This window comes from Fulmarus glacialis, unplaced genomic scaffold (genome assembly GCF_000690835.1).
Source record: "Fulmarus glacialis isolate BGI_N327 unplaced genomic scaffold, ASM69083v1 scaffold17811, whole genome shotgun sequence".
Lineage (NCBI taxonomy): Eukaryota > Metazoa > Chordata > Aves > Procellariiformes > Procellariidae > Fulmarus > Fulmarus glacialis.
In genome coordinates this window covers 1-71,139 of record NW_009193605.1, presented here as the reverse complement: position 1 = coordinate 71,139, position 71,139 = coordinate 1, and the positions used below count along the sequence as shown (strand labels likewise).

At 49.0% G+C, this 71,139-nt stretch overlaps 1 protein-coding gene across 1 annotated transcript; it reads left to right on the top strand.

Annotated features, from left to right (window-relative positions):
• Positions 1-27,910: 27,910 nt before the first annotated feature.
• IGDCC3 (immunoglobulin superfamily, DCC subclass, member 3) lies at positions 27,911-71,134 on the top strand (the record flags this gene model as incomplete). The annotated part of the gene is made up of 11 exons (XM_009587513.1): positions 27,911-28,055; positions 30,804-30,934; positions 36,433-36,570; positions 43,599-43,757; positions 51,631-51,796; positions 62,746-62,993; positions 63,373-63,537; positions 68,564-68,752; positions 69,022-69,126; positions 70,241-70,379; positions 70,870-71,134. Coding segments are annotated over 11 exons (1,850 nt in total), but the record flags the coding sequence as incomplete, so codon positions are not given.
• Positions 71,135-71,139: the final 5 nt, after the last annotated feature.

The window sequence follows — 71,139 nt, the reverse complement described above, 5'->3', positions numbered from 1 at the left end:
ACAGCCCACAGTAAAATGTTGGTAATGGTGCAAGGTGACATTTTTTTCCTGTGATGATTATTCTTGGAAAGCATCCCTAATCAGGTCAGCACCAAGGTGTGGGCTGAAGTCCCTTTAAAGCCAGGCTGAGCCTGTTACTTGGCTGTTCTTAGGTGGGATGTTTCCCAAATTGGGACCAGGTCAGCCAGTGCCAACTGTGTTAAATCACTCTCGTGAGCTAACTCCTAATTGCTGGAGGCACCATTGTATTAGCGAGCCAGGAACGTGGACCTCTGGTGCTGCTCTGCTGATGGTTGGTAAAGTAAAATGGAGTCTGATTTTGAACAAAACACAGTAAAACAACAGTGAAATGAAAGCAGCTGTGGTTCTGCCTGCTAGTGAAGTTTGGTGGTGCCTAGCTTGGTGCCAGATTAGGAGGGCATCCTCCCTTTCTCCCTCTGCTCTGTATTCGTTTCCTAAGGAAATAGCACCTTGTAGCTCCTTTATCTTGGGAAATGCTCCAGAGCTTGGTGGTAACAGCTTTGTGCCCTGTGCTCCTGGAGATCTGCAAAACTGTTGGGCTTCCTGGAGGAAAATTGCTGATGATGCTGGGGCTTGTAGTCCTGCCCCAAATTCTTCCCTAAAATGCCCCGTTCCCTCAGAGAACAGGTACCTCTAGGGCTGGAAACTCATTGAGAAGATGTGACTGCAGAGAGAGTGGCATCTGCATGGGTCCCTGGGACCATGGTGTGCCAGGGTCCCCCTCCCTGGCACTGCTCCCCCATGTTTGCAGAGGATCTCCATAGCATGAAGACTTCGTTAACATGTTCTGTTACTGAAAAAAATGAAACCAGCAGCTCTTTTCTCTGCTATCCTTCCTGGGCTCCAGTCCAACCTCCTTGGAGGAACGTGCACAGCTTGGCTTTCCAGAGGGCTGTAGCACCCATCTCCTTGGGGTCTCCAGGAGCATTAGCTTTTCTAGGACCTGGGCCACGAAGTCAGCGCTTGGTGGCATTACTCTCAGCTGCAAGTTGTGTAAGTGCTTTACTGCTCCACTGGATTGAGGACTCTTTGCACAACACTTTTGAAAGCTGCCTCCATCCTTGGCGCGTTAGTAGCATCTGTTGACCTTTTTTGAGCAGCAGGGATGAGATAATGGTGTCTCGCTTTATTAGCTCTTTTAAAAATTATTCTGACAAAACTAATGGTTTGCTCTCTCCCTGCATTGTGCTGATTAGCCTTTTACATAGCACTGCGCCCTTCCCTTAATTTAAAAGTAGCTTCTAAGTCCATTGCAGTGCAGATCGCATCTTAGGAATAAATACTTCTTCTTTCCTGAGCAAATACAGGAAGAGTCAGCAAATATGAAGCATCCCTTTTTCCTATTGTCACAAAACTGTGGCGTTCCCCGAGATTGATTTGCGCTTGCTCAAGGGTGTGCTTTAACAGGAGCACATTTGGGATATAAAGTGGGAAAGGTTCTCAACAGCTTTTAATTGGAGTTGTTGCTTTTGATGGGGCTGCACTAATTTCCAGTGGCTTAAAGCTGGCGGGGAGGGGGGAAGGCCGGTGAAATCCCGGCTCCATCCACGGGCCGTGGCAGGTTTGCTGTTGCCTCAAAGGGACGTGGTGTGACACTGCTGCACTTTGGGAAAAACAAGAATTAAATCCAAATGACACCGATCTATGCACCAGGGCTGTTTGTATGAACTGGAATTTGTGTCTGTCACTGCCAAAAAAGAAAACTGGGCCGTAATGAGAGTTTGTAAGGGGAAACCAAGCTATTCCCCCCAGAGCCGCTTCCCTAAGCCATGCCTGGTTGCCAGTGGCTTCCTGTCTGTTGTTAGTTTTTCTTTTCGAACGCAGTTTAGTTTCTGCAGGCCAGTGGCTTTTAATGATTTCCTTTGAGTCCATGCATCCTCTGGAGCAGCCCTCTTCTCCCTTGACATTTGATGTGGGAATGTGTACATCAGTATTGTTACTTAAACAATACCCTTCAGGCACCAATGCTGGGCCCTCAGATAAATCACAGATTAAAATGAAGCAGAATTGCGTGATAAAAAGTCTACAGTGTTCTGGCATGCAGGGAACAAACTGCACAGAGTCCAGGTAATGGGAAATTGTGTGTGTTATCTGAAGACCCATGTAATTAATGAACAAGAAACCTGTTTACTCTGAAAATAAATGGCAGAGTTACTATAATGCCTTTCTGCTTTGAATGCTCAATGAGTATCTCTGGAGGAATAAAAGCCCTAGCAGCTCAAAGTCACATCTCAACCAGAAAGGCAGTTTGGAGACAGCGCTGAGAATCAGAGCTGGTTTGCTTTTATGAAGAATATGAAACCAGCCTTCCTTCTAATAAACACCTCATTTATTTTCTCTTGGCTCCTAAGCGATCTAGTTTGCAGATCATGATGCGGACAGAACAATTAGCGGATTCGATTCAGTGCACATGCCATTGCCGAGCAGGAAACAAGCACGCCGGGCATGAATAGCATCAATCTTATTTTCAGGCATGTGCAAGTATCTGGCACTTCAGAGAGATTTGCAAACAGGCTGTACTTCTGTTTTTCCCCTTGGTTTCCATCCTGATCATGCTGCTGCTGTATTCATATGTATTATACCGAGCTCCCTGCTTCCCCGTTACAGCTGCTGCAGTGCTGATGGCTCTGTAGGCTTTTACCATGCTCGGTATTTCATCCCAGCTATTTTCCACACGTGGAAAAACGCTCCCGTGCAGGAGTCAGCGTTGCAGCAGGCGCTGGGAAGGGGAGAGCTGTCCCTTTAACCGTGCAGAGCATAGGGCTGTTTTTAGTTAGAGCTCTTTTAGCAAGTTGTCTCAGCACATCAGGGCCCCGCTTTCATCATGCCTGGCTTTTTTTTTTTTCTCTCTTTGAGTCCTAGAAGTCAGAGGCCACAGGGAGGGTGACAGAAAGCAGTGACCTCTGCATAAGCGGGGGGACCAGATGGCCACTCCTCTTCCTCTGAGCCTTTCTCCCCTGGCCCCAGGGCACATATCTGTGACCTTCGCTTTAACTGAATGCCCAGACTGTGTGACTAGGGCTTTGACATGCTCTTTAATAGGCATACATTATCCCTCCATTGCTAAAAGCCCAGAAAACTGGGTTCATTTAGATGGAATTCAAGTAAAACTGTTTGGATTGGTCTTGCTATCCCCTAGTTGGCTCCTGCTAAATTGTTGATCTTAGTGCTAAGGAAGGGAAATGCACTCACGGACGGGTTGGGAAGCATTTTATTTTCAAAGCTTTGCAAAACCCAGTGTTTTCCGACAGACAAGGTGTGCACTCACGGTGTGAGCCCGCTTAGGTGCCCACCCACGTCACGAGCGATGCTCTAGTACTCGAACCGCGTTGAGCCCTTGCCCTGGACGGGGCTTAGTTCTGCTCTAAGGTCTGTCTCTCCCAGTCAAAGAAAACTTCTGATGTTAAATAGCAGCAGAACTTGGGCTTGTAGCCTCTCGCGGAGTTTGTAGGCACAAGGGGGAGATGTAATCACTAATATTTCAATAATTCTCAGTTCCAGCCACAGGATTTGGTCTGATTTCCAAGTGTGAGCCAAGCTAGAGCACTGCAATGTGGTAGCACCCCATGATACCGAGCACAGGATCGGTGAGAATGGGCAAAAACACCCCTGAGGAGGAGGGCTAGCACTAGACCAACTGAAAATGGAGAAAATGGAGAAAATGCTTTATTCTCTGTGAATTAGAAGTCATTGCGTTTTTCTCCAGTACCCCAGTAACTGAGAAGTTCATCTGATATTTCTGTCTGGTCCCATAGCTGTTATTAGAGGAGGCCAGGCTCTCGTTAAAGCAATTTGTGTAATCGTAGCTGTGCTCTTCAGGAATGTCCTCAGGAGAGACTGGAAATACGCTCTTTTCCAGCAGAATGGAAATGCAGAGGTGCGTTTTTCTGCTAATGACCGGCAAACATCTTTGCCGATCAGACGCGGATGGCCTCCAACCTCTGCCAGGCAAGCGGATGCTGAGGGGGGGCTTTATTAATGCCTACCATTTCCGAAGGGTTAAGCACATGAAAGTTATTCAAGGAATTTCCTTTCCAGGGCAGACCTAGGGAGGTAGGTATGAGCAAAGGCCAATTCAGCCCTGCTGAAAGTGATGGATGCAATTCTCTTTGAAGTTCCTGGGAGTTGCTCTTCCTTGCTGCATGGCTGAATTGAATCCAGAGATCTTCAACTGTGAATCCGTAGCCACAAAACATGGTTTTGTGACATCTGCCGTGGTTCACCAGCTACTGAAGGTGGGAAGGGGAGAGCAAAAAAACTGCCAGGAATGCTGGTGCGGATGATACTGGAGGTTTTGACTACTTGCAGCTCGTGTTCCTGTTTTCAATTAAATTAGAAAGTATTTGTGGATGAAGTGACCCATTAGTTGGGTAATAACACTACCTTATCACGCCTGCTTATCAGTATTAGTTATGCACTATAAAACCCATACCAAAGCCCTTGGGGGAATCAATTAAATTGAAGTGGGCAGCTTTGTGTATGCATGCGATGGAGCTGTCGTGAGATGTGTGGCACGTTTGTACACCAAACTGTTGCAGGTTTCGGGCAGACGGTATTTCTGAGCTTGTACACTAGCCCTGCCTGTAAGCTGTCAGCATCACACATCTTTGTTGCCTCTGCCAATTCCTCACTGAACAGAAGAAACAGGCCATAAATTTGCTGATTATGTGCATTTAGGCAGACTAGCTCCCTTAATGGCCTTTACGATGGTTGCAGCCGCCAGTGATGGAGTTTTGCATCCCCAGTTTCTAATAGCAGACGGTTGCTTGTTCATGCCGTACATCCCATTAAATAAATCTGAGCCAATGGTAACTGATTGCTGATATTAAACCGCAGAGGGAGAGATTAAAAATATTTTCCCTGTCTGCTTGGAAAGCTTGGGAGGGCTTTGTTCAAGTTTTGTGGTTTTTTTTTAAAGAGGAGGTAGGAAACACTTTAAGAAATAGTCTTGTCTGTTTTTGCCAATGTTTGAGCCTAGAAGCAGGTAAGGGAAACCTGATTTAATGACATATCAAATAGAGAGCTAGCTCTCATCCGATATACCTCTTTGAAACACTGCCAAGGAGCGATCAGTGCCCTGTCTGCTTGCATCAATAATTAGACTTTATAAAGTATTTAGGCTCTGGTGGCACAGGGAGCTGTAGTGGCCAATCGCCTGGAAAAGGGCTTGATTTCCAGGTAAAAACTCCCAATGCAGTGATTGAATCTGCTACCATTTCAGCTGGCAAAAAGGAGCCAGAGAAAAGCAGCCTTCCCCCGAGTCTTTCGGGGCTGCAGTGCAAGGAAAAACGTGGTGGTGGTTTGCAACGTCCATTAGAGCTGTCGCCCCTGGGGCTGCAAAATGGCCGGTTTCCTCTCGGCCAGGCGGCGAGGAGCGATCAGAGGGGAGAGCCGAAGCGCGGGGCGATGCGGGGTTCTTTTTTTTCCCTCGCCGCGGCCCCTTTGCCCCCCCACCAGCCCCCCCACCAAAGGCAGCGCTGCCGTAGCTGGCTGGGGCTCAGCTCCGAGCATCCTCTCTCTGCTTTGAACCTGAGGAGCCGTCACACCTTAAGGTCAGGCGAGGGGCCCCCTGTTAGCGGGCAGAGGGAGGTGGAGGGAGCAGGATGTCATTTTGTCATTAGCCGGGCTTCAAAGGCAGGCAGTGATCGGGGAGGGGGGAGAGGAGCTGCGGGGTCACGGGGGGCTGCGAGCCCCTTGCCCAGCCTCCCTGCGGGCCGGCTCACCTGGTGCACAGCTGCTCCGGGAGGAAGGAGCCCAGGGAAAGCAGCGGGACGGAGGAGGCAGCGTGGGGAAAGCCACATCGCCGATGCCTTTCACCCTGCAGCCTGCCAAATTCGGTGTGCAGGTTGTGTGCCGGGGGGGCACGATCTTTAGCACTGCCGAGATGATGGTGTGAAGCGCTGCCTGTGAGTTAGGGCAGCTGTTAAAAGTGTAGTCCTCTTGGAGCAGTGCTGCCTAAAATGATATAACGGGGTCCTGCACGTCTCTTGGAGACTCTGGAGCATGATTTTGGCTTGCTGGGGGTGTTCATGTTGGAGGCTGGTTACAAGGCTCAGTGCCCTTGTGTTCATACGTCCTGCTCTGGATAGCCTTAAGCTTTCCAGAATCAGATCCAACCCCAAAAAATCAGTAGAGTGGGTTAAAAATGACAAGATTGCCAAAAGAGGAGAAAAATCCCCCTCATTTTGGGGATCTGTGACTTTGCACTCTGGGCCTTGAGGATGCTTTGGGGTCTCCCATTGAGGCTTTTCTCTGTAGCCGCTGGGGTCGAGTTTGTTTATCCCAATCTAAACTGAGATCCTCCTGCAGATCCCTGCAAGCGGGGTCGGGGGGGAATGCCAGCCGCTGCGAGGCTGGAGATCAAAGCACATGTGTTGGCAATACTGGGAGGCTTCTGGGATCAAATGCTCTTTGACCTGCCCCTATGAAAGCCGAGGGCCCTGAGGAATGGTGCACATCGGGTGGGGATGGAGGAGCTGGGCGATGAGATGAGAGGCAGCAGCTCCGGGAGCAGCCGGGCAGCGCATGGCGCAGTGTTCGGTGTAACCCAGCCAAAGCCAGCAGAAACATGGCACAGCTCTGCTTCACAAGCTCCTTCCATCTTGCAGCCCGATCAGGCTTATGTGCTGGTAATTAGGATGTTTGCTGTCACTTCTATGGGCACGACAATGCATATTCATCAAATATGTAAATTAACACATTAAGCTATTTGCATAAATCTTCTGGATCCGTGAGGATGACGGAGATGAATTGCTGCAAGAGCAGCTCTGTAAATGGTTCCCTGATACGCAAGTTGCACTAGTGGGTGCTCCAGTGATGCAGAGCAGGAACTCGTTCAGGTTAATTAGTGCAAGAAGTCTAGGCGTCATTACCTCTGGAGCAGGATTACAGCTGCGTTTGCACAGGCAGCTCTCAGGTGGCCTTTCTTCCTGGGGGAAGATGGGTTGGAGGGGTGGGCAGGCAGGTGAAGTTATCCATCGAAAAAGCAAAGCTGCCCGTGTGCTAAATGTGCCGGAGGTCTCCGGTGAACAGTAATGCACAAAAGTTTGCTCGGGCTTCCTCTGAGCTTCCCAACAAGCCCCCAGCACAGCCACAGCCTCCAACACATCTGGTACTACCAAAAGGAAAATACATAAGACCTGTAACCCTTGCCTGCAGTAGCTTAACAATACCTCTGAGTATTGCTTCAAATACATATAATAAGTCTGAACTAATAAAGTAACGAGTTTATGAGCTTTTTAAAGATTTTACTAGATAAATGGAAGGCCTAATAACATGATTCGATTTCTTAATATAAACAACGTATTTGCTGGGGCCTCTTAAAATATTCCTAACTTTAACTGCAGAAAATGCAGCGTATGATTTATATTTCTGGCTGCTGGAAGCTCTGGCTTTCATTATCTGTATGCGCCGCAAATCCAATTATGTAATATCATTGAGATAAGGCATGTAATGTTTCACGTCTAATTGTCCTAACATGCAAATTTTTTCCAAAGTGGGCGTACGTTAGGATGAAAGGAAGGCAGGGGCTGTGTTTCATGGGTGTATGTTATGGGGGTGAAATCAGGCACTCTGCAGGCATTTGGATGTGTCGACCTGTTTCTGGCTGGGTGTATTGTGGTGCAAGGTCTCTGAGAAGCTCTCCAGGAGTCACAAGGTGATGTTTGCTAAGCAGGATGCTGGTTTTTGGGTGAATAAAGTGCCAGTTAAATGCAACTGAACAGCAGCCTTTGCCTGGATGGGGAAACCTGTGTATGACTGCAGAATATTTCACTGATCCAAGCATTGTGACTCATTTTTTTCCCTAGGAGGCCCCTGCCATGGGGCTTGATAACCCCTGTGCTTTGGTGTGAATGGGCCTACAGCCCATGGGTCTACAGCTTGGGTCTACAGCCTCCGTCCCCTCCCCAGCAAACGGCTGTGAAACCAGTGTGTGTGCTGAATGTACCCCCGACAGACAGACTGTGCCAGTCCACCTGTTGATTCACTGTATTGGATCCAAATTTCACACTCATTTTCTAGGTGATTTTCATCCATAGGTAGGAAAGAGACCACAGACCTAAGGAAGTTCTTGGTACATCTTGTTAAACAGAAGCTTACGTGCTTTGCCCCTTCTTTCTGGCCTTAGGTATTATCATCGCTGTCTCTGAACATCTTTGGACACGTATGCTCATCCAAGACTGTGTAGACTTACCTTTTGAGCTGGCTGTGTCCTTGTCCCTTCCCGTGATGGGGTCCCATCTGGCCTGCACACCAAGGTTTCACAGCCAGGGCAGGCAAGAAGGCAGGCTGGAAGACACTCAAATCTCCCCTGTTGCATCTTCAGAATACAACCAAGAAGCACGTCCTGACATGGGAAGAGGACCTTGTAAATGGATGTCACCTGGGACACCCCAGTCTTCATCCTTGGCACCAGCAGAGATGCTCACATTAACACTTGCCCACATTAAGTGGAAGGGCTGGTAGCAGCGTGCTGTAAATCGGGAGTCTTCATGCAGTCTGATCTTTGGCTTGTGCTCGAGGGGTGCTTGGTTTCTCTGGAAGGTAGTGGAGAGGGGATGCATTTGGTGGCTTTTGATGGCCTTGCTTGTTGACCATAGCACAAGGGCACATGGAGATGTGTCAAAAACCTAGCTTTTTTTGTAAGATTTCTATTGCCCATGGTGGAGCTGGCTGGGAGAATTTAAAACAATCAATTTAAGCAAAATGTTGGGGGTTTTTTGGCCTGATCTACTTGCATGCATGAACTTGTCCTACATGTTGGATGGGAAATGCAGGCAGATCTTGCTTCCTCCCCAAGCAGCTTCTCAGCCCTTGCTTTTCCTTCTGGCCACGCACACTGTCCCTGCCGGGTTTCGGTGCTACTGTGGCGTTCGTGACACCATCCAGCCGGTGGTTCTGGTCCCGGTATTTGGCTCTTTTGAGGAAGTTTCCCACTAGCTAGCTTACAGCTACTGGGCATTGTGCTCTGGACGTGAATAGGTCCCATTCAACCTTGTTTTATTCATCATCAGCAAAGCATGAAATTACAGTGGAAATGCTAATAGATTTCCTAACAACTTAGTACCTACTTGGGTGAAACAGTTATTTGTTGACTAATTAGTAAGTTAATTGTTTTATACTTTATTGAGGTCAGGTCGCTATTTTCATGTAGAGGGAGGTGGTGTGTGCTCTTCTAAACGAGACTCTGCTTTAATGAGCGGTTATTATAATTGGTTGGGCTAAGGGATTATAGGGAAAGGTTAATGTTACCTCCAAAAGGAGTTTTTCCCCAGCTGTTTCCCGTGTGCCAAGCCAGGATCTGAGCAAACTTGTGGTCCAGGCAAGTGCAAAATGCATGGGTGTCACACGCATACCCTGCAAATGGCTTGGACCTTCTGGCAGGCGAGGTGCGCCCACTTGGACCTGTAATCAGGTATTTGGTTTTGGAGCTCTTATCAATATTCAGGCACATGTGGAAAGCTCTAGCCTGACGCAGCGCTGGGTGAAATGCCTGTTAGGGGACTTTGTGTTGACCTCTGCAAACCGTTCAGAAGTGGGGAGGAAAGGGCTGATGTTGCTCAGAGCCATACCTGGAGCTTGCTGCGGAGCATGGGGCTGCCAAGAAATGGTGAGGACCTTTGGAAACCTGACCATCTTCCATGGTGTGGACACCTTCCCCATGCTTTGTTTTCCTGCCCTCTCTCCGGTGTGGAGCCGGGGGGATGAGCTGTCCCTAGGAGCTGGGACGAATCCTGCTGGGGTGCTCAGCTTTCTCTGCGACCATTAATGGGGCAGGCTTCTCAGCTCCCAGGGCTGCTTACAAGCTTCGGGCACACTAATTGAAACCATTCCTGACATAAAAAAAGCATTTTGCAGAAAGAAAGGAAAGACCTCTCCTTCCTGGAGTTTATGATTGAATGTATGAGTAACCTGGCCTTGGGTTTCTGGGGCATGAAGTCTTTTCCCTGGCTTGATTTATGTGATTTTTCAAAAAAACAAAAAGTTTCCTGCCCTCCTTCTCCTCCTCAGTAGCTTTCCTCCCCCTTTCTTCCCCCTCCTGACCCTGTGCTTGTGGCCAGGAGAGGTTTCCTGGATTTAGAAACAGTCTTAAAAGAGATCCATGTGTGCATGGAGGCAGTAGCGGACCGTTGGGGAAGGCTCCTCCAGGGTGATTAAGCCATATTGCTTTGGATATTTTTTTCCTCTTCCATGTTCTTCCTCTCCATCCTCCTAATTAGGGCTTCCCGGTAATTATAGGCTTTGACCAACCCTGTCCTTTCTCAGTGCAGCCCCAGAGCTGTGACGTGAGTCAGTGGCTTTGTGCCTCTTCTTGCTCGCCCTGCTGGGGTTGTCTCCCACATGGGGAGGGATCGTTTATAAAGTATTATTCTGTCTTAGGCAGCATTGCAGGGAAAACCAAGAAAGATTATTGATTGCAGACAGCCCGTTTTGTGCTGATTCTTCTTCCTTCCAGCTGGAAATATAGTGTGGAAATTACTGATACCTATTGGGTTTATTTGTTGCACTGATGACCGTATGCTTTTTGGAAAACCTGCTGTCATCTTCTGCCTCCAGGTATCTATAAGCCTGCTCTGTAGTCTCAACAGTTTTGCCCATACACCTATACCAGTTTGGCAATCCTGGAAATGCAGAATTATGGGTCAAAAGAGCACTGTTCCTGCTGTCACGCAGTCTGTCCGGTAACCAGAGCAGTTTGTCCTGGCAGCAGCACCAGCGTGGCAGTGCAGCTGCAGGCTGCGCCGAGACCTGCGGTCGTACAGAAGGGTATGCAGGTAGACCTGTCCATCCCTTCGCCAAATTTGTCTGGTTTTCAACTCTTCCCCTAATGTAGAATCAAACTGGAAATGGCAGGATGGCTGCCAGGAAATACAAGCTGGTACCAGACCATTGCAAAAAAAAAAATCAAACAAAATAGGACTCAAACCAGCCAACAAACCCCATCTTAGTTGCCTGTATTTTTTTAGTTGCCTTTATTTTTTTTTCCTGGAGTAGCCAGATAGCTTTCAAATCTTGGGAGTGGGACTTCTGCTTTCCTGTGTGCAATAAAGCCTTCTGCATGCATTGACTGGCAAGAACAATCCCTGGGCAGCCGGTGAAGGGGAGTATTTTTGCAGCCTGCATCCAAGTGTGACTCCGACGTTTCATGCCGCCACCTGAGCTACGACGGGCTGTGAATACAGATCGCACCGCTCCTTTCCCTGCTTATCCCAGGCTTCTCGTTGGGAAAAGGGCCGTTGCTCAGGGGCTCAGGGAAGTGGGTTATAAAAGTTCTATTAGTGAAGCAGAAAGATGTTTCCAGCCTTACTGTTCCTTGGGAAATAAGAGAAGAAAAGACAGATGATGTTTTGCCTCTTTATTAGATTGGGAAATCATCTATAAAGCAGAAGTGTATTGGAAACTGAGCCCTCGTGTCTCTCATTAATGCCAAGTCAGCAGCATCCAGCCAGTTGGATGGAGGGTTTGTACGATGGGGGGCTTCGAAGGGGCCCTGTTATAGTGGGACAGGCTCTGGAGAGCTCTGAAGAAGCCAGATGTGAGGTGGGAAGACCAGAGCTAGCAGCCCGGGCAGTCCTGCACTCAGCCCCTTGCAGTTACTTGCAGCAATGCAGCCAAGTGCTGATATTCAACTGTGGCAATCTACAGGCTGGAAAAACTCAGCCTTAGGGGAAACTACCTGCCTGGTGGGTGGATGAGAGCTTGTGTGTGCTCAGGGGTTGTTGGTAAGACACTGAGGGATAGCAGTGAACCATAAAACGTCCTTAAAAGTAGCAAGTCCAAATAAAGCTGTGCAGCTTAAAATGTTTTATCATGTCGTACGCCAGGGCTATTAGTCCCCTTCTGTGCTTCCGTCAGGCAGCGTGGCAACCAGCAGTGAAGTTTTATCAGATATTAAAACCTGCTTTTGAAATCTCTCCTGAAGCAGAATGCTAAATCAACCTCTTCATGGTGTTGGTTTTTTTTTTCTTCTTGTGCTGTTTCCTGCCTGGCAGCTTTACCTTTACTTCCATTTCTCTCTCTCATTTTCCATCAGTTCTATCTGTAACCATTTTGTGTTTTATTGAGCATGAATGAATGGTGATGCCTTTTAGATGAGTGATATTTTCATCTGAAGATGCTTGTTTAATATAAGCCTCTGCTCAGCTGTTATCCCAATGGTGTTTTGTGTTTACCAACAGATTATTTCAACTAGCTTGAATTTGGAGGCAAATTAATTGCATCGAGAGGTTTTCTCCCATTCTCCCACCCCATTCTACTTCTTTTCTGGTGGGACATTACAGACCTGGAATGCGATTCGGAGGCGGCATGAGCTGTGTAAGAGCTACAGCATTGCTCCTGGGGCTGAGTGTAACCTACGCTTACCATATGTTACCACCCTCCCCTTTAGGTAAAATGGGAGTGTTTCTGCTTCCCTGCAAATGATAGCAGCTCCGCAGAGCAGAGACCGTAGTCACTCAAGCTGCTGCTGTGTGGGTCTCTGTGCATTTGCGAATAAAATTTTCCATCTATGGGAATAGGTTATGAATCCAAAGTCATTAGAAAGGGTCTGGGTTTACCCTTGGTGCTGTAAGCAGGAGCTCAGTGTCGGCGACAGTGATGGATCCCCAAATACCTGCTTGTTGCAAGGCATTGCTGCGACCCCGAGAGGTTCCCTGGGCTGTGCAACAGCAATTATACCTGGGGATGCTGAAATGTGCCTCAGTTGCTAAAGATTTGTTTTTTGTTTGGCCCGAGGTTTGTCGCAGCAACTCCCTGGAGGTCTCTGCTGGTTGAGTTCACCCTGGGGAGGTATACGGCTATTTTTTGGCACTGGCGATAAACAGGCTGCTGCTTACAGCTGTGGCAAAGGCATGCAAAAAACCAGCGAGGGCATCGTTTGCCTCTGTCATGCTGGGGTGCAAGGCAGTGTGTGGGGGACCAGCTGTGGGCAGGCGGTGCTGCTCGGCGCGTGACACATGCCGTAGCAAAACCACAGCGGTGAGAGCCGTCTGGTGTGCTGCGCTCCTGCGATATTCCTTTGATCCTCCCAGGCTCTTCTTTGCCTGCCTCTAAATTAACCCTGCTGTCTCTGATCCCTGGCTCGGGCCACTGCAGAGCTGGATTCCCATGAGTTCTCCGAAGCAGGTGATGGAGAGGAGAAATGAAATACCTGCCTGAAGGTTGACATTTCTGTTTGTGCCCAGGTAGAGGGGGCAGATCTTTTTGCATGCCCCAGCCAGAGCTGAGTCCCTTTGGAGATCTCTGACCTGCATCTTACGCCACAGAAACAGCATTAGATACCGATCAGCATACCCAGATGTCCCCAGGGTAGCACCCCGGAAGCTTTCGGAGGCACAGGTCTCGGCACTGGCCCCAAAGCCCACAGCCGTGTTAGGAGCAGGGGAGGAGGTGGGATGGCGTGTCCCCCACGGTCTGGAGATGGGCTCTCCAATACGCATTTCCGTGCCTTGGGAGCATTGTGCATCCTAAATCCCTTGTGGCTTGTTCTCTTTTTGCTCCTCACGCAACAGCTGGCACGGGAAGGGGCTGGAGCTGGACCTCGTGTCCTCGACAAGGTGCTCAGCCAGCCCTTTGCTTCACCAGGACAGCACTGAATTTTACCTCGTGATTCAGTGCCAGGCTCTGGCACCCTTATTCTGTACTGTTGTGCTTAGAGAAATCAGATATTCATGGCAGTAAATGTTCCTTTGGGGTGATGAGTCCTCTGGGGTCCACCCCGCCAAAATTAGTGGGGTTGCTCCTGGGTAGAGGTACTGCTGTCGAACCTGGCCCCGAGTGCTCATATCAACATCTTCATCCCCTTCCCTGTGTATACCCCACGCACAGTAGTTTCCTAGCTGATCTGCTTCAATACAGCATTACAGGAACATTAGTTAATGAGGCTGGTTTTGAGAGCGACGTATTGGGCAGGCGGCGTTAATTTGGGCTGTCCCCGCTGCTGCAGTATTTGCATCTGGCCGGCGTTGTGCATCTCACTTGGTGAAAAGGGCTGCGCTTCCAGATCCCCTCGCCAACAATTAGTCTTGCAAATGAGCAAGGGCGGCTCGCGTCCGCCCTGGCCCCGCTTAATACGATGGCTGGGCTGTAACTTTGGGCTGGCGCAGGGTTCGTGGCATGCTGCAGCCAGCTCACACCGCTGTCTTTGCTGCCGTCCACCAGCCAAATTTCTCGCGAGCGGGCCATGCATCTGCATTAATTTAGATGGCTTAATGTGGGGAGCTCGTCAGCTTGATTTCCCCTGTGGCTCTGGGAGTCAGCTGGGGTGCCGGGGCCTCCCATTAGCGGTCCAGCCCGGTGCCAGATGGCGGGTGATGGCTTGTGGAGGCTCCGGAGCTGACATGCCCCATTGTGCGAGAACACAAAAGCGAGCTGGGCTGGATTTTTTTTTTTTTCCCCCCACCCCCTTCTGCTTTCATTTTCCTTCGGCGGTGTCACCCTCACAGCTAATTCCTGGAGCTCTCTTTATTTATTTATTTTGTTCCATGGTGGGGAGGGCTGTGAAGTCGCTGGTGATGTTTTCCATGCAGATGCCTCTGCCTTGTCCCATGCGAGTGTCTTATAGACTTTGCTATTTCCCATCTTTTATTCCATGCCTGAATGTGCACGTGGGGTGCGCGGTCCCATGTGTGTGCAAACCCACACGAAATCTCTTCTTGGACAATTTGGTTGCATAAACAAGTTATTAGGGTATCATAGTGGGTCTCCTGGGGAGCCATTATATGCCACAAGGTTTTGTTAAGATAGATTTAATCGCCATCCTGGATATTTCGGGTGTCCCAGCAGTTTTTCAGGTCTCTAACAGTCTGTGCTACAATTACACATTTGTTACTGAGTTTTCATCTCTTTTGTTAATACCAGAGAGATGCCTGTTTTGGGGTGCAAGTGTTTTTTCTGATGAAGATGCACATTTCAGGAGAGAGAGGACTGATTCCCCAGGCTCGGTGCAGGAGGGGCAGAACATCCCTGCGGAGGCCCCCTGATGATCAGGCTTACGGGGCTTTAGCTCTGATTTCCCCAGTGTGCTGCAAACACCGGGGCAAAACTCAAGTTCAGAGCTCCAAGTCAGTAAAAATACCCCTCTGTGACCCCACCATTCAGGCACAGCGTTTGACCTCTGCCTGCTCTCTAAAATCCACATTGCTTTTGCAATGCCGCTGTTCCTTGACATTTAGCGTCACTCCAGCCCAGGCAGGCTTGCCCACTCGTGTGTGCATCCCAAACCCTTAACAAACCTTAATTAAAATGAAATTTCACGAAGACAGGGAGCTTAGGTGGCTAAATGTTGTTAACCCTGGCATCTGGATGGGGAATGCAGAATGGGGAAGGAAGCGAATGGGGACAGCAAGTGCATGAGCGGGGATGGCGGAGTCCCAGGTGCGTGGGGCGAGATCGTCCTCTCCTGGGGGTGCACCCAGCCAGCAAAGCTGGGGAGCCTTCGCAGAAGGGATGTGGCCGCATCCCTCCTCTGCATCGTAGCTGGGCAGTTGCAGGTTTGCGTGGCTCTCCCATCACTGAGACCCTTTGAAGGCAAATATTGATATTTAAATTTGGATTGCATGGCTGCTTGAGTGTCCAGCCTTTCTTCTAGCTCTCCTTCCTTCGGCAGGAGCTGCGGGCACTGAGCCCTTCTCCAGGCTGGGCATTGGGCTCTGGGTTTCTCATCAAGGTCTCCTCTTGTCTTTTGTCCATGACACTGAATTTTGCTGCCAGAGGTTGTTTGGAAGCGCGGGTGCGGAGCGATGGAGGGTGTAGGGACTTGGTGCGTCTGCAGAGGGTTTATCTGATGGTCGCCACAAGCCCGCAGGAGAATTTGTGTCCCCTAGTCAGGGAACAACTGCTCAGGGAGTCTGGCAGCCTGCCCACCCTGACCAGCCACGTTTGTGCTTCTTCATGTGTTTGTGCATCCTGAAACTCATTTGGGTAAAATATTTGCAAATTCCACAGTAGGAAATAACACAAGCTCTTCCTATCTCTCCTCCTCCCAGCAAATCGATAGAGCCCCTCCTTGTAGCCCTGCAAGCTAATAGTTATCCCATCCGGGAGCACCCCTTGGGAATTACGCTCTTCAAAGGCTTCCCAAGCCTCACCGCCCTCGCCTCATGGTACCCAGCGCTTCTCATCGTGTCCTGTTCCCATAAACAGTACAAAAGGTCTTTGAGAAGAGAGGAGAGATACCACTTGAGGTTACCGGTGTTTGTCTAATCTATAATAAAAAAGCAAAAAAAATATTAATATCTGAAGTATATATCTGAATACCTTAGCAAAGTGTTCAAAGCTGAAATTTTGTTTTTCTTGGCTGCTCGTTTTAAAAATTCCCTGTAGAAAGGACTTGGTTGTTTCTCCTTGCCAGTAATAGATGCATATACAAAATACTGTATTTGGTTGTGACACAGTACGGAGATTGGATGATGGCAGATCCCCGATACATCGCTCTCCCGTAGGCACGGTAAGGTTATCTTTCTATCATATAGAACCCTGCTGTTGTAAACCATCTTATATGCAGAAAACACACCCAGCGAGCGCAGCCCTACATGGCGTGGCTGTACACACAATAAACCGCAGAGCCGTGTGATGGCCTCGCAGTAAATCAGTGCACCTCCTCTTTCTGTCGCTTTTCTTCCTTGACATGATGCTCTGGGATGTTTTGGTGCTGGTGGTGGTCTCACAGGCGGTGGTGTTCCCCCAGCCACCACCGCTGCTCGGCACGTGCCGGTAAGGATGCTCTAAGCCGGGAGCGGCACATCAGGGTGGTGGGAGCGTTGCCTCCTTGACCCACCACTCTTCTCCTACCCCCTCTTTTCAATGAGTCCTTGAAGGTAATGAGTTTAATTTGATAAACTGGGCCCGGGGTGAGGTGTCGCTGCGAGTTTGGGAGATAAGCCTCCCCGCTTCTTATCAACCAGAAGCCAGCCCTCCCTGGAGAGCTGTGTTTTCTGGAATGCATCTGTGCTCCTCAGGTTTGGTGATGGTCTGGTGATAGTGAGGAAGATAAAGATGGTGAGATTTGTGGTTTGTAACTCTGCCATCGCTTTCTTCCCCTGTGTGATCATCCTCCCCATCCTTCTTAACTGTTCTCTTGTGTCCTCACTTGTGTTTGTCTGTCTGCGTGCTTCGGGAGGGCAATGTGTCTCCCTCATATTTAGGGCACTGTGGGGTACGTGGGGAGGAGAGAGGACTCGCTGAGGGTGCAGAGGTGCTTTCGGATGGAGCGGCTGCTTCATGTGGACCTGACGTGAAATGTAAGCTCTCACCTCGTTGTGGGAATGGGTGCCTGGAGGGACCCCGGCTCATGGAGTCCAGCCTGTGTTACCACCCGTGCGGTGTCATACATGCACACGTATGCACATACATGCATATGTACACGTGCTACTGTGTGTATGCTGGCAAGCGATCCTGGGGTACAACCCCAAGTACAACCATCCCAGCAGAGGTGCAGGAAAAGACTTAATACTTGCTGGCTCATGCACAGAAATACAATCCCCATCTCCTCCAGGCTCCCGGAGGGAAATCGGTGAAAACATCAAACCACACGTCCTGTACAGTGGGGCTGATACGCTGGAGCTATGAACTTTCTCTTTGAGGTGGTAATAGTTTGGCTAGCAGCCAGGAGCGGCAGCCGCGAACGGAAAGGGGGACTTCCAGAGATAAGCTATTTTCAGCCAACAGGGCTTCTTGCTGCGAAATAAATAGAAAAAGGACGAGCTCTACGTCTGCGGTCATGTGTCCTGCTTTCGTGGATTTGGCCTATTTTCTGAAGAATGGCTGTAATTCAGCTTGAATTTCCCCTGGATCGCTGCCAGCAAAATAGGAAGCTGTTGCTATTGCCAAGGAGCGAACAGGAATTTATATATGTAACTCAGCCACAGGGATGAGATGACAGCTAACGGCTTAGCCGCTGCTAGGAGGAAAAGCAGACCTTGGAGGAAGCTGGATTTTCTCAGTATCACAGTGGTTCAGTCCTTTCTACATCTTTGATATTATCGCCTTCAATCTGTATCAGGTAACATCATAACACAATGGCTGTGCTCACTGCAAAGGGATGGGAGCAGAGGAGCACTCAGCATTTTGGAAAATCACCTGCATTCAAATGAAATTCAGCATTAAAATGACCAGAAAGGAGCCTTAGAGCAGTGCTTCTAGTTTTTTCTGTATTGAATAACTTCTTTAGTCAATGTGTGCACCATTTCCACCTCTATTTCATTCCTTAATAAAGAAAGCGGCAGTTTATCATGCTCAGCCCAGAGTATGGACGTGGTGAAAGACATACTGTTCTGCGGATTTAAAGTTAATTTCCGTCGGACAGAGAGCCCGTTGTTCGGGTTACTCCCTCTCGAAGGCAGGGCAGCCGCCTTTCTCCCGTGCTCTGGCTGCCTTGGGTCTGCGGGGAGCCTTTACCTTGTGTCTTTGCACAGCTCTTCCCCCTGGCCGGACCCTGTGTTGCTGGGAGGTTTGCAAGTCCATAATGTTTTAGAGCCTGAGGGATACAGCTGAGACTCAAACCTGCCATCCAGCCTCAAACCTGCCATCCAGCCCGTGCTGTGTAATGGGACACGGCAGAGAGGTGTGTCTAGGTACCACGGAGTCCATCATGTCTGACTGCCCACTCCTTAGTGAAAGCTGAGTCTCTTTCCGCACTGTGCTTGGGTTTTTGCTGAGTGCTAAGAGATGCTTCGTTGAATGCACTGCAACACCTTGGACCACCAGATTTGATAAAGAGATGTGCAGGGCATCACCTTGGAGGCAGTCCCACCTCCTCCAGACACTCATCCAGCCACTGCCCAAGGGAATATCTCGGTCAGTACAGCGGGTACCACGGTACCCAGGCAGAAGGTTGTAGCTCAATTTTCTATGGACTTGGTCATCCCAGCCGTGCAGGAGCAGCGTGACGGCCACGGCTCAGCAGCACTGAGCACTTGCTGAGCTCCCTTGCCCAGGCAAAACTCCCAGCGCGGCGGGGCTGACCCTGCTGCAGCAGAAGGGAAAATGAAGAGTGAATTACCAGCACTGGTGCTGTTCGCTGTCGGCCCGATAAAAATGGCACCTTGCCCAAGTCTTCTATAAATCACAGGTTCCATTCGGAAAGGAGTTTTCTGTGGTAATTAATGAGCCAGTATAAAGACATTAAATGGAGAATGTGTGGTGATAGAAAGGCTTGTCATTCACTGAGCCATCTTCCCCCATGTGAATAACCACGAGGGAACAAAGGCCAAACTCCTTATAGACTGAAGTGCACTATCTCTGATAGCTGGGAATGAAGTAATTCTCTGAAAATAACAAAGGCGCAGTGAAATACATTAGTAAACTAATTACAAGAGAGCTGGTAAAAACAGATGCTGAAAATTTAAAGCTATTATTGGAATGATTGCTAGCAGAAAAATGGGGGCTGACAACAAAAAATTAAAAAATGCATCTCATTTAAAATTCATTAGCCTGTAAATCAGGACAGCTCCCTGTCTGAAAGCGGGGCTGATGGCATTTCCGTGGGCAGTCGTGATGAAAAGCTTCCTTTCCTTCACCTTTCTGGATTCCACCATTGCCTCCGGAGATGCCGAAACAAAGCGTGTGCTTGTTGGCGAGCACAAAAAACCAGGGGTGGCTGCTGACTCTGTAGACGGGGAGGTCTGAGCAGGGGTGTTTCTACCTAGAGGTGTTGCAAGGGCTGCGGCAGGGCAGGATAACGCCTTGTGCTTGGATGTCTCGCTCCCTCTCCAAGCTAATAAAAAGCAGGATTGCTCGTCCGTGCTCGATATCGGAAGCAGTTGGCTGCAAACAAATTGGTCCAGGGCCAAAAACGGCTGTGCGGGAGCTTCCTCTTATACCATCTCCATCAATATTTGGGAGAGGGATGGAAAACATTGTTATTGTGCAACAAATCAAAATGGTAACTATGTAATTTGTCTTAATTGTCTATGTTGGAGTAGGAAAAACACGACGAGCTCCGGATGGGAATCTGGCAGGAGAGACCTGCCTGCTGGCAGCGTACTGCATGCTTTGCTTTGCCCTCGCCGAGCCAGCCTCTCCCAGAGGCCTGCGGGACAGCTTGCCCTTCATTTTCTCATTATTTCAGGGGGCTGCAGGGGCACTTGCGGAGGATAAATCATAAGTATTTTGCAAAGAGCAAATGTGTGCTTCAGAGGAAAGCCTGGGAGGTGGCAAGGTCCTGAAGAAGCCGTTGCCCAAAGCAGGGTGAGCTGTGGATGCAACAGGAGAGAGCATCTTCTTGTGATGCTGGAGGGAAGTCCTGCTTTAGGGTGGGGGAACCTTGTGTGATGCTGGGGTTTCTTAAAAAGTCACCCCGCAGAATGCAGGAGCCCTTCGTGGTGACAGCAGCCAGTATTGCCCGGCCAGCATCACCCTTGATGCCGGAGCACTGTAATGATGACGGATAACCTCCTTCTGCACTTGCAGAATCACTAGCCCCATATGCAGTCCGCCCAAGCAAATTAAGAGTTGTTTATGACATTTAATACTCCCCCTTCCCTCCAGCAGCAGGGCGGCAGGACCACAGGTTTGGCTTCACAAATGGTCGCCTCAGGATACACTAAACACTGTCATGAGTCAGAGAGCAATTTCGTCTTGAAAAATTACTGCAATAGCACTCCCTGATAAAGGTCTCTCCCAGTGATGCCTCCCTCTCTGCCAGAAACAACTTCTCTCCCTGAAACCAATTTGAGAGCGCTAAAGGGGCTGTTTATTAGTCGATTCCCCTGCAAAACAAGAGGGTGCTGGAAGACGAATAACCGCCTTGGGCTGTCCGCTGTGCAGCTCTCTGTGGCAGGTAACGGGATGGGATGCTGCTACGTGCTCCAAACACAGAGGGAAGTGAGAAATTTGATCCGTGGGATTGCCAAGATGCATCTTTCGAAGTGATTTATGAGGAGCAGCATTGCCTCGTGGGTACTCAAGGGATGATGTTGGATTTGGGTTGTGACCGTGGGTGTCACTTTGTGTCCCCTGTGCCTGTCTCTGTAAAATGACCGATACGTTTATAGGAAAGCTTTGAGGAAGCTGAGACAGCCCTGGTTGCTCTCTGGGCTATGGAGAGGGCATTTGTGCTGATGCACTGGGACTCGCTGCTCGTTATTTCCAGGCTGGGATGATTTCTGGCTGCAGCCACGTTGCAGGAGATCTTGGGTCTGCGCAGGCAGCATTTGGGCAGTGCCGCTGTACGAGGCAGAGCATGGCGAAGGCCAGCTGCTTTCAGGGGTTTCCTCTGGCACAGGCAGCTCCCCCGGCATTCTCTATCCTCCCAAGTCAAGATAGCGAGGGTGGTGGGGTGTCGGATGCTGGGGATGCTTCCTGGCATGCTGTACTGGGACAGTGTGGGCACAGTCTCTCTCCAGAGGATAGCACTTTGTGAGCTTTATTGGAATTGCGAGATATTTCAGTTTAAAACAGCCCTTGGGGTGTATGGCCCCTATTTATTTCCAAGCATGGCTCAGAGACTGCATTTATCCAGACAAAAACCTTTCCCACTCACGGGAGAGTACCCCTGCATCAACAACTGATGGTGGTGTAGTTATTTTTCCAATAAGCGAGCTATAATCAATACCATAAATCCACTAAACGTTCTTTAGGACTGGGAGGCCGGCTTGGAGGTGCGTGTGATTGTGCAGGAGAGGCTGGGGTGTGCTGGTGATGGGGAGCACATTCAAGGGAGCCTCAGGAAGAGGAGGCTGCAGCACAGGCATTTGAAGGTTTTCCAGGTGCCACGATAAAGTCCCTACAGGGACCTTTGCAGGAATGACCCGTCCTTCTCCTCCCAGCCCTGGTCCTATGCTCGTGCAGGGCGGGTAGAGCAACCGGGGACCCCTGAGCATGTTCCCTCTGACCCTGTACCTCCCATGGTCTGTGTGCAGTGGAGATGTGCTCATTACCTTCGGAGGATATTTATCATCCCTACGCAGAAGCAGGCCCTGTAGGGCTCTGTGCTTTTTTCCACTTGCTTCTCAAAGCACCAAAACAAACAGTAAATCACGGGGTGGTGGAGTCTGTCGGCGCTGCTCGTTGCAGTGCAGCGGGGAGGTGACCTGAGCTGGATTTGGCTGTCAGTCATTTCACGTGTTATGCAAAAAATTGAGAAGCCACAGTCCCAGATCAGGCAGCAATTTGCCTCCTGGTGGACTTGAGTCATGAAGCAGTGGATTTTTTTTTTACACTCCCCCTCTTGTAAAATATCTGTTGCATGTTCCCTCCCGTGGGCAGCTGCTGTGTCCCACTGTGAGGCATTAGCTCCGTTGTCTCCCTTTCATCCCCATCCCAAGGGTTTAGAGCAGAGTGGAAAAAAACCAGGCCAGGTGGAGACTTTGATCCTCAACCAGAGAAGTCACTCTGATGGGGTGTCTTCTCAGTCTTGTTTAAATTATTTCACTCAGCTTTGATTGAGTGTGAGAACAACGGAGACATGAGGATGCAAAATGCAGAGAGGGCGGGGAGCCTGGACCATCCTCCGTCCCTGCTCTGAGCAGTCATATCAGCACCCAGGGGGGAGAAAACTACAGCCAAAGCAAAAGAGGAATAAGCAAATATTTGCAAATATTGCAAATAAAAAGCGTGCAGGACTGACTCCTCTACATCAGCCCGTCACAGAGCGAGATGGGGCTTCCTCCCTCTCTCATCTCACCATGTATTTTGGTTCCTCTTAGATGAGCTACATTCCTCCAAAATGTCTTCCTTGCTTCAAACTCTCCTGAGTCTTGCAGCCCATTTTCTTTTTAGATCTGAGGCCCAGCGCGGACAATAGAGATTTGGGATTTTCACCACTATGATTAGTGGGCAGGGGCAAAGGGGATTTTCCTCTGTGCTGGGAGAGGCACGGCTGGTCTTTAATATTTCCCTCCCGTTCCAAAGCCGAAAGAAAGGCGATTTTTCTTCCCTTTAGATGTGAGCGAAGGCCCCCGCTCCTGCTACTCCTGGAGAATTAAATAGATAAATGGGCGGCGCTGTTGTTCACGCTTCACTATGCACAAAGCAACTTGCATTCAAAATTGGGCTCACGGCAGTTCAGCAACAACCTCGCACAATAGCATCATTAGACACGCAGGGCCGGCTCACAGGCACAGAGGCTGCTCTGCAGCTGGAGTAGCCACTGGGCTGTTGTGACATGGGCTTTTTTTCATATTTATAAAAATGCATCTTTAAAAAAAAATGTAGAGAAAGAAGATACAGTGTCTTTTTCTTAAAGACTTGGGAAAGCATCCCTGTTTGAAAGCGGGGGGGAAGAGAGGAGAGGATGGGATTTGTGGTGTCCATACTCCCCCCATCTTTTGTGCCGGCTCTTTCTTGCAGGGAAATCCTCTATTTCCAGAGCGCGGAGGGAAGCAAATACAAGACCTGTGTCTGCTCAGCCTTCACCTGACATCATCCTTGAAAATATTCCCCGGCTAACTTAATGGTGAAGGTCTCCTAAGCCAGGAGGGAATGGAAGGAGATGTAATCCCTCTGCTTGCTTTGGGGCAGGGAAAGCGTTTGGGAAGGAGTTGCGGTGCCAAGGAGGTTGGGGGCTTCATAAATCTCATAGATACCAAGGGTTGGTTCTGCTGGAGCTGTCAGCCTGATTTGAGAGTGGTTTAGGTCTAGGTTTAATTGGCATGGTGGTCGTTGTGTTTTAAAAAAGACCCTGACTTCTGCTGACCCGAGCGGAAATACAATTTTATTAGTGAGTTGGGAAATTCAGTGTGAAAATTAGCAGCTGTCGCCAGCATCGGGATGGAGCCACACTTGGAAGGGGTCAGCTCTGCCTGTGGCTTGTTCTCTTACGCTGGGCAAACCATTTGCCTCCCAGGGTTCACCTTCATCAGTTTTAATGGAGCTAACGAAGCTTGTCCACCTTGGCAGGGGTGTCTGGGAGCGCAGGTAGTGGAGGCATATCCCCATTAAACTCTTGTTCCTTGTACTGTGTTAACTTTGAGACATTTTAACCACGTGCCTGCATTGGAAGAGGTCTGAATTTAACAGGTTGGTAGTAGAAATGTGGAGAAAGGGTCTTCGCTTGTGGGGTGTTGTTTGTGAACTGCCTGGTGTCAGTGTCGATGAGGATGCTCAGCTCCTCCCCAGCATCCTCTTGTGTCAGAGCCAACCTGGGTATCTGTTTCCCCGTAAATAATTTAAAAGCAAAAAGCAATGTGATTGCAGAACTAGCTGGGCTTCCCAAATACTCTCCTAACACCGGGCTTGGCACTGAACCTTTCAAGTCTTCTTCCTCCCCTTGTGCCTGCAGTTGATAATAATGTTTGCGTTTTAATGATTCTAACAGGCCTGGGATTTGCTTTGACATACCGAGTTAATGTTTTCCTTTTCTATGTCAAATCTAGGTCAATCTCTGGCTTAGCACTAATGCTGTACTGAGCAAAAAAGGATTGGCCACTAATGGTTTCAATTTAGTTTTTCGTGGAGTAAAGAAAATTTCACTCGATACCTATTTTCATTTTTATTCCGTTGGCCTTTCCACAAGGCCTGTTAGGATGGAGAGAGTGTTTGCACTTTGATTAGGGGAGACCCAGCAAATTCGTTTGCCAGAACAAATCCTCTGTGAATATGGATGAGGATAAGAGTTGCTGCTCACCTGCACTATGTCCGTAGGACATGCCTTTGGGAACTGTGTCCTGGTGAGGGTTAGGTGGTGGGAGATCCTAAGCATGGGTTTCTCTTTAGGGAGGAGCCTCACCTGTGATTCAGCCTCATATTTGAGGTCCTCCATGATACAACATGGGGGAAGAAGAGATGAAGACTAACTCCTCTGCCTCATGAGTTAGTGTGGCTGTAGACAACTCAGCCTGAATCTAGCCTTGGCCAAAGTCTTTGGGAGAAGGTGCACCCATGCCTGCAGCGTGGGAGGGCTGCTAGGTCCATTCCCCATCTGCTGTGAGCCCATTTTGTTGTGGCTTTCCCTGCCCAGTGCCAGCCTGTGTGTACCATGGCCAAAATCCAGGTGTGATGATAGCAGAAGCACTGAGACACCATGGCTTGGAGCATCGATATGGAACGATGAGTGTGTGCATGATTTAGGTTGATTTGATGACTACCCTAGGCTCACCCTGTGTGTGGACGGTACTGTGGAGATGGCAGAGAGAAGTTGAATGGGAACAGGGTGACACTCACCCCGTCTTATGACAGTAAAGAGGGGCCTGGGGCAGCACCAGTCCCTCTGTTGGCATGCAGATGCTGCATTGCTGGACGACAGAGACCGCAGGCAGATGGATTCGAGGGTGCCTCCCCTCTTTGGAGTTCGCGGGTGAATATTGTGATTGCATCTATTTATTTTTAAAATGATTATGGCCATTAGCATAGAAATGAGATGCAGCTCCCTGGCTGCTGGCCAACCCCACCCGGGCTGGTGTGCAGCTCTTCTCCGTGGCGGCTGAAATAATAGTGCCTGCTTGATAACAGGGGTCCTGGTGTTTGCTGCTGAAAGACAAGTGACAAATAGGAGCAAGCACTCTCCTGTATGAGTTTGTTACAGTCAGTTGGGACATACATAAAATCTCACGTGGGTCAGCAGAGATTTAGCCCCTCCAAGCGATGGGGGGCTAAATCTGCCCTCTAAAGTAGTTGTGCTCCTCTCCCTCTCCTCTCCTTACACCCAGTGATTTATTTTCAGGCTGAAAACAGCATCCCAGGTAATCACTCGCATTCAAGTTTTGTTTTACAGGAGATCTACAAAAGCTTTTGTCTCTGCAACTGTAAATAAACTCGTAAACCTGTTTTAAAAATAGCATTTTGTAGCTCAGTGCATGAATTTTTAATGCATCTTTTGCAAACCAGCTGGTCTTGGCAAGGGTCACAGTGTTTCCTAGGCATTTAACATAAAACTGTGCTTCAAAGCCACATTATAGGGTTGTTGAAGAGTAATATTTTACTTAACATCCTCATAACTGAATTATTTATAACTTCCCATGTTTTATTCATGATAAATATTAATACTAGTGTCTTTAAGAGTAGAGGTTATTGCTGCAGTTTTACCTATAAGAGGTGATATTATTGAAATAAAGGAACGGCAATGAATTCTGTAGCCAGCAGAGTGAAGTCTGTGCCAGGGCTGTTCTCATTCACACCTCCCTCTTCTTATCAACCCTGTCAGCCACCGAAAAACCTCAGTGCTGAGCATCTGTACATTTGAAAGGAATTTTCCTGCAGGCATCTGAATCTCTGCTTTTTTTTTTCTTTGCTTTTTTTTTTTCTTTATTAAAGAGCTTTGTGTCATTCTCTTTAATTCTTGGATTCATTTCTTGGTGAGACTTCATAAGCTTTAGTTGCAAGATGCTCACCCTGGCCTGGTCTCCAAATGGCAGCCTTGAAATATTCTGCAGGCTCCCTCGAGCTCTCCTGCCACAGGCACCCCTGGACCCCCCATTTTTTGAAGCGTGCCTTGCCACCTTGGAAGGGGGATCACCTGGTATGGGAGACCCCCCAGCAGCCTTTGGGCTCCTTCCCACGTGGCTGAGTGCTCTGGGCCACGAGCAGTCTCACTTCAAGGCTAAATGTGTATGAATAGGGTAAATTGCCATTCCACCATTGTGCTCCATCCCTTACTAGAGAGGATATTTGCATTAGCTTTCGTCTTGGGAAAAGGAAGTATATTTTTGCATGATCTTTTCCCTTGTGCTGGTGTGTTCCCATCTGGCTGGAGCATTGCACAGCCACCTCCCGGTCCTGCTCCCATCGCTGTATCCCAATGTGGGGCTAGCTGCCCATCCCATCCCTCCTTCCCAATCCTATGGCCGTGTGCGGCCGGAGCTTTGCTGCGTGTTACTCAATCAGCTTAACAAATCTGCAGTCAGCGGGTTGAGAGCAGTGGTTGGGGGAGCAGTGCGGGTTAATGCAACACATATTTAATGTATGATTGCTAATGGCCGTCTCCCATCTGCCTGAGCCCAACTGGAGTTTGCAGATGAATGATTAAGCTGCCCTGACACATTTGCAGCTTGTTCCTTAGCAGAGGTACATTCATTACACTTTACGCATGTAAAAGGGGACGAGGCTTTCTCGCTGGGGAGAGGGGTATTATCGGGCTGGGGTGGCAGAGCGGGGGGCTCTCTTGGAGTTTATTTTGTATGATAACGTGAGAGATCTTCCCACGGATGCAGCTCTATAAATGAATCATGAGCTCAATAACCACTGGGATGTTTATTAGCCTCAAATATGTTTATTGCAGAGTCAACAGGCAGCACCTTCCAATTAATTAATAGTAATAATTACTGTATTATTTATGTAGCTCTAACAGCATGCCAGAGTCTTTCTGCACAATGGTTACAGCTGTGCCTGTGCTGAAACGGGCTGGTCTGTATTCATCCTGCATGGGCACGCTGAGGTTTGTCATTCGCTGTCGGGTAGTCCCAACCCCAAAAGCCTGGGTGAGCTGAGCTGCTGAGCTCTTGGCAGCTGCTCTTTCTATCAGCTGAAGCCTGTTGCTCCAAAGCACAGGGATGTGACCGTTCTTTCTGCAGTACTGGAAGGCAGAGTATGCAATGAGCTGGAGCACATGCAAACAGAGAAATCAGGGGGTGTAAGTTTTGCTAGGGTATCTGGGAGCTCTTTTGGTGAAGGTATTTAAACAAAATAGTCAAGCCATGCACATCGGAAGGACGTTTACAGCAGATAAGGTATTGGCAGCAATGGAAAGGATAGACATCTCTTTTCTGATGTGAGCTTGGATCCAAAGCCTGTTGAAGCTGTTGAGAATGACCTCCAATAAGTGCCAGTGCAGTGTCTGTGCTTCTCACTGCCCTGTAGACCTTGCTGCGGAGCATGTGGGTCATGGAGCGCTGTCTCCTGTCCTGTCTGAGTCAATCAGTTCAATGTGCAGAGGCAGATGTATAGCAAGAACTTGCCACTAGTCTTGTTTTTCTATGCACACGTGAATATTTTTGTCTCTCTTTGTGTCTTCCAGCGATGTCCGACTTCCACATCCACCCTCAGAACGCAGTGGTGGAGGAAGGTGGTGTAGCCAGATTCCAGTGCCAGATCCATGGCTTGCCTGAGCCGGTCATCCTCTGGCAAAAGAACCGCATGCCAGTCAACACAGACAACGAAAGGTAGGACATGTCCAAACCACGTACTGCTGTCTTTTCTCCAGGTGGAAAAATGTGGCCAGGCTTGCTCTTGCTCTCATGGTTGTGCTAGGACACAACTGATTGGGGCTGAGGGTCTTGGCCAGTGTTTCTGACATGGAAGACTCTTTAAATCAATGTTGTGGGTTGTCTGAGCTCCTTCTGGCCAAACACTGTGCAGAAATACTGCATTTTCCAAGAGAGCTAGATAAACCCCGTTAGCTGATTTTGGAGGGGGCAAGGGTTTGCACTGACCTTCCCTGAGAGGATCAGCCCTCCTTCAGGTTTACTTTCCAGCATGAAGAGCCCACCAGCAATCCTAGCAGAGCTGGGGTAGCTTTGGCATCCATCATCCCTCTGTGGCTCCATTTTGTGCAACTCTTTCCGACCCAGATCCATGACTTAGGGTCTTCCATGTGGGTCCTGAACTCTTGCAAGCACTGAATTACACTGTGGCAGCTAGACTTCCCTTCCCAGGTGGACTCCCTCATGATGCTTTGTGTGGCAGCAGGGAAGCTCTGCAGAGAGCATCCCACAGCGCCCTGGGGTGCCATTTCCCATGCAACCTTCCTAAAGAGAAGCCCCAGCTGCCCTCCTTCCCCAGCCTAGACCTGAGACGGCACGTCCTCGCTTCCTGTGTTTGACAGGCTGCTCCCTTCGCGTCGGAAACGTCCCTCATCACGATTTGATCCTCCAAGCGGCGGTGGAGCCCGCCGGAGGACAGGTGGCAGGAAACGCGTGCTCTGTGCCGGCAGCCTCCGGCAGTCCCAGCTGCAGCTCAGGAGCCGCACAACCGATGGTGGAAGACAATCGGTCGTAGCACACCTCGGATCGTGAATTGACGTCTGTGCGTTGGGAATAGGCGAAACCAGGAAGCTGTAAATATTTTCCTGAAAGCCCCTATTCTTAAAAATGTCAGTTCTGCAACAGAACATGGTTGGGTGCTTTGGAGGCAGGAGAAAACACGAGGGCTGGAACAATGCCTGACCTTTTCAGCGTTGTGGTGAACTTACAGTAGAAGGACCCAAGAGGCCCAACCTTGCCGTGGAAAACTGCAACTGTCAGGTTTTGGTTTTCCTTGTGTTTTTTATCTGAGCTTTTTTTAGCCCAGCACAGGGTTGATTTGTTAAACTTGATCTCCTCTGAAGGCTCCTTACTCACACAAGCGCTAAACTGGGGATGTGGCAGAGCAGGGCAAGTGGTCCAAGGTGCTATCAGCAGAAGTAAGGGGTGCAGATCCGGGCCTGACACCTTGTGTGCATCCTGATGAGACGTTGCGGGACAGGTGAAGTTCCCTTGAAGTCCCTCATGCATTATTGCCCCTTTCCATTTGAGTCCAGGGTCACGGGTGTGGAGATGACCAGAGATGTAGCAGGGATTTGAGTGTGACCAGGACTTCTTTTCTGCAGGGCTGAGGAGCCCCAAGGCTGAGGAGCCAAGACTTTTCTCCAACCCAGAGAGACCCAGCTGTGCTCATCTCCGCTGCTTCTCCTCCGGGGCAGGGAGCTTGCCCAAGCCCTGGAGGACGTGGGCTAGGAGCAGTTGCCCTATGTTCAGTGTCCTGATTTTGAACAGATTTGGCTTTTTGTAGCAGTACAGTTACTGGGGAAGGTTTTTATTGTCAGCTTGGTAGATTAATCTCTGACATCAACAGGCCTGGGTGATGAGGGTTGCTCCTCTAACTGAATTGGATTTCTGCATTAATCATGCTTGGTATATTTCTGCGTATAAAGTGTATATAAATTTGTATGCCGAGTCTTGCACTTGGAGGCTTTGAAGGCAGAATAATAGCTTTGGAATTGAATCTTCTAATGCTGTGGGCAGATTGTTAACAAAAATGAAGGCTTCTTGTGGTATAATTCATCCAAAACAATGGGCATTTTAAAGTCCCAGAGAGATTGCAATCAACTTCAGGACATGTAAAACTGATTGCTGTCACGCTGCCACCGACACCGAGACACGCGTTTGGAACCCAGCACAGGGAGCAGGTTATAGGCACTTAACCATATGCTGATCAGGAAAAAGATATTCTTCATCTTCCAGGCAGAAATGGATTATTAACTCATCACAATGTAATGACTTACTACCAGCCAATTTAAACACACAGTTGCCAAGCAACCTGTAATGTATGTATACATATATGTGTGTATGCATGCATGATTTAAATGTACCTATGTTTTAAATATATAAAATATGTATTGATATTTATGTATGCCCACTCAGTATCTATTTTAAACGTGCCTTTCCACACATTTGAGGTTTTAAAGTTAGGTGGATTTGAGTCCTGGACCTGGAGCTGGGAGTGTGGAGCCCACACTTCCCCTGGTGCTTGTCCATGATCACTGTGCTTCAGCTGATGAGTGATAATTTGCAGGTCAGCTGTGTTCACGTGCAAATGCACTGCCAAAGTTTTTCCACAGGTTAAATAGGAAGCATCTACTTCATAGCCTTCCAGCAAAAGTCATCCTTTCTCAAGGATGCATTAGAAGATAAAAGAAGGGAACGTACCCCCTGTAAAAGAAGACCAGAGGCTCAAATATCCAAAAAAATAAAGAACTGATGCACGCGATAAGTGTGGGCTCAGCCTGCCAGGGGCTGCATCACTAGGGTGGTATTGGCACCTCTGCACCGGGATGCGGGGAGCCAGCCTGCCCCACCTCCACGGGTGTGCAGCCTGCTTTCACATCATGTCCTGCTTTGCAAGTTTTTGTTTCTGCTTTTCTCTTCCCGCAGGTACACGCTGCTTCCCAAGGGGGTCCTGCAGATTACGGGACTGAGGGCAGAAGACAGTGGGATTTTTCACTGCGTTGCTACCAATATTGCTAATGTGAAGTTCAGCCGGGAGGCCAGACTCACCGTGTCAGGTTAGTACCAGTAAACAGTCTTCTGACTGTCTTTCCATCTTCTTCTTCCCGCTGCTGGTCTGGACCAGGGTAGTTTAAGAGAGCTTTAGGTTAACAGCACTGAGAAGCATCCCTCTATCCAGCCATAGCACCTTCCTTGTTCTAGATTGTTATTAGTTCCTGCCAGATCAGTCCATTTGATAGCAGATAAATCTGTCTCTTTGCCTGTAAATTAGCACTAGTTTCTGGGTAGAGGGAGGACGGTGAGAAAATGAGTTACAGCAGCTTTACATTAAATAAATTCTTTTGAAAATGTGGAAGATTCATCATTTCCTTATGAGACCTGCCCACTCTGGAAGTAATTGCAGCACACAGGGTGATCAATTATTTATCTAATGGGGGAATTACATTCTGTAGGCTGTTAGCATTGCGTTGTGACTGAAGCGGGCTAGCCTTGCTTTGGAAGATGAGAAGGAGAAGCCCTGAGCACCCCAGGCTGAATTTTGACTTGGTTCTCCATCCACATTTGAAGTCAGTGGCAGAAACAGGTTTTCACTTCTGAAAGCTCCAGTTGAAGAAATGACGGTGCCTTATGGTGTCCTCTCCAAAAAAAGGGCCAAAATCACATACTTGCTGTTTGGTTTCATGCTGCTGGAGGTAGGATGTGATGAAGCTCTAAAGCAAACCAAAGCAACCCACATCCTCACTTTGCATGTGTGCAAGTTTGGCCTGTTTGTGAAAGCACACAAAATGTCACGTGGAAGTGATGATCTTGAGCACAGTGAAGGAAGGATTGGGGTGCAAATACGGCGCGACCACGTTTCCATAGCTGTGCTACCCTCTGCTGACCTGCCTGTTGCCCATCCTCTGTTAGCTGTCCGTGTGGGACCCAAGCTGATCTCTTGGAGCCCCTTCGAGCAATAACTCGTCAGCCAATTTCTAAACCTGATGTTAGATTGTCACCTTCTAGCTAGGCTTTCTTTGTTTGTCAGTCTTTTTAATTTAAAACACTTTTAGCTTCAGAAGTCTCTCTTGATGTTTCAGTAGCTGCTCCTAGTATGAAAGAAACGGGAAGTATTAGGTCAAATCATATGACCCAGCCCAATCAAGCAGCCAGGAGTGAACGACACCTTTGTGCCCTCTTCTTAGAAATGTCTTTGATATGCTCATCCTCCTTGTATGAAAACAGGACAGCTTGCTTCTCCTGGACGACAGAGCATTTGTGGGTTACCTTCAGAGAAGACAAGAGTGCCGAAGAAGTAGTCACCCTCTGAGATACAGGACTCCATGCAAGTCAGAACCCCCCTGGGATGCTGGGTACCCACTGTGGTCCCCTGTGACAGTAGTGGTGATGCATCTGTGGCTCTTGGTTAGGGGACCAGCCCAGATTCCTTGTGGAAATGGAGATGACAGTTTTGGAGATAAGAGGCAAGGGAAGTCTGCACAGGGCTGGTTGGGTGTGTGTTTCTCCGTGAGCTTTTTTTATTTGCAGCAAAGGGTCTTCCCTGCCCCGTGAGCTGTGATCCTCCTGTCCATCAGATACACATAATTGCTGGTACCCGGTGGCTGGAGGCTTCCCAGTGTACGCTCGTATCTCACAGCCTGCCTTCAGCCTCTGAAACGGCTGTCTGGGCAGTGGTTCTGGACTAGGAAACTTAACGCATGCACCGAATGTCAGATTAGCCTCTGCTGACTGTAAAAAAGCAGAATGTGTGAAATGGGGTAGAGCTGAGGAAAGAGTGATGCTGTGTATATCAGCTCTGATGGGGAAAGAAAGCAGGTTAACTGGTTCTGAAAGACCTGGGAGTTTTTGATGCCTGTTACTTATCTGTTTTCTTGATCTACGCAAACGGTAACCACATGGAGGGAAAAGAGAACAGTAAATTATCAACGTGGTGAAGTTCTTTGTGTCAATTTACTGGTCTGAGTTATTATTTCTCGCAGGCAGGGCAGAAAGTACTAGTTGTTCTCATCTGACCATCCCTCATTTCAGATGGATGTTTTCCAGGTTTCCTGTCTGTGAAACGTTTGTGGTTTTTCTCTTCCTTAAAGCAGTCGGATAATGAATACAGGCACCGCGTATAAGTGTCTATTGAAGGGCTTGGACCGTGCTTCAGTGACTGCATGGCAGCAGAGCTGCCGTAATGGAGCGTTTGCACGGAAAACCCATTGCAATGGGTTAAACCTCACTGAAAAAGGTTTATGCTCTGTGGTGTTTGCTAAGAGCACACAAATATCTGTTAGACCAGGACAGCGGGTATGTGCTAGCATGTTAACTCTAGGCTTTGGCACACCGGCAGAGGCTATGGTGTGCCACAAAGGTAGCACAGGGACGTTGCTTCACTGGTGTGGGTGTTTTATCAGTAAATATGGAACTAATGTGAGTGCTGTTGTGTGCATGTCATTAGGCATGATGGGGTAAGCAGTAATCTTGCAAATCTTTCCATCGCCTCCCTCTTGTGTAGAGGGGTAAAGGGAATGGTGCTCTCTGCTCTTCATCATGGCAGGAGGGTTCCCTCTCCTCTTAACGGGGCAGCAACTTCAGCCAATGCTTTACTCACAGAGAAGCACCGGGTCCGCCTCACCAGGGTTTCCAAACTGAGCCCTGGCTGAGGAGGGAGAAGGGAGAGGATGGAGATGGGATCTGGGAGCCGCTGCCCTGCAGGGCACTGCCACAGCCCGGCTGTGGAGAAAAGGAGGAGGATGGCTGCCTATGGGGGATGAAGGAGCCTGCTCGCAAGCACTTTCCTTTCTCTCACCGGCAGCGGTGGCAGGACTGCCAGCAGCAAGCAGCACGGATATGTCTTCCAGCCATGGTGATTGATTATTTTCAAGTGCCTGCTTAGCGGAGATGCTCCCGAGGGGTTGCCTGCCTCTCTGCGCTGACACCTTTCCAGTGTGAGCTGCGGCTCTCTCTGCTGCTGTCCTTCTGATCAAGATCTAACAGCCTATGCCAGCGATGCTCCCGTCCCTGCTAGAGTGCCTGTCACTCGTGGCGGTCTCGGGGACCTCCTCGTCCTCACTGCGATTGCTGCTGGCAGAGTCCCTGGGGACCATGTGCATCATTAGAGCCTTTTTCCCTTTCAAAACAGATCCCCCCCACGTTGCCCTGAACCCTTTTGTGCTCCAGCAGCACTCACCTGCCATGAGTCCCTCGTTTTGTCACTCCTTCCTTCCTGACCCTGCATCAAAGAGCTTTTCTGGTTGGACAAGGAAACCTCCTCCTCGATGGTCGGGCACGGTCAACCCCTTTGCATGGTGCTGGCATCTGACCACCGTGTCCCTGCTGGGTCACCATCCCTTCTGGCCCTGGAGCTGGCACTGCTGGGGGCGTTGAACTTGGCAGCAAAGCTACAGGACCGTTACGTGGCCTTTGCAGGAGAAGGTGAGCGGCATTGGAAATGCCACTTGCAGAGCTGGGCAGGGTTTGGCCAAACTCAGGGAGTTGAGCTTACACCTGAAAACCTGAATGCCTATTTAGGACTCAGAGTATAAATCAGAGTGTGTGATTTTTTTAATATTTTATTGTCAAAATAGAGAGTTTTATAAATTCTGCTTTGGTCTCAGCTCCCGCTTACTGATATTCTTGGGTGACCTTGGACAATTCATTTCATTTCTCTGTGTTTTGAAATATTGAAATCACTATACAATACGGTGATAATATCGTATTATTCTAAGCATGAACATTCAGTATTGTGATTTAGAACAATAAATCTACATGGGTTTTAAAGGCACTCCGAGGTACTGAGGGGGAAGGTATTGTTTTTCAGATCTCTTGGGGTTAACCAGCCGGTCATATGAATTTATTGTGCATTCTGGTTCTCATAAAAAAAATCTGCATTTTATGGCTTGCAGTGAAATGCATTTAGTGAGCAAGTCAGCTCTTAAGTCACACTGACACGGTGATTCTTCTTGGATTTTACCCATTTAGACACAACCTCTGAGTCGCTTTATCGCTCCCCCTTTAGCCCCTGTAGGAACGATTAACAAACGAGCCGCTCTGATCTGTGCTTGCCCTTGGACCCCTGCTAATGCCCTGACTTCAGCCCCTGAGCTGCTGCGAAAGGGTAACGCTAAAAAGTGTAGGAAGAAAAGAAATTTTTTCTTGGAGAAAAGCCTTCGCAGATAGTTTCTGGTGGATCACTTCTCTTTAACAAGTTTTTTGGACATCGGAAAGTCCATGTACAGGAGTCAGCGTGGGATGGTCCCTGCAGCAGAGCCCTCAGCTCCCCAGCCCTCCCTGTGCCCCTCTCCTGCTCGGGGGCGGACAACCAGCCCAAGTATTTCTCTCCGCAGGTGTACAGAGCATTTTTGCCAGCAGCAGCTGTCAGATTGTTGAAATTCCTTAAACACTGCTTGACCTCAGCATTTCTGGAGTATAACCCAGCTCTCGTCGGAAATGGGGAGAAGACTAATACAGAGATTATCAGTGTTCCTGTTTACTGATGGAGAACTGAGAATACCTCCTCCTTTTCCTCCTCTCCTGCTCCCAACAAATGGGAGTGAAGGCTGAAGGGAGCTTTGGCCCAGGGATCAGGCACTTTCTGGGGAGTCAGGAGATGAGTTCAGCTGTGGTATACCTGACACAGGATGGTGTTTTTGTCCCGTGGTCTCCTCCTGTGTGGTGAAATGTGATTTCTTTTGCTTCTCCTGTGCCTGTCTGGTTTCCAGAGTCCTTGTGCCAGGGCTTTATTTTATTATGGGTCTGTGTATCATCTGGTATGATGGGTTTCATTCTTGGTTGCTGCCACTTGGTGCTACTGTAGTGCAAATAAGTGATTAGTGATTGCATCATGAGCAATGATTGTATCACGATTATATCGGAGCAATGGGATGCATTCTCTCCCTGCACCCAGTTACACCAGAGTGGGCCAGGACAAGGGTGCTGTAGGAGGCAGGGAAATGACCACCCTGTGAGCTGCAGTCATCAGAGGAGTTTCCTTGAGTTTCCTCTCAAAAAGATCCTCAGCAGGAGTCAGGGACTGGCACCTCCATCGCTCTCTGTGTCCCAGGACAGGGCTTTTGGAGCAAATTACACCAGCAGCGAGAGAGGATGCTCGCAGAGAGGCAGATTTAGGCATTGTGGACTGCATTACTTTATGGCTTGAGATGCTGAAAGATAAAGCAGCTCCTTCATTTGTTTGCATTCCTGTCTGCACGAGCTGTCCTACAGCTTGTGTCCTCCCTATATACCATGTTTTTCCTGCTCATCTGCTCTCTGCAGTTCACAGCGCGGTTCCTTATTTATGCTGTCCATACATGGGTGTTAACAGGGCTGCTTGTGGCTGGGTGGGTTGGCTGAGGGGTTTTCCCCAGGAGTATCAGCGCACGCTTAAAACACGTTCAGACAACATGACTGTCATGCAAACGTTGTGCTCCTTTTGTTTCATGTCCATCTCAAATTTACTGAGGATTGCACCAGCCACATCCTTTGTACTTAGAGAATGCATGAAGCACTTGGTGTTTCCGTTAAAAAAGAGAGAACCAGATGCCTTTTAACGATGATGCTGTCCTTGCAGGCTCCCACTCCACCGTTTACAAGGACCCCATGATTCTTGTCGGTCCGGAGAACCTCACGCTGACGGTGCACCAGACTGCTGTGCTGGAGTGCATTGCAACAGGCAATCCCCGGCCCATCGTCTCCTGGAGCCGCCTAGGTAAGCCCCAGGGGTGACCGGGATTTCCTCCTCCTCCTCTCCATTGCCATTGCATGGGAAACAGGTAGGTGCCACTGGCTGTTTTATGCAGCAAGTGATTCACCCTTTCCCGTCCCGCGGAAGTTAATTGTAGGCTTGAAGTGCTTTTTATCCTCATGTCTACACTTTGTTTTTCCTCTCTGCAAAGATCCTGTTTTCACCTGTTAGAGAAGTGGGTTGGTTAAACCTGTAGATGTTTCATGAAAGGTGATAATTTTATCTTTTCTCGAGTGACAGCATCTTCTTCAGCTGCAGCAAAAACATCACCACTGTTGGCCTAGAGAAGCAGAATCATACACAAACACACCTTTCGCGTAAAACAGACTTGAAAGAAACTTGCTGCCTGTTCAGGGAGTTTTAAAAAAATTTTGCGGGGGAGAGAGCGTTTAAAGTCGTGTGTCTGAAGCTCTGAGAAAACAAATGCTTGCTGCTGGGGTCCGTGATAACTTTTTTTAATCAGCATGAAAACCAGAGGCAGTATCTGATGGCGTCATACAAGCAAGGAAATCAAAGTGCCGTGTTTCTCCCAGTCTGAAGGCAAGGGTTATTTTAAGTTCTAACTTTGTGATAGTAGCTCAGAGCAACACTTCCATTGCCCTACAGAAATCTGTGCTGAGCAAAGAGCTGATGGCTTTTGTTTTATCGTCCGGAGCTTGTAACTCACCTATGCACGCTGTGGGGTTGGGTTCAGTTAGTATTTCCCAAGCCCTTGTGGTCTGCGAGGTCACGTCATTTTGGGATGCTAATCTCCGCAAGTCCCCCAAGGTGGCTGTGAAGCACAAACAGGGATAATCCTGTCTCATGCTGCTGTGCTGGATGTGGGACTTCATCCCCGTGGCTCTCCAAGGGTCAGGGTCCCGCTCATGGGAAGGGCGACTTCCCACTCCAGAGTCATCTGCCAGGGGATGAGGACATGTATCCAGCATCAATTGCACAATTTCTCCATGTTTGCCCTCCTGCTTGCATCCTCTGGTGGCTTGTAAAATCAGCTGGTGTCTGCCACTAACTGGGTTTTTTTTTCCTCCAGAGCCATAACCGTCAGATTGATGCTGTTTTAAAAATTCCCCAGATAGGCTGTATCACTGTTTTGGTTCTCTTGGACACAAGGCAGCTCTACGTTAGTGCTCAACTATAATAAACTACTTTATAATTGCCTTAATTATAAGTGCTTATTACCTTCTTCAAAACACTTGTCTCTATAGAGCAGTGCAGTAATGAAGATGTAATAGCTTCATACGATGTTTGTCTGGACGGTCTGAGCTCAGCATTGCCTTCCACCAAAAATAAATACCCTCTCCACGCTGCTTTGCAGCACAGCAGCAGAATTAGAGCTACTGAATGAGAAAGAGATCCCGTGCAGGAATGTTTCCTGTCCAAAGCATTGCAAGATCTTGTTTAGTATTACACCGATCTCGACAGCGATGTGGCGTACAGGCTCTCAGATGAGTTGGAGGATTTGTCATCAATTTTGGAAGCGCTTTCATGTCTCCATGTCTGTGTGATCAGGAGGAAGAGGGGTTTACGCTGGACGGGGAGGTCCTCCGAGCATCTGTCTTCTGTACATGTGGCTTCCCTTACATGTGTGAGGGTCTCCTTCCAGAGGTTCCTCCTACAGCGCTGGTTCAGCTTAAATAACCAGTTAACTTACTCAGCTTGGAAAAAAACACCTTTTCATCCGCTTCCAGAAAGAAAAAAATCCATGGCCAGAAAGTCTGAGAGAGATGCAGCTGATGTAGCAATAAGCCTAACTTAATTTAAACAAAAAAAGTCAATTATATGTGAACATCTTTCTTGCTTGGTCGAAATAAATAAGAGTCGTGGCATTGCCATTATGCCGGGTCTTTGCACAGGGCATGTTGCTGTTTTGGAGTGTCTCTCTGAACCCCTTTGCTTACAGTTTTGATGTTGTGGCATTTCTTCTGTCAGAAAGGAGCAAAAGAACAATTTTGCTTTTACAGCTTTCTGGTGCAAGGGAAAGCAAGCCATAAACAACATTTGTACTTTTTGCTTTGGCTTTGCTAAAACCTGGCTGGTTTTCAGTGGGAAAGGCAGCTATATTTTGCTTGAAGGAAATAATTCAAATTCTGGGCCAGTTTTTGAGTGTCACACAATCAATTTTGAATTTAATTTCCTTGGGAATATGTTGTAGCCCCTGACCACAAACAGAATTCCTGTGTCTTGCCGTGCATGAAATGTCAACATTCATTAGAGAGCAGGCTCTGAGAGAAATGTAAAATCATTAAGGGTTTGTTCAGGGAAGATAGGGCTTTTCCTTTCAGAGCTACGCACTTCAGGCTTGGACCTGTATGTGTGCACAAATGAATATCCTGGGCACTTACTGCAAAGCCTTTTGAATGAATGACGATTTTAATGTATCCTTACCCTTTAACTGACAGGCCACTGAGCTGGCCTCCATAAAAGGTACCAAGGCAGAATAATAAACTATTTAGAGAGATGTAGAAAAGTGAGGCGAGGGAGAAAAGACAGTGATTATCTGATAGTGTTATACAGAAGTTGTCAGAAAGGGTCGCACAATGGGAAGGAAATTACTAAAGAGGGAGCCATTCAAGAAGTAAACTATACAACAATTGTAGGAGCCAATTAATTGGTAACTTATTGGACACAGAAGCTTGCAATAGATGGCTGACTGGTTGACAGGAGCACCGTTCCCGTAAGTGTTTAGAAATAATAGAGTAAATTTCACCACTTCACATACTGAATAGTCAACTGTTGCAATGTACTCTAAATATGCTAATCCACAGTGCCCAGTGTCCGCCGGAGCAGGAGACCCATGTGTCTAAAAAGTGGAAGGCTACTATGGCACAATACAAAGAATTCACAAAAGACCTAAATGATCAACATTAGAAAGTTGTTACTTTCTTTCAACTTGCTACTTATAAAAGAAAGGCATTCGTGTTGTTGCATATTCATATTGCCTGGCACGTTTTAACAGATCTCTGTAATTGGTGCCGGTGTGCCAATCACTCGGTTAGCAGGCGGGGAATGGACTCCAGAAAACATCACATAAATCTTGGAAAAATAAATAATGCAGCTCCCAAACCGCAGGCGTCTTTCATCCAGACTTCACCCCAATGGGGAACCTGGAAGCTTCTACTGGTCCATAGCTGGGGCATCCTTTGGGAGCATCTCCCATTTGGAGAACAGTCTCCTTTATTCATAAAATCATAGAATAGTCTGGGTTGGAAGGGACTTTTAAAGGTCATCTAGTCCAACCCCCCTGCCGTGGGCAGGGACATCTTCAACTAGATCAGGTTGCTCAGAGCCCCGTCCAACCTGGCCTTGAATGTTTCTGTTATTAATCAGTTGCTTGGCTGCTCTTCACAACCAGCTGAACCTCCTCCTTCAGCCCTTGTCAATCAGGGATTGACAGAGAGAATCTGTCAGACATTTCTACCCAGACTGGCTTGTTTTCAGCTCTCAAATTTTCTGCTTTTGACTTCATAAGAAGAAGTAGAAGGTCATGTTAAATGAGCAGCAATTTCAAGCCTGCGTGGGTCCTGGGAGCTTTGGGAACTCAGCAACAGTGTTAGCTTTGGCAGTCTTTCGGATCTCCTCCATGGAGAGATGACTTGGTGATGGCAAGCGATGCCAGGAAGGTGGTTTTCAGGGTTTGGCTCCCTTGATCCAAGCCACTCTTCAGGTCTCTGTGTAAGTGAAATAGGGTGAAAACAGATAGCAGCCTTTGCAGAGCAGGTGTCAGATATCAGTCCCTCTGCACAGCACCTCTGCAAAGTGCTGAGGTTTCTGGATGCAAGGGATTTCTTCTGTAAATACTCTGTATTATTTATATGTGTTGTCAGTGTTACTAAGTTGGACTTGATATTTGCTGAAGAGCTTCTAACTGATCACAGGATGGCTCAGGTTGAGTGAGGCACAGTAGAGTAAGAAGGATGGAGCAGGCTGGGGAAGCAGAGATATTTCTCCAGAAGCCCTTTTCAGCGCTCTTTGGAAGGGAGGAGTTGAGTAAGAGGCATATGGGATGATCTGGCACGGTGATCTTTGCTGGCTGTGAGAGGTGGCCACACTCCCTGAATCAAATGGTAGATCCCCTGAGGTTTCTGAGCTTGGAGAGCTTTGTTCTTCAGGGAAATGAAAGATGCTTGGTTGACAGGAGACATTTCTTCAGATCACCACACCTCTAATTAACAGTTGGAGCTAGAGAGGCAACTGAGGATGTATCGATGCTGGTATTTGGACTGTGTGGAGTACCTGCTGCAGGCTGGGTCTTTGCATCCTTAAATTATGTAGCACGTTATAAATAATACAGTAAAACTACTGACATTCAAGTCACATTTCTGTGGTATTTCTTAAGGCAATGACGTGATGAAGCATCCAGGTATGGCCACTTCACATCTTTCACTGGTCATGCCCCTCCCTCGAGAGAGAGATTTGATTCTTACGCCTATTGTAAATATGGACTTCCAAAAGGTCTAATTTAAAAGATGAAATCAAGTTCAATTTGAATTTAATTCAGACCTCTTTACACTTCAGTTCAAATGATGTTTGAAAGGAACGGTTCCTTCTTATTGCTCATTAAATGTGGGACAGGTCATGTTTTACTGTCCTCTTTATGACTGAGCCATTTACTGCTGCAGTGGCTTGGCCAGCTATGTGATCATTTAATCATTTAATGACATTGTTTTTCTCTCTCTAAAAGACCCGAGCATTTTTCTTTGCAATGCAAATAATGAAGTGGTCTGGCATTGCCTGCCTAATGAAGCAAGGAAACCTTTAAGTTTAAAAATTTTCTGAAAAGCAATATATAAAGAGCATGGCAGGAGATATGTTTGTGAAGTGCTTTGTAGCTTTCAGTCCATGTTTTGCCGGTGTTTGCTAGCAGGATGCTGCCATTAATCTGAAATGGGATCCCTCACTTGTACAGTCCAGGCTTGCGAGCTGATGAACGTGCACTGCTCTCACTAATGCTGTCAGGGACACTTGCTGTCCATCCCACCACATGCTTTTCCATGGGGATGCAAGCGCTTGCAGGTTGCAAAGTGGCATTTCTGGGTTGATGGTTAATTTGTCCCTCTCCTTGAATGCTGCTTTGCCTTCATGTTTTCCTAATCTGTTCCAGAACCTGTTGGTTGTGAATGGCCCAAACCCTCATAATATCCTTTATTATGCAAAGCATGATATTACAGTAAAGCATACAATTGCAAGATAACTTTTAACTAGCCCTGCATGCCTGTCTGTGTTGAAGCATGAAGCCTGCCCGAGGTCAGGCATGAGTCAGGTCTTGGTCAGGGATCCATGTTGGTGTACAGCAGAGGCTATGAAGGAAATCCTTGGGGATAATGGGGTGTCTTGGGTTGACTGCAGCAGCCCCATGGCAACTTATGTTTTCCTCTGTGTTTTCCATGAAGGTTTCCCGTTGCTGGATTACACCAGATGCAGTCACTGAAGTGTGGTTGTGTGCCACACACAACCAGCCTGAGTCTGAGGTCCTTCAGCGCTAAATGTCCCTGGAAACTTTCTGCCCACTGGATGATGATAAATTTTAAAGTGGGTTGAACGGCCATTACCTAGCATCTCTCAGGAGGTGACCTACAGGTGTGGAAACCAAGCTAAGGCATCTCAGATCTTTCCCCATGACCCATCGCTTCCTACAGAGCAATTCTGGTTTTATTTAGCTTCTTCCATTTCCTTAGCAAGATTATGGCACAGACCAATAGAGCTCCCAGGAGGAATTTTTCAGATGAATTTTTCCTTTTACTAGCCACAACTTTGAAGCAGAAGAGACAGGCTCTTTTGCCGTTGCGGAGCACACATGTATGGAGGGCTCGTGGAATGGTCAGGTGGGGAAATCACCACGGCTGGTTCTTGCTTCTCCCATTTCTGTAGGTTCTTTAACCTCCTTCATGAGCAAAGGCAAGAGAGGAACTGGATTCCCGTTTCCCATCTGATGAAAGTGTGCTCCCTTTAACTGCTCCTCCAGTAAAACTACTCCCCTGCCTTGCCTCTCTGCTCAGACACCCTGACACATGCTAGGACTGATTTAGAGCTGCCTTTGTCAGACAGTGTCTTAAAACACAAACCAATGAAACAATAAAAAGCAATAGCCTGATACTAATGAAACACATTGTAATTAGAGCTGGCTGGGAATTTTCCAGTGAAAACAGGCTTTGTTGGAAAAAGGTGAATTCCCTGATACTGAACTATTTCACGTTAAGTGCTTCAATTTTGAAGACCTTGTACGGGAGCCCAGGCGTGGTTTTTTGGAAACATCACTGCTCTCCTGCCAGCCTGCCTCAAACCCTGCACTCAGGATGGAGGCAGCCCTTTCCAGTTGCCCTTCCAAGCCAGAGCAGCTGAGCAGATCTAGCCACCAGCTCAGAGTTTGGCTCCTTGGCCCTAAGCTATTGTGTGTTCAAGAGCTAAGGAATTGAAAATCTGATGTTTGCATAGTCTCTGAAGCCACAAAAATCCGTCAAGAGTTAGCAGGCAAAAAGGCATAACTTCTGGCTCAGGAAATCCCCAAATCATAAATTGCTGGCGGCTGGGAGAATGCATCAGGGAAGTACTGCACTAGGTTGGCTGGTCTTCTCCTTCCCAGAGCATCTCTGTTTGGAGCAGGCTGTTGAGCTGGTTGGATCCCTGGTCAGTCTAATGTAAGAAGCTGATATGATTTCACTTGGTTTAACCGTTCTGTTGAAAAGTGTTCTGGATGCTTCATCTCAATCTGAACATGTGGCTGAAAGCTTTCACATTTCCTGCGATGGGACCTTGGTTTTTCAAGCAGCACAAAGTGTGGTTTTGGGCAAACACATGAGGATCCTGATTTTCTCCAGAAGGCAGTTGTGCTAAGAGCATCAGCTAAAACCCACTGACTTTACTTGGCAAATCCCGGTAACAGAGAATGGCACCACTCCATAAGTATTTAGATTGGACCTCACTGAGGACTGTGCCCTGGAGAACCTCACTCAAAGGTCCAACATGTGACTCTTACCCTTTTCCCCTTCTTTCAGATGGCCGCCCGATAGGCGTGGAGGGGATCCAGGTGCTGGGGACAGGAAATCTCATGATCTCGGACCTCACCGTGCAGCATTCTGGCATCTATGTGTGCGCCGCGAACAAACCCGGCACTCGGGTGCGAAGGACCGCGCAGGGCAGGCTCGTTGTTCAAGGTGAGCAAACTTGGGGCTCGGGGAGCAGTGATGGCCGCTTCCCTGTGCCCTCTGCACAGGCCCTACGTGTCGCCTGGGCACTGCGATGGGTTGAGTTGGACAGATGCTGACTTTGCTTCTCTGATGATATCAGACAAAGGACTTCTTTTCTAGAAGTGGTTTTCCAGGTGGGTGTATGTCTCAATGTCCCACGCAGATGAGTGGCAACGAGGTATCATTCAACTGAGGCCTCAGCTGCATGGGTTGCAATGGTTTCCCACCCCATCACAGGCATTTGTTTGGCTTAACAGACACCGGTTGTTGCTTGTTATCATACTTGTACATCTCAGCAGAAAGCCTGGGCTGAATTAATCAGCCAAATTCATCTTTCACCCTTGCATGGTCCTTAGTGATATGGGGACATGGGCACTGTTCTCATATTGGACCCCTCTGCATGACAGATATCGCTTCTGCAGTGATATCCAGGAGTGGATGTCACTCACAGAGTATTGCTCTCCAACTGAAATGGCACCAGTAAGTCTAAAACCATTTCCAAAAGTCAGTGAGCTGTTTTCTTTAGCAGTCAACACCGTATCTGAGCCCCTTACAACATGAGTAAAGCACCCTTTGGGGGAGATTCCCAGGAGATGTAGGTTGCTCCCCTTCCCCGCAGCAACTGTCCTGAAATGCCACTTGTAAAGGGTGATTCAGCCCAGAGTAGAGATCAGCACTCAAGAAACCAAACAAATCCCCTCCACATGCTCCGTGCCACCAGTTTCCATGGTGAGGGGAGCCAGGCAAGTATTTCAGAAGGCAAACCCAGCTGGCAGCGTGCTCTGAATGGCAGTAATCCGCCCCTGATTACAGGCACTCACCTCCTCTTCAACTTAGTCCACTTAAAGCATCTCGTGCTCTCATCAGTTCACTCACTGACTGATGATATCCTGAATCTAAAATTATACACCTCCTGCCGGAGCGAGCTAATTGAACCTTTCATGCTGGTGATGGGGAAAGTGTCCTGCTCCAGCCCTGATGCTCACCTCCAGGTCCCGGGAGTCGCTGACGGTGGTCCGGCACCGCACCGCTTGGGCAGCAGCTGTGGTCCCTGGGTGCTGGCTTCCCTTTTCCCCTTTGCCTCGGGAGCAACGAGGAGCAATGTAGAAAGGGTGCTTATACAGGGCTGCTGATGCTTCCTGAGTCTCAGGTGCTGATCAGACACAACAAGAGGTGAAAACTCGACGTTTCTTTTGCTGTTGGATTTTTGGGTGAGCAATGCAATGAGGGGGCCTCCCAGCTGGCTGGTGGTGGGCACACTTATAAGTTCCCTTATTAAGAAACACAAACCCAGGCATTAAGAACAACCTCGCTGTACTGATACAAACCCTTTAGAGCTACTGCAGGACAGCTGTGCACATGGTGCATGTAGCAGAGGTCTACTAAACCCAGACACAAAGCTGATGTACAGGAGGCAGGCAGGCAGAGCCAAAAGAAATTACTTGTAAAATCTATGAAGTTGTAAAAATACAACTATTGAATACTGTTGACTGCTCCTGTTAGCAATTGGATGAGAGGGGGAAAGGTAGCACAACTCATTGCTACAGATCAGCAGTTTTCCGTCTCTTTGGAGGTTTGAACATCAGCTCCTCAGCAGCTGGTCTAGTGTTGGAGTTCATCTGGGGTAAATTTACTGTGGATCTTCGTCTGGGGAACCAAGATGAGAATTCGTCCCTAAAATGGTAATCACAGGGCCATCGGAGCCCAGCCTTGCTATGGAAGGGGGATGCTCCTGCGTTCAGCATTAGCAGAGAAGTTGGCAGTGGTATGAAGAAGCGTGGCCAGTATGTCCTTGGTGTAGACATGAGCTGCACTGTCCAGGACCCCAACTTGTGTTGCCCATCCATAAAATGCTTCATGTTTTTCGGGGGGCTGTCGTTCCCCAGGGAAGCTAATGGCAGACCCTGGCCAGGCAGCTGGACTCGTCCCAGGTTTGCTCACCCTCCCTCTGGAAGCAACTTTTCCTTCCTCTGAATCTCATTTTGCCTGAATTTTCCAGCTGAGAGGTACAAATGATTGCTGTTCAGGTTTGTCTGAGAAGAAAACACCGATAATGACTGACATGGGAGACTGGGTTTTATCTTTGTCAAGATGTCAGCGATGCAAATTACATCCGTAAAGAGAATGAAAGCAAAGTGCGGGCTATCAAAAGCCTGGTTGGAGAGGAAGTTAGCACAGGGCTAGGACAATACAGTGTTCTCAAAGCACGCCAGGCCAGGTACTTGCTGCCTTTATGCAGGGGTCCTTGAAGTGCCTGGAGGCACAAATTAACTTGCCCCTTGTCTTTTGAAGGAGGCACGTTTTATAGGTGGGAAACTGGGGGAGAAAGGGCGATGTTTCCTGTTGTAAGGCAAGGAGTTAACGGGAGGCTGGGACTGAGACCACCTCCTGCTGCCAGCGTTGGTCCTCGTCCCCATCACGACCGCGTGGGCAGAGGTGTCCTGGGGCAGGGCTCTGCTCTTGCTCCGGGGATAACGTCCTTTTGCATTGCAGGCTCTCCTTCCAGTCATCTAACATCGTCTTATTATCTTTCTGGCAATTCCTTCTCCCTTCGGAGGAGAAGGCATCAATCCCCCGCTCCCTCCCTCCCTGCCCTCCTCTGGCCATTTAGGCTCCTTTGATCTCTTTTGTAAGGTTCTCACACAAGAAAGTTTCCATTTTCTCTTCAGATCCCGGCACAGCCATTTGAATATTGCTTTGTGCCAGGCTGCGAATGAAAGTCTTACGGGGGGAGTTGTCGAAGGGCCGAATGCATCGCCGGCTGAAACAGAGGGTATGCGTGCGTGTGGTGCAAGGGAGGAGCAGGCTTCGGTGGCAAGGAAAAAAAAAAAAATCAAAGCGCTTTCTCTCTACCTCCTGTGCAATCTTTTGTGCTTTATTATGTGTTTGGTGTCATAACAAACTGATGGGCTGTGAATGGCCAGATGGTCACCAGTGTTCTCCACTCCACGCTTCATTTCCTCCTGAAAGCTATGCAGAAAAATGAGATCCCATCTCATAAATGAGTGCCCATCTTAAGGACATGTTTTTGAAGGCTCTGCTGACAATGACTGCCTTGTTCGCCTTGCTTTCTGCCGGCAGAACCGGGCAGCGCTCCTTGGTCCAGCAGATCCGGCCACCGCTGTGTTTCCTGATGTTTCTTCCATCGTTCTTGCTCGCTGGCATTGCAAGCCTTGGCTGCAGGGTTGAATTCATCAGCAGATGTATTGCTGTTGCTGTGTTTTATGCTTGGCTCTGTGGTATTTGGTTTGCCCTCGAGCTTAGCCCTAAATTCATGCTGCAAAAACAGCTTCAGTACATGCTGCATGGGTCAGTGTGCCCCAAGGAGCCGTCCCCTTCCTGCCCATGTTTTCCTTCTCAAGAAAAGCCACCACGCAGGGACAGGTGGGCACTTGGATCTTGCCTGTCAGGATGCTGGAGTGAGCTGGCGTGCCTGAGCCCTCCGGAGCATCCTCCCAGGAGCATACCAGTAGGTGACATCCCACTGCTGCGGAGCTCCAGCCTGCACCTGGCCTGGACAAGAAGTTCATGATACCCACTGAGGACTGATAGACAGCCTCCATGACAGCCTACTTGAGTGGTCTCTGCCTGTTTCTGGGGGGACACGGTCATGGGTTCCATCTTTGGCCCTAGCAATCTCATCAGCTCTACAACTTAACTATTTAAGTTACTTACGGAAGCATCTGGGCATCCTCTGTAGTCAATAGAGAGAAGCCAAGTGGGCAGCGGTTCTTTGTCTTAAATCTCCTGTCATCTGATGCTGTGCTTGACTGACTTACCCGTTGACCTGTCTTCTCCATTATACCTTTATTGTAGGTTCCTGTAGCCTAATTTATGAGATTTTGTTGTTTCCATGTTATTCTTCCTTCTCCTCACCCCAGCCTCTCTCCCTCACCCTGCCGCTCTGGCTACTTGAGAATTAATGACGGCTTCATACCGAAGTGCAAGGATTCGTCTGGCCCCAGTGCACGGGCTGTCAGTGCTCCCCTGGGACGCCCTTCCTTAGGACAGCCCTTCTCAGTGAGCTGTCAGGCTCTGCCGTAAGCACCACGCTGCAAACTCACGGCGAGGGCAGCGAAGCTCCCTGTTATCTTGGGAGACATGCTGGTGGCTGGTCACTGAGATGAGATGTCCCGAAAGAGGTGGAGCTTGTCTGGGTCTCCCGTTACAACCCGCTGTTACAGTGCATCTTCATGCTATCACAGTTTGTTGAGCACAGTAAAAGCTATTGAAGCACTTCGTTAACGATTCTGGGGGTGGTATTAAGCATTATTGCTTTTTGATACCAATGTCACGCCTTTAAATATTCATTAAAATTGCATGATCTCCTCCCATTAAGGCCTGAATTATCAACACTCCAGTTTCTTCATACTTCACAAGCCAGGGCTGGATCCTGCCCACTCCTCCTTGCCAGGTTTGAATCCTCTGCTCTTAAAAGTGATCCTCATTAATATCTTCATTAAGATCTTCATGGAGGGCAGAGAAGCGCTTTCTCTCGCCACCTGCAATGGCCTTTTGGCATGTAGGGTGGAAGGGGTAGAGGCGTTCAGGCCGCTGCACCTCTGTGCAGGGCGAGATGAGCTCTGACAAGATGCTCTATTAATTATGAATGACGAGGCGGGCGGAGGGCTGGCAGCAGGCAGGGCTGGCAGCAGGCAGAGCTTTGCTTCTACTCCTTTCCTGCTAACCCAGGGCCAGGGGTGGCAAACTTTTTTTTATTTGAAAGGGCAGGGAGGACCCAGGGGGAGGAGAGCAGATGTTCTTCTGTCCAGGAAAGGGGCCATTCGCCCTGAGACCTTGCACCAGCAGCCGCCTCAGGGCACTCTGCCTGCGGACGCTGGGATGAACGCAGGGTCGGGTGCATCCTGGTTCGGGGTAGCAGAGGGGCATCTCCTTGCAGCAGTGTCTGTCCCCATGTTAAGACCCTGTTGGCACCTGGACCATGTCCTTTCTCTGATGCTGTCGGAAGCTGGTGATGGGGAGTTTCATGAGTTCCATGAGTTTCTGCTGCAGCCTGGGCCCTTCTGCCGCTACAGCTCCACACTGCTGCTCCTTCTGCCCCCAAAAGAGGAGGGTGAGACCTGAGCAGGACAGAGTGATTCCTGGAGAAAGCCAGGAGGAGCAGGAACAGCAGAAGGGCATCCCGTGCCTTGCAGCAACGGATGCCACCAAGCAGGGACAGCTTGGCACAGCAGAGGTGGGGGCTGTTTGAAGGAGTGGCTGTCTGCTCCCCAGAGGGTTTAAGCAAGTTAAACAGGGGATGGGGTTTTGATCTGGTTGTGTTTAGCGAGACAGCGAAGAGGAGGGACGGTGGAGGGGAGCAGGGACTCGAGGAACCCGAGGGGTCGCGGTCCTGAATAGCATCGCTGGCACCGAGCCAGCGGCCGCAGCTGCACGTTCGTTACCCCCGAGTCACACGCGACACCGCTCCAATTACTCCCTCTTGACACGGGCTAATAAGGGAGGATAAGGAGAGCCGGCGATTCCAGAAGGGTTACGCCGGATGCTTCTTTCCATATTTAAACGCTGGAACAAATGGCGGGTTTGAGATTTGGTGAAGCAGGGGGGGAGGCAGAGGCAAAGAGCCAAGCAGCAGGATCTTTAATGAAGCTGCAGGAAGGAGCTGGAAGATGGCTGTGCCCTTCCTTGGCATCGTGGGCTTGCACCTGCGAGTATCGCGGGTGCAACTTGTGAGCCCAGATGAAAGCAGGGAGGTGCACAGCCACTTGCAAAATAATTGCTCCCGCAAAACCGCGCCAGCACAAAGCGGGGGGCGGGAGGTTAAGGAAGTCTTGAAAATCAAGTCTCTAATGCTCTCACTGTACGCCACAAAGGGACCATTCACTGCAGGGATGAGAGGTTTTTCCCCCTGTCTATCCATGCTTCCAACTTTTATTGAACACATCCTGAATTTTATTTTAATTTATAAGTCTAGAGGGGGAAAAACATAGGAGGGAGATAAAGGACAAGGGATCGATTGGCTCGTGGGGAAGTTTAGCAGGAGGTTCTGGAAATATGTGTCCATTATGTTGCTGAGATCAGGTTCATTAGTAGACCCGAGCACCGACAGAAGTGGCCTGACAATAAACTCTGCCGGTGGACACCCCCTACCGCTAACATAAGTCAGACCTGCCATGCTCCGCTTCCCTTTGATTATTAAAAATGAAAGAGGGGGCTCCTTTGAGGTAGACGGGCTCTTCAATGAATTTCTGTGTCTTTCTGCTTGCAGGACTTATAACGTGCATAACTTCGCTATTACACACAAGCACCTTTTGCTGCTGTTTGGCCTTGTTGCAGCAGTAGCGATGCTCTTCCCTTGCATGCATGCAGCTGGGGAAGAGCTTTATCACCCCATGCTCCTGCAGCGAACCCTGAGGGCTTTTTTTGGCCATGAACCATAGGGCTCTGCTCTTGCATAGCTGCTCTCGCCTGCAGCCTGGCCACCCCTCAACACATTTGGCTGGACCAGTTTGCTTCCTTCTCCCATCCCCACATCTCTGCTGGTGGCAGAGCCCACCAAGCCCATGCTTGGAAAATGCCAGCGAGTGGCACTGAGCGCGTCTCCCTGGATAATTTTGCTTTTGTCGGGAAAATTTAATGCCAGCCATCCATTATGTGACACTGGTCGGTAAATTCATTACGGGCCCGTGCCTCTCATCTGTTTGCCTTCATTGCGGCTGCTGCCAGTTCCACCTGATTTTAGGTTTCAGCTGCAATGTGGGGTATATTTATCACTTTGCCCTTTGAAGCGTAACTGTTTGAATAAACTCACCAATTTGGCAGTGTCTTTCAGGCCCTGCTTTCTGTACACTGATACACTGTTTTATTCTGATAAATGATTTTAAATCTATTTTGAGCTGCTAGAAGGGAGGAAATCACTTTCCGTTTAAAAACGTTATTGTTAAAGGTGAAAACATTTGGTTATGAGGTGAGCAGCAGTTACAGGGATGGTGGAGTCTTCTGCCAGGCTTGGCAGGACCCCAGGGGTCCCAGGCTGCAGATCTGGGGTAAAAAAGGCTCCCCAGTCTATTGCTACCAGGATAGTCTGCAGCAAATCTGATACTTACTGGGGAAAGAACAACCTGCCAGATTGCTGTATGCACATCCATACATTTCTTTCCATTTGCAAGCAGTTTGCTAATGCCGTACGGGTCCTTTGGGCAAAGCCATGGCATTGCTCTCGCTCTGCCGTTGATGAAACAGCAGATCTCCCCAACTGCAAATACTATAATTGCCACATGTAGTTGCAGCCTTCCTTCCTTACCACTTTTTGTATTCTCAATACGTGCTGATTTGGGCAAGCTTCCATAGCAGAGGGCTTGTTTCTGCCAGGGCAATGGCCCTGCGTGGTACCACTCACTATGAAGGGTTATGCACACCTTCCATTTTACATGTGTGCAAACGACCGGAGACTGCTGACCTTCCAGCCTGTTCCCCTAACAGGCAGGATGCATTTTTAAATAATCTTGGTCAGATATGGATTATTTTGCAGCATTGGAGTTGCTTTCAGTGGGAGACTGGGGAGAGGTGAGGGGGCTTAGACCTTGATGCTGTTTGCCTGAACCCTGCAGGACTCACCTTGGCTCTCCATACAGTACTGAGCTGACCTTCAGGTGCCTTCTATGAAGCCATGACTTCCAGGATGGGCAACCAAATTGCAGCATTGCATTGATTACAGACACACCATCCAAACCATAGTTATCTGCTGCTTATGCTGTGGGTTGGCCAAGTATCCCATGTTCCCAGCAGACGAGGCTTATTGAAGCCCAAGCTATGAGGTTGCTCTTTATACCAGGATCATCATGACTTTTCTCACCCTCCTTCTCCTTCCTCCTTGCAGCCCCTGCAGAGTTTGTGCAGCATCCCCAGTCCATTTCCAGGCCTGTGGGAACTACTGCCATCTTCACGTGCGTGGCCCAAGGGGAACCCCCACCACAGATCACTTGGCTGAAGAACGGGCAGATCCTGGAGACCAGCGACCACATTAAGCTGAAGAATAACAACAGGTAAGTCCTCATGCACTGGCCACTGGCACTGCAGCACGGGATGGAGGGCATTGTGAGACGCACGGCTGGGTTGTGCCATTCCCCAGCGTCAATCTGGAGTTACCACGGATGGAGGACTGACATCACCTACCTGATGGTCCAGAAATAGCTGTCCCTGCAGGTAGTTCTTGGGCAAAGAGCAAGTTAGCTCGCACAGGCTTCAGCTTTTGCGCAGACAGCGGATTTGAGGCAGATGTGTGCAGCAGTTCATTTTGGACTGGTCAGTGAAGGCTGGCAGAGAGTAGTGGGGTCTGCAACACATCCTGGTAAGCTGTGCAAGCCCTGCTTTTGCTGTAGCCCCATTGCGCTGGGCAATGGCTAATGTGCTTGGGGCCGAGACAGGCATGAGTGATCCAGAGAGACTCCAGCCCTGCGGCTTGAGCGCCTTGAAAAGGGCTTCGGCAGGTGAGGTGGGTTGCTGTCACGCATCCCTTGGACTGATGCAGTGCTCCCTGATCCTGCTTTTGAGAGAGGCTGAATTAAAAGCCATTATTTTGAACTATCTGGACTCCAGTGGAAAGGGCAGTGGGAGAGATGTTGGCTTGCTTTCTGCATTAGCAAAGAGCTAATGTAAAGGTAGTAATGTTCAGAAGCAGATCTGTAGACTCAACTTGGGCTTTGATATACTAAGACACTGCTCCAGTCCTACTAGCTGCTCTTTGTAGGCTTACATTTCAGCGCTTCATGCTTTATTGTACCAGCACCTCAGCATTAGACTTTGACTGATCATGCAGGAACCCAGCAAAAGTTTCTCTTTTGTCCTGATCATCATCTGGGTATTTCTGGAAGGACCAAATGTTGTTCCTGGAGTTGGCAGTGGAGGAACCAACTCCACAGTGGAGGAACCAAACTTTAACCCCTGAACATTGACCTGCCTGGGTGTGCAAATGCAAATACATTTGAAATAATATTTGCATGGAAGCTGACTTTCACTAAACTTCAGCCTTTTATCTCACCGGGGAAGAGCGCTTTCTCTGAGTACTAAGTAACTGCATTTTCATGCGAGGGGATGGGGATGTTTGTATGAGGAAATGATATGGTGGGATGAACTTGGTGTGAAAATTATAAGTTGACAACATAGTTTCTATGGAAATAGCATGGAACAATATACTGAAAAATAATAGTACCTGTGTCGTAAACCTAAATTATTCGTAGAGATTTGTACTCTGTGGTGTCATATAGCTGCTATCTATATTAAGAAATGCATCTCATGAATGCAACTACCCAACCTCACGGGAGGGTCCGGACCTTCAGTTTAGACTGTCAGGAAGTGCTGCGTGGGCACCATGGCTTGTTCCTCAGGGGAGAAGAGTGGGTTTATTTTTCTAAGTTTCTACATGATATGGCTTTTTGTTTTCAGGTTTGAGGCTTTTTTAAAGCTTTGTTTTACAAAGGATGGAAGGATGCATGTTGCAAAAAGGATAAGGTGTGAGTTGTAATAAAATCTTCTCAATCAGTGGAGGTTTTCTCCAAGCTGGAAGTTTTTAGAGCTTCAGGGAACTTTGTGTGTGCACATACAGATGTCACTCAATCCAGGCTCATGGTCTTCTAGTTCATTGCATGGATTTCTGAGGCATGTCTGTCTTTACGATATGAACAGAGCAGAAATGGGAGAAGGGAAATCAGTGCATTCCCTTTTATTGACCAGGAAAAGGAGTCAGAAGTGACCGAAGACTTTACAAATGATCATTAAATCCATGACAAAACTCACACTGAGTCCAGCTCTGCGTCTCGCCCAGATGTCTTGCCTGTGAAATCATTCCTCTTCACTGTTTGGGGAAGGTAAAAGTAGGGTCTTTGGTCATGGTCATGTCTCCTGGCCAGGCCCCTGTGCCTGGAACTGCGCTACACGTGGATGGGAACTGCGACTTGACGAACATAGCTGTAATCGTTTTCTTATGGCAATCATTTAATGCAATTTAGCGTCAGTCTTTTCCACTGCAAGCCAAATGATCAGATTACATTGCATCTGGCACAGGCTGGGGGAGCTCAGCCAGTTACTGGGGCTCAGCTGACACGTGGCATCTTCTCAAGCTATAGTAACATGATTGTAAAGCTGAGCCCTAAGGCCATCGTACTTGACGATGTTGAACTTTTGGCTTCTTTCGCACTAGTCTTGGAGTACTCTGACCCTCAACTTCAGGCAAGTGGCTATTCCTGGTGGTTTCCAAAGCTGTCAGTCTGAAGAATGCCCTCGCTGGTACAGCAGGGCTGGGTGCTCCATGAATTGGAGGAAACAGATCAATGGCTGCGTTCTTTTTCTGAGCTTTTTCAAGTTGTCCTTTGTTTCATTCTCATGGGCGTGACTAAGTGCTGTAACCCACTTAGTTCCAGGCAGAATCAGTTTGTGATTATGCCTTGCATTTATCAGTCTATTGCACTTGGAAAATATTTGTCCGTATAAAGATGGATCTCGAATCTACTAGTAATGAAGCTACTAAACTGCACTATAAGCTTTTTAATTAGATTACATGGTTTGCTAGAAAATTCATTTGGATTAAAACTCTGTTTAATATGGCAATAAAGGTCTGAATGCCCCCAAAGGGATTTTTAGAAAAAAAGAGTAAATCATCCCAAATCATATCATGTGTTAATTGATTGCAAAATGTATCATTATGAGCAACTTCGTTCTTGTAAACAAACACAGCTAGAAGTGAGGTCCAGACCTGCAGAACATGGTGCGTTCGAGATGCTGCTCTGCTCTTGCAAGCTTTGCAAGTACAGCCTCCGCTTGAGGCATCACTCCTGCGGGCAGTAACGTGTTTGCACAAACCTACAGCCGATGGGAAGATCTGTCCATCAAACTGTTGCTTCACAAAGTTGTGAAGGGCCCTTTGGCATCTACATCCCCCCACGCTGTCTCTCATATGTAGTAACTGCAAACCCAAGGAGACAAACCCTCAAGGTCAGGGGACTTCAGAAGCCCATGGCCATTGAGATGGGACAGCAGCTTCAGGACTGGATTCACTGCAGATTGGATGTGGCTGCTGCTACGACATCAGTTGGTCACTTGCTAAGCAACTTCCAGCCTTTCAGCACAGTAAAATAAGCCTCACAGGCTGCGTCCAATAAATACCTCTTCCCTCGTGGTCCCTCAGTTGTGAAATCTCATCACCTGATGTGTTGACGGTTTCTGGGCACATTAGCGTTAAAGATCAGCCCTCTGCTGTGCCCTCTCCGGAGGTGGTTGTTATGTTTTGAAAATGCCAGCTGTGTGGGAACAAAATATCCAATCGATGATTAGCAAAAATCAGAAGCAGTTCTGGGATAGCGGATAATTGTTAATGAAAAATGCATGAAGGCTCAGGCATAGGGAATTCTGGGGTTTTCCATTAAAAGCTGTGAATAAAAATCACTGAAGGAGCTGATGATGGGGCTGTCTTGCCATGAGATCCCTGGATTGGGGATGGAGCCGATAGCTGTTGTGGTGGTGCTGCACTGGACCATGCTCTTGGATGGAGAAGCTGATGAAGCCTTTTTGACTTTGGTGGAGCCATCCCCGTATTATTCCTGGGCTGATTCAGATTAATCACGATCCAAATGCCTGGGAGGTGTAATAGGCATTTCCAGCAAAATTCCCACCCGGCATCACCAGCCCATCCCGAAAACAGGCTGGAGGAGGAAGGGCAGTTACTGGCTGAGTTAATTGTAGGCTTGTGTAAAATCATGCTTTCTTGGTTATTACTTCAAAATTTACAAGGAAGCATGAAATAGTACCCAAATTACTGCTCTGAAAGGTTTATTGCTTTTCTTCCTTTGACCCAATCAGGTTCAGGGGTAATTTTCAGCCTAGAAGTATATCACACTATGGGGTTTATATTGCCCTAATAGCAAGGAACAAAGGCCAACATCTTCAGAGAAGGCAGGCTCTAAATATTGATTTTCCAAGAAGATTTTATTTACAAAATGGTAATTAAGGGACTTCATTTGTTCCACCGGAAAAAGGCTTCGTTAGAACGTGGGCTCAGGTGGCGTTCGCTCTCCTCGGTGACCTTCGCTTATGAACTGTATCCTTCTTAAATTCTTCCTCACTGGTTTGCACTTGTTTTAGTGCTCTGGGAATGACTCACTTTAAGGGCTGCAAATGCTCAAGGTTTATCAGAGAAAATTTCCTCCGTAACTAAACTTTGGGACAACTTTGCTTTTTTTGCACTTGTCGTGTTGCTTAATCCTAGCACAAGCACTTGGGACAGGACAACCCTTTTGGTACCAAACCCAGGAAAACTACAGTCTGTCATTCACAAGGTGGCTTTTTTCTGTAAAACCCACGTTAGCTGGGTGCAGAGAGATGCAGATGGGTTTGTACATCCCTTCATGGGGCACACACCCCACAAACCCTTGAATTTGTAGGGATTTGGACACCTTAAGGGAGGACAGGCAAGCCTGCAGGTTATTTGTGCAATGAGTTCCAAGACCGTTGGTGACTATGGGAAGGGTACCATATAGCAAATCGTATTTCAGCTCCCAGAAGCATGACAAATAAGTGGAGGACTGGGATGTGAACCAGCTGCTCCTGATTTAAGAATAATTTATGGGTTGGACTTTGTTTGGAAGACACGTGGAAACGGCCTTTGCAGGGAAGGTCTCCGCATGAGCGCCCAAAGCCCCACTAAACAGTGAGGCATCAGCATGATCCCTCCTTCCCTGCACCAAGCAGGGATCCTGTGCTGGGATCATGCAGCCATATCCCATGAAAGGGATCTGCAGCAACCCCGAAGCAGCCGACAGCGACAGGCGTCAGTGTCTCCTTCTCACGTGGCTGTGATTATTTTGCTACCGAGTTGCCCGTGTAATTTTTCTCTGTGTGCTGCTCCACTGAGCTGCTCTTGAAGTGCACCACCGATCCAGGCTTTTAAGTGTTTCTTCCAACTGTTGCATACAGCAAAATACATCTGCAGAGAATGGTCCTTATACAGGAGCCTTCAAGGTGGGACTGAGCCCATCGTGGGGCAGCCCAAACTCAGCCTCCCCTGGATTAGGCTGGGTCTTTTTCCTCTCCAACACCTGTGCCCCTTGCTGAGAAAAAGGTTTGGGGGACTTTCCATTTAGCAGCTCTCCCATCTGTCTGCATTAGCAGTCCTACCAACACAGGCATCTACCCTCCCTTCCAGTAGCTTTTCCTGAGATGTTTTGTGCTTCCCTGTGATCCTGCAGATGTAAAGACTTCTCTGCTCCCTCCCTGGGACAGGATTCAGTTAAATCTGTGATTGCACTCTCTGACTTATGAAAACAGGTTGTGTGGCAGCCAACATGTTCACCAGATAACCAGCAAGTCTTGTAATAAGGAGCAGCTGGCTCTGGCTGTTGTCTCCTGCCTGTGCCAGGGTGCACTTCCCAGCTCTGCAGGGACGGGAGGACGCAGTTCCACCACTGTCAGTGCAGTTGGACCCTCTTGCCTTGGCCATGGATGTGAGGGAACGGACCTCATGGGAAATTGGAGCCACTCGCTTGCTGAAGGTCTTCTGCATGGAGCTCAATGCCATGCTGGGAGGTGCTCCAAGGCAGGGCTGAGTTGCAGCACCAGCTGCATGTGTCCTTCCCACCTGGGAAGGCTCAGACCACCTCTGATGTGGACCAGAGCTAAACCCAGGGACCCAGAGCCTCCAAAGCTATAGACTTGGTGTCCAGTTGGATTGCTTGTCCTGAGCATGGTGCCTGAGCAGCAGCAGGTTCCCCAGAAGGCTCAGCATGTCTGCTTGGTGTCATATCAAGACAGTGCAAACCCAGGTGTCATGAAGCCAGCAAAGAAGGGTCAGCATTTCAGGATGAAGTGGTGCCACTGCTGTGCCTCCTGTAGCAAATGTGACGCCGTTTACAACTTCCCATTTGCAGAAAACACACCATACAGCCAAATCCCTGTCCTGCCGGACTCCGTTCTCTCCCAGGGGCGTGAGAAGGAGCACCATCTCTAACCAGCTTTGTGGGCTGAGAGTCTGCCAGCCCTTTCATCCAGCACTGGTGGGGAGGGGGGGCTAGTTCCCCATGGCACCGTGCACCCCGCTGGGACCAGCAGCATCCCTCCAGAAACTGCGCTCGGGTGAGTCTGTAACCGCAGAATTGGGCTGGGATCCTGACCAGCGGGCTGCAGGATCTGCTAAATGTAATCCAGTTTGTGCCAAAAGGGGTTCTTCTCCTGCATAACACAACCCAATTTCACCTAGGAAGCCCTGCATGAGATTTAATTTCTGGAGGTGTAAGAACATGTTTATAGAGGGCTGGGGATGATCTGCAGTGTCCCTTTGGACCGATGAGTGTCACTCTTCAAGTTTTGCCCCTTATTCTCAGCCTGTACGAGTCAACCTTCAAATACAGGGCATTTCTGCAAAGCTGCCAACAACCAGCACTGGAGGGAAAAAAGCTCCTTTCCAGCGCAGCACCGGCCGGCAGCCCAGGAGCGGTTCGTTCGGTGCAGCATGGGACAACGCAACCCATAACAAATAGAGGCAGAGCAGGGCACGGGGACGGGGCATCTGAATGCAGCACTGGTGGCTTTCTGGAGCTGCCGGCACTTAAAATGCTCTCCCCACTAGCCACAGCCTGCTCTCTGCATTAATTTCATCACACTCCCTCTTTTGTGCGTGTGTGTGCGCGCGCATGCTGATATCCTTCCAGATGGGCCCCTCTTCTTCTTTGTGCTGCTGAATCGATGAAGAGGCTTCCTTCAGTTCTTAGACTTTTTCAGAGGAGCCTTTGGAAAGCCGATCTCCGGTCACCGGCCCAGACCCCTGACCCGAGCCAGATCAGTCATCCTGATTGCCTATGAACTGGGAAGACAGCTTGGGAATACCGTGGCTTTCGAGCAACGGAGGCCTCTCGTTTCAGCTCAGCCGGGTGTGAATCTGCAGCGGCTCCTCTCCCCACTTCCATCAATGCCTGTCAGGGCATTGTGCGGAGATGTGATGGAGCCCTCGGCTCGCTGAGCGGCTTTGGTGACCAGCAGAAAGCCTTCTGGCATCTCGCCTCGTCTGACGTGCTCACGGCGCTGCCAGTCTGGCACTCGCGGGAAAGTTTTCCAACAGCAGATGTCCCAAAGTGACAGATTTTTTTCCTGTTGACGGGAAGAAATAAAAGGACACTGCATATTTCAGATGGTTGACGCACAGAGACGCTCTGCGCCTCCTTGCGCAGCAACTACATATTTTCCTTTTGTCTGAGCTTCCTTAAAAAAAGAAAAAGACAAAAAGCAGCAAAACCTGGGAAAGCTGCTGGACTGAACACTGACCCTGCTGCGCCGCATCCTCTGCATCCCAGGGGGTGATGCAGTGGGCGAAGGCAGGAAAAATTTGTTAGTAGTTAAGGTGAAAACAGATGCACAGCAGAGGTATCAGCTGGGATGGTGCTGGCGTTCATGTAACTCACTGCCAGCTCCTGCCCTCCTCATCGCAGCTACCAGCGTGCTTCAGAGCTCACGGCGGGGTCGTGCAGGGAGCTCGTCAGCCTCCTTTAGAGATCTGCCAGTGGGTGTTAGAGGGACCAACAGAGAGAAAATCCTTACTCTCATGAAGCTGGTGTTTAGATGCTGGGCATTCTGCTTGCCAACTTCTCCGCGCTTGGTTTCCGCTCCTTACCCAGGTTTATAGACATAGGCAAAAATCCAGTTGTTTTATTGACCCTGTTGCTTGCACATCATTCCAGGTAACGTGGGCCCCAGGTAACGGATGGCTGAGGCTCTTATTGTACAGTATGTCCAAACGCAGCCTTGTAAATCTCAATGAAAATGAACTTTTCAAAGCCTGAGGGAAGTTTCCAGCTACCTGCCATGTCCACTTTGTGGAAATTTATTTTATTTATTTCTTCTGACTTGACTTTGCGTGACAGTGTTACCGGCCACCCTGGGACCTCTGCAGAGAGGCAGCTGGGATGTCCGAGGCTCTGCCCAGCTCTGGGTCCCAGTGGCCAAGTGCTGTCCTGCTCCAGGAGCGCTGGCATCCAGCACATCATCTGTGTTGCACAAGAGGAGCTTTGCCCAGGAGAGAGATGTCTTTGGCCCCAGCATCGTGCTGTTGTCGTCAGGCTCCTTGCACCCTTGCACTGCTTTCCAACCAGGCTCCTCTCTTCCCTCCTCTGCATCTTTTCCTCTCTCCATGTAAAGCAAATAAATACACTTGGAGGCAGCAGAGCCTAAATACTCCTCCTTGTTCCTGGGCTGCTTCGTGCTTAGGAAGCTTAACACTGCTCTTGACTTGCATGCCAGCCCAGCCTGGCTGCTCCTGGATGCCCAGATGCACAGCGGCCACGTGGAAATAATCCCTGCATTGACGGGGCAGAAGGAAGCACTGCTGCTCCTTCCACACATCTGCTTTCTGCAGAGCTGCAAGTACAGCTTTCGGATGGCGTAATCCTGCCTTCTGCCATCTGTCCTCACAGGAATCAGCCCTTGTTGACACAGTTGAGCCACACATAGGGGTCATTCCTCCCTGTGCCCCCCTCCCAGCTCTGCCTTTCTCCTTCCATTTAATCAGATATGTTGAGCCCGTGGCTATGAGGGGAGCTTAGGGCTGATTCTCTAAAATCACCATATCAGCTGAAACCATCACATTTGATATTCCATTTACAATGTTTCCAAGGAAACAAAGGCACAGGACATAAATAGATGACTGTTAAACATTTGCTCACTCACCATGGCCCTGATAATTTGCAAGGCAGAAATATGAATGTTAAATCAACAGCAATAATAAATTTTAATATAGGAAGACCTATATTTCTCTGCAATTAGAAGAAGCATTCGTTCTGACATACAGACAGGCAGTGGCAGGTTATTTATCATTTCCACTTTCCATGTACAATTTTTCACTTACATAAAGGGCAGCTTTGATTACGACTCCCAAAAAGCCATGAAGTGCCCCTCGCATCAGCAGGGGTGCTTGGGATTTACTCATGTGCAGTCAAGTCCCAAGTCCACCTGGAATTCACCGCAGGAGAAGAAAATAGTTTATTTCTCCCTAGAAGCAAGCAGGGGATATGGATTTGGTTAGGTTCGGGTCATTTCTTACAGAAAAATAGCAACCAAAAAGCTCATGCAAGCTTTGGCGTAAGCCAGCGAGATGATGCTGAAGCTTGGAGGCATTGTGGTCTCCCAAGCATTCATGCCAAGCCAGAAGCAAACCGCAGTTCAAACAAACTGGGCAGGACTGGAAATACGGATGTACAAATAGGGCTTAATCCTGAGTGGTGCACGTATGGGTGATGCTCTAAAATGGAAGGGGAAGCAGTGGTGAGCGGTGTTTTATTCAGTGCTGTGGGGTGTGCTCTATAAGCATATCTATAGGACTAGTCAATCCCCACAATTTGCAGTAACAAATACAATTTACAGTGGTGTCAAAGCTGTCACCAGGTTTAGTTGGTCCAGTCTGGACCCCTACAGGAACTTTATTTCCAAAATTTTCCCCAAGATGCCCTGTTTGTGAGAACATCCTACCTGGACTAAGGGCATCATAAGCATATTGTATCATAACCTGAGCTGCTGCCTCAAGATGTTTTTTGGTAGAAACATCTCCAATGTCAAAGGCTGCCTTTCCACGTCTAGCTCGGAGCTGGAAACAGTGTGGTGAGACTTCCCTGCCTCATGTCTTGGAAGGGTGTTTATTTATGGGGTCTTGTGTCTGCTGGATAGTCACAAACTGAATCACGTTGTTCCTGTCTTGGTTTCTGAGGAAGGGCGCAAGCCCTGGAGAGAGCAGAGCTTTCATTGACGGGTCCCTGTTTGTGAACAAATGTTGTTAAGAAAAGCTGTTTTGCATGCTGAATGGCAAGACAGAGCTAATGCGTTGCACAAATTATTTCTGATTCAATATTTGCTGGTGTTGTTTTAAAGATACTGGGCAGTGCAACCTATCAGCTGGCCCTGAACTTGCTCCGGTTGTACACAGCCATTGCCAGAGCATCATGCAGCTCAGAAAGGGCCTTCAGTTCAGGTGGCCACATGTACGTGGACTCTCGTTGTCCCTGTGCCCATCAAGCCACTAAACACCCCTCCTAGAGGTGGTGTGGAGATGGGCACCGTGCTCAGGAACACACTCATTTGGGAAGTTGGTATGTGGTTGGCTTTTCCCCTTCCTTTAGGGATGTTTTCCACCAGGGTAGCCAGTGCCTGTCTTTATCTTGGAGGCTGACAACAGCATCTAAGCCTGGTGTGGAGGCCCCCAAGAGCAGGCTGGAAGAACTGTCCTGCTTGCTGCCCTGGGAGAGCAAGCTTTGATGCGCCAGCATCAAAAAGACGCTCAGAGGTTTTGCAGACAAAACCTGCGACTTGCTTGTAAGCTTTGGCTTTTGGCTTGTGGTGATCATGTTTCTGAAAATGCAGAAGCAGGAGCTGAGGCTGTAACCCTGCTGGATAAGTCAGCTAATCCCAATGTTACCCTAAGACTGCTCTAATGTGCTATAATGCAATGCTATAGAGCATCACCAGAGGGCTTTCTGGCTGCGCTTGATTAGACTTGGCTTAGCAACTGTGTGCAGTGCCCTGGATGGGTCTCACTGGTGTGTACTGGAGCTAAGCCAGTTAAAGCTGGTTTGGGTGTATGGATGCACTTGCCACAGAGGTATCTCTGTAGTGTATCTCAGAAGGTATCTCAGAAGCTGGGATCTTCCTGAATTCAGGGCTTCAGATCCTGCCATTCCCTGTCCCACCCTGTGTCCCCATCTGGCTGTACTTGAACCGCAGTCTCTGCAAGTCAAGACAGAGATAATCTGCCCAGTCACAGGATCTGGGGAATGATGCAGCCACCTCCTGGGCTTTTCTTTCCCCAAAAGCACCAGCCCACAGCTTCCTGCAAGCTTTCTGTGGAAATAGAGGCATGTGGAATGTCCTGCCATCAGAGCCAGTGTGGGGCCATGGCATGGCTGGAGGGGAGGGACGTCCACTGCGGAGCACTCAGTGAGATGCTTGTCCCTCTCGTGTCCCCATGCAGCACTCTCTCCATCTACGGGATCAACCAGGCGGATGAAGCCATCTACCAGTGCATCGCCGAGAACAGCGCCGGCTCCACGCAAGCCAGCGCTCGCCTGACGGTCCTGTGGGCAGATGGGCTGCCCGGTCCTCCGCAGAGCGTGAAGGCCGAGACTGTCTCTGCAACCACCATCCAGGTGTCTTGGAAAGAGCCTCTGCAGAACACCAAGGAGATCATCGGCTACGTGCTGCACATTCGGAAAGCTGCAGGTACGGTGCTCTACCCACTGCCCGAGCATCCTCAGCCTTCCCATAATTTAGCAATACGGCCTACTAGATAAACCAGGTCTGCACTGCAGTCGACAGTGCTGCCACCCATGTTCTCTATCATGTCCATGTTTGTGAAAGTCAAAGATGAGGCGGTAACGCTGATGTAAATACCAAAAGGGTGGGGAGGGTGAAGCCACGTAGTCAAATCTCGCTGCCCATTTAGGTCTCTGGCAAAGCACACAGAAACATCAGCCGAAAAGGATGTGAACAGATATATATCCACCTTAGGGACCAAAATTATCACTTGCAACCTCAGTTTAGTCTCTTTACCTCTTGCAAAGCCTAACGCCACTCTGTTCTTTCTTTCTTTGCGCTTCAGATCCCGTAGAGATGGAGTATCAGGAGGCTGTTAGCAAGAGCACCTTCCAGCAGCTAGTGACTGATTTAGAGCCCTCGACCAGCTATAGCTTTTATATAAAGGCTTACACCTCCCGGGGTGCCAGCAAAGCCTCAGAAGTCACAGTGGTGAGCACGCTGGGAGAAGGTAAGGAACGCTTTGCGCTTGGACCATCAGATGCTGAAACCCGCTGTGCGTAGCAGCAGCGCCAGTCACCCTGATACCCACTCCGGAGCGCTTTGGCACATAGCCTGTGGTGCTGATGCTCCTTGTTCCTGCTCCTCCTCATACTCTGGGATATTGTGTAAAACTCACTTGCATCGTTACACGGGGGTTGACTGGTTGCCTTAAATGCGGCATTGCCTCTCACAGCTGATGTTGTAGCAGGGGGTGAGTGCAAGTCTGGCTGGTCTCGTGCGTTGCAGCTGCTCTGGGCTTTTCCTAAACTGCTTGCTAAATGCAGATTTCCTATTCAAGCAGCGTCTCAGCATCCTCCAGCAGCTCTGGTACTCACAGCTCTTACTGGATAGGTGCCACACTTTTTTAAATATGATTTTTTTCTGCTCTACCCTGGAGAAATCACACAAGAGCTGAGCTGTCCTCACCTACAAATCCCTGCCTTGGAGCAGCTTTCTGTTTCAGTGGGAAGTTAGGGCTATCTCTAAGGCTTCTTCCCTGACTTGGCCTCCCAGATGTGGCCACCAGTTAGCTTCCCCAGTAAGAAAGTGGGTGCTCTAATGCAGGACCCTTGCACACAGACACCAGAGACCACAGCCCCAGTGTGATCTGTCAGCTGGCATTTTAGTAACGTTTTCCTAGAGACTCATGTACCTCTCCAGCACCTCTGAATCCTGGCTCGTCTCACGTACAGAGACGAATTTCTTAGGAGCATTGCATCGTTCTCGTGAACACTCAGTAATCATGAATTTGCAGCAGAGAGGGCCATGGGAGGGGAGATCTTATTTAGGATCAAATGAAAGAGTGCATTGACTTCCAGGAGAGGGATCCAGTTCTCATTCCATTTTCAGCCCTTGCAGAGGTTTGCTACAGCATTTAAGCAACAATGCCAATAAATCCTCGTCCTGCTGGGTTTGTTACCCTGCAAGTTTATTTTCCTCGGTACTCTGCAGGGAATGGGTCACCCTTGGAGTTTGTTTTTCCTTCTAATTTAGAGACAGAAGGATGGACTAAGGCAAAACTTGAAACTCCTTGACCTGATGTTCTGAGTTCAGCTACTGGAGCTAGAAGCCAGCCATGCTTCACAGAGCTTGGTGTTTCTGCAGAAGTCTGGGTCAAGCCAGAGAGGACTTTTTGTCATTATTACCTTCAATCATGACAGAAATAGTTAGGTATCCGGTAATGGGATCATAAATTTCCTGGTTCTCTGAAGTTTCAAGGCATCACTGTCCTGCCCTGCTATCCTTTAAAAAAGGCTTGTCCTGTGTAACGAAGCTTCAGCAATTAGCTCCATGTTCAGGATGGACAAGCTGGCCTGGTTAAGATCACTCAACCCCAGCTTGTGTTTGCCTTGTAGGAAGATAAAAAGAGATTTAAAAGCCCCAGTTCTGGCTTGATTTGTTTACTTTGCTTCACTCGGGTGCCTGTTGCCTTCTGCTCACAGAGGAGACAGTGGGTCAGAGAGCCAGGATCCAGTGGCTTTTGTCACCAAATTAAAGTTTCACTGCAGATTTGCCTTTTCTCACAGCCAAGCCATTTCACCCTGTGCCTTCCTGAGGTGCACGTGACTCCCCTGGGCTAGGGCAGCCCCTGGATCTGTGCTAACAGCCTCGGAAAGGGACGGGATTTCCCCGACACGCCGTGTCTCGGTGTTGTCATCCCGGCTCAGCATGACGCGTGTGAGGTGTGCAGAGAGATGCGCGCGAAGCCCCGTGGTAGCAGGACCCCCCCGTGTCACCATGCTGCCGTGTCCTGCCTTGCATGGAAGGGACACGGCGGGTGAATCTGCCAGCCAGGGACAGCTCGGCGGAGCCGGGGCAGCACTTGTCGGAGCGGCCAGCAGAGATGCTGCCAGCTGGAGACTGGTTGGAATGACCGTGTTATACTGGTGTTGTCTAGAGTAGGAGTGCGGTGAAAGGACTGAGGAGCAGGGCTGCGTTCGGCTTGGGGAGGTCAGCTTTTCAGGGCTAGGAATATGCTGAGAATGAGCTTGGCTGAAGCCTCCAACACTTTCTCGAAGTGCAGTGCTCCTTCCTTTGTGCCAGTGATAATTTTGGATGGAAAGTAGAAGGGAAGATGCCATAGAGAAACTACCCAAGTGAACCTTGTCCTCCATAAACCTCTCTCGCTAGGAAGGTCCTCCTGTCTCCTCCCTGTCATTCTCCTTTACGCCATTTCCAAATACCGTGGTATTTTAAATCTCAAACTCTCTCTGCTTCATTAAGCAGCACACACTTCTTGTTCTTGTCTTTTAATGCTTTTTAGGGTTTTCTCCAGGACTTTTTGACATTTCTCTAGGATGAAGACTGTTCCTTTAGTCATCTTCGGCTAAAGACGCCTTCAAGAAGAAAGTTGAAATGACCTGGGGAAAATTCCAAACAGCACGGAAGAGGAAAACAAGTATCCCAGCCCTTAGCATAAGGGAGATGCCTCACTTATAGTAGATCCATATTATGTCTTATATATACTTCTGTGAAGCACCTATACACTGGTGTGTGTACATATATTTATACACACACGCAGATATACTTCATCTGTATACACTTATTTGTGTAATAACATTATAAACAGCACATGCATTCTGCAAGTGCATACATATAATCAATATTATACATATATATACTCAAAGTTTGAATAAATACTATATATTCCATACTTCAAAGGAGAGATATTCTTGTGGTTTTTATTAAATGTAAGGCTCTGCAACCATAAAATAAAGCCAACTCTTCGCAAATCAGGATGGCCCACATCAGTGTTTCTTTGTCCATGGGATAATGCGATTTCCCTTTCTGTGGCGTTTTCACCCATGATTTGGAAAATGATGCTTTAAGCAAGAATCCAACTTCTCTGAGGGGGGATCCAAACAATTCCTAATTTTGCCCTAAAGGGAATTGGGAGACAGAAAAAAAAAGTATTTAATTGGATTGCAAAATATGCAGTCTTGGGAAGAATGGTACATTCTGGTATAAATAGAATTTACTCTGTGTTTTGCACCCAGAAATTGCTAAGCACAGCCTTCCCGTCAATGAAATCAGAATAAATCCTAGCAAGAGAAGTATTTCAACCCATTTTTTCCCATGGGCAGCACTCAGGCAGGATGGGATCTCATTAACCTGACCGAGGACAGCCGCTCTCTGAGTCTTTCCTCCTGAATCCATATGGAGATGCTCACCAGTCAACAGGGACTTGTTCCTCTCCCCGTGCTTATTCAGAGGGCATCAGGCAAAGCCCTTGCAACCTTGAAGGAGGGCATCACTTTGGGAAAAGACAGGATTGTCGAGACTCTCCTGCTCACCAGGAGAGATGTCTTTCCTTCCCCTAAATCTCCTCATGGGAAAGCTTGAGCTCTCAGTGCCTGGGAAAAGGCAAACTGTTGTGCTGTGCGGTTTTGCCTTTACTATTAAATGGAGGGAGTGCCCTTTTTAGCTCTCGTCAGTCTTCGATTGACACGGCCACATTTCATCCACTTTTCACCATCGCTCACTAAATGGCTGTGCTGAACTCTCCGCCAAAGGACGCCGTCAAGGCTGGGTTTGCACAGCTCATCCTTTAGAGATCCTTTGGGGAAAAACAAGACAAAAAGCAGCATTGGTCCAATGCAAGCCCAGCAATCCTTATATTTGGGGATTTCTGAGCTTGTAATCATGTGGGATTGGAAAAATAGCTCTGCCTCAAAGCCTGGAGACCCTGGAGAACAGACAGGTCTGTTGTTCTGCTCGGTGCTTTTGCTGCAGGGTTTAGCTGAGCTCGCTGCCTGGTAGAGCAGTGCCCAGAAAGCCTTCTGCCTCCTGGTGCCGGAGCAGAGCCCTGGGCAGGCAGAGCCTGCAGCGCCTGGTGCATTGCACCTTCTGAATGGTGCCAAAGGCTGGAGAACTGATGGGAGCATTTGGCGTGGGGATGTTTTGTGGAAATGAGGTGAAAAAAAATCATCAGTTGAGATACATCTGAGATACATCTCTGCATGGTGTGATCCACGTATGAGAAAGAGAGGAAGAGGGGAAGGAAGAGGCTTGGGGGAAATGAGGTCCCGTGTGCCCCAGCACTGCACAGGGCTCCGGGGCAGGGTTTGTGCAGAACCAGCTTTGGAAAACCCAGATACCTGGGCATCACAAGAAAACTGGCTTTGGTTTTCAAATCTTTGCCTCTCAGCCCAGGCTGATGGGGCAGGATGGGGCTGGGCAGCTTTTTTGGGACCTGGGGATGAAATGGCCGTGACCCCCTCGCTGCAGCACACCCCCAGAACAAGGGCAGGGTTTTGGGGCATTGACTGGAGCAAAAAGTATCCTGGTGGACTTTGAATCAGGCCTCGGTGACACCGGGCAGCAAGCAGGGACATCTTCCCAGCTAAACCCCCGTGCCCCCATGCGCCCCTAAGGCCAGGTAAGTGCCTGCCTACCAAAACAAGCCAGCCACAGCTGTGCAGGGATCTCAGGCTGCTCAGGTATTTAGGGCTGTTAAGGAAGATGCCCCGGTTCTCTCCCAAGTCCCCAGCACAGAATCACAAACCTCCCTCCTAAAGCCAACGGGGAGAGCAAGCTCCCACGCACCCTGCAAGCTAGTGCAGGTACCTAGCAAGCTTTTAAGATGGATGTCTCCAGCTCCATCCCTTCTGGTTCCTTCCTCCCTGAGGGATTAATCATTCTGAAAGGTCCTCGCTACCCTCAGGGCGAGGGCAGAAAAGTGGAACTTGGGAATGCATTGCCAACGTTGCTGACTTCCTGCCCTGACCCAAGGGGGCTAAGCATCAGATTGCAACCGGAGTGTAAAAGTAGCCTCTTTGCTTGCTGAACGGAGCAGAGGAAACCCTTGGAAACTCCTACAGCTCCCTGAAGAAGTTCAATGCTGTTAAACCAGGATCTGGTCTGATCTGATTTTTCTCAATCTCGTCTAGCACGTTCTTTGGTGCAGTTACTACAGGGAAAGGCTGCTGGGGAATTTCTCATCATGCAAACTAAAAAAGCACATGCAACCCACTGTCTTTCTCTCTCTGTTTCAGTCCCAGCCATGCCATCTCTCTTTATTAAAGTCATTAACAGCACCGCCGTCCAGGCTACATGGGAGCCCTCCATCAAACTGGGCCAGCACGAAGGCTTCAAACTGTATTACCGCAAGGTCCACCTCTCCCAGTACACAGGTCCAGTGCTGCTGCCCAGCAACGTAACAGCGTACAACATTACCCACCTGGGTGAGTATGGTGGCAGCTTGATCCGCATCCCCTCCTGACCCTGGGAGAGCCTGTCGTGATGGGAGAGCTCAGCTGTGTTGCACAGCCACTAAATGGGAGCTGCTGCAGCTCTCCCCCAGGTTTTTGGGGTGCTTTCCCAGTAGGAGGTACTTGTTTGCAGCATCTTGTGTGTATTTGGTAAGATGTGTGTTTCCTAAATAAGCATCACTCGGGGAGATAACGCTAATGATGAAGGCTGAAATGCCCTTCTTGTGTCTCCTTTGAAACAGATGCATCGGTGGTGTATGAAGTCAAGCTCCTCGCCTATAACCAGCACGGGGATGGAAATTCAACTGTCCGCTTCGTGTCCTTGAGGGAAACTGTGGAGAGGACAGGTGAGATGGGATGTCGGTCTCGGCGGTGGTTAGTGAAAACCGCTTTGCAGGAAGGTGGCTAGGCCAGACACATCCCCCAGACACCCGCGGCTCTACCCCACCGTCTTATTTTCAGCCACTCATTTATTTTCAGCATCACAAATAATGACGAAGCAAAACTCTGTGGGGCTGGGACCACCTGGGGCTGGTAGGGGTGGCTTCTCTGCCATGTGGTTTTCACCATCCCTGTTGGCCTTCATTAGCATTAGCGAGCCAACACCCCTTCACAGCAGAGTTCAACCTGGTGACTTTTTCACCAGGGGGGAGAGGACTAACCAAACGTCCTGTAATTCCCAGTTTTGGCCCCTAAGCTTGAGCTAGAGGTGAGGCCATGAACATGAACAAGCCCCCATGCATAAACTGCCATCGTCAGGTGGGACGTGGTGCATCGAGCATCTCTGTTCTCCTGGAGCAATCCTGGATATTTTGACCTTCGCTGGTGCCGGGAAGGGAGAACGCATGGCTTTGGAAAGGAGAAGGGCTGCAGAGCATGAGCACTGCATTATGTGGCAGAAAAGGGGAAATCTCTAGAGGGGAATCTCTAACTGATCACACCTTTCATATTCATCTATGTGTAAAAAACATCCTGCTGCTCTTGGAAGCGTTTTAAGCCTTCCAGTGGGAATATCTTCAAGAGACAGTTACCGGTCCTCTGTCTGTGTTGGAGTAAATACTCGTTGGCATCTGCCCGTTCGGTGCTTTCCATCAGGCATCAGCCTGCTCTAGCATCGTGGCCGCCTCTCACGTCCCACCTCGGATGCAGGGTTTTGCAAAAATTAACATCGGAGTCTTTTTTGTTCATTAATTTGTGCCTAATACCAGCAGCCCGGGTAATGGGGCTGGCTCTCTACGGACCTTCCAGTCCTGTGCTTGCTGTGACTGCCTTCCTGGGTAGCAGGAGCAGGGGAGCTGCTCTGGCAGGCAGTGATCCCCCAGCCCCCCACCCCACTCTCCTCTTCCCCGTACACGGCTCCCAGCACCAACCAGGCTCCAGCTTTTGCTCTGGGCTCCCCAAAAGCTGGAGGAGCAATAGGAAAACAGCACCGCTGACCTCCTCTCCCCTTTCTTCTGGCAGTGCTGAATCCCCCTTGCGACTGCATGAAGGACGAGCAGAACAATAAAACCTCCACCACCGGCATCATCATTGGGATCCACATCGGCGTCACCTGCATCATATTCTGCGTCCTCTTCCTCATGTTTGGGTACAGAGGAAGGTAGGAATTGCTGGTGCCGCTGCTCACGAGAGGCGGTGGTCCCTAATGCCATGTGCGTATCCCTGCGGGGATCTCACACCCCCAATGCGATGATGGGCTGTTTCCCACGCACATCCTGGGATGCGCATCCCACGGCGTGCGATTGCGCAGCCCGGCTCCCGTGAACGCCGGGTGCTGTTTGCAGCACGGCTCCTGCCTCCTTCCCAGGCACCCAGACCCAGCGGGCTTCTCCAAATACACCCCACCAGCTCCGGTCACCATTGAGGGACCTGGTACTTCCCAGGACCATCACTATTTGTGCTCTGGCAAGTCCGGATCCTCCCTGTAAACCAAAAGCCCTTTCACAGCGAGGGGAAGAGACGTGGCTTTAAAGGAGGGATTTAAGGAGTGAAGGAACGTAGCACAGGGATAAGGTGGACACAGACTTGGGGGAAGGAAGCGGGGGAGGCACCGGCTTTGCTCACCCTCAGGCTTCGTCTCTATTTTTCAGGCTGCTGATGTGCAAAAATGTGCAGGAGCAGCTGTCAACCCCGCAGATCCCCAGGAGCCAGCGGAGCGCCACGGGCCTCGTCCTGAACGGGGCCGCTCGCAGGGACAGGGACGACCGGGACTTGAATGGAAAGCAGCTGGATATGAACGAGCTGGAGAGGTTATTCCCAGCATCCCCATCCCAGGAGCAGCAGGATAAGGGAATAACGGTAAGTCCAGCAGGCCGGGAGCATGGCTGGGAAATGCAGACGCGGCTGCGTCTCTAAGAGCA